Source organism: Oncorhynchus tshawytscha, linkage group LG11 (assembly GCF_018296145.1).
Source record: "Oncorhynchus tshawytscha isolate Ot180627B linkage group LG11, Otsh_v2.0, whole genome shotgun sequence".
Classification (NCBI taxonomy): domain Eukaryota; kingdom Metazoa; phylum Chordata; class Actinopteri; order Salmoniformes; family Salmonidae; genus Oncorhynchus; species Oncorhynchus tshawytscha.
The window spans coordinates 5897113-5969201 of NC_056439.1; the positions used below are offsets into that span (position 1 = coordinate 5897113).

General features: G+C 42.1%; 3 protein-coding genes and 1 pseudogene across 3 annotated transcripts; 3 read left to right on the forward strand and 1 right to left on the reverse strand.

The window, feature by feature from the left end:
• The first annotated feature begins 7335 nt into the window (after positions 1 to 7335).
• Positions 7336 to 24631, forward strand: LOC112232345. The gene is made up of 6 exons (XM_024399331.2): positions 7336 to 7836; positions 8312 to 8442; positions 9202 to 9375; positions 16321 to 16482; positions 17035 to 17146; positions 23199 to 24631. Exons 1-6 carry the CDS (start codon positions 7560 to 7562, stop codon positions 24158 to 24160), a joined length of 1818 nt encoding a protein of 605 aa, XP_024255099.2. The 5' UTR covers positions 7336 to 7559; the 3' UTR covers positions 24161 to 24631.
• Positions 24632 to 29775: 5144 nt separating this feature from the next.
• LOC112232198 lies at positions 29776 to 42759 on the forward strand (annotated as a pseudogene).
• Positions 42760 to 49690: 6931 nt separating this feature from the next.
• On the forward strand, positions 49691 to 58086 carry LOC112261317 (zinc finger protein 143-like). The gene is made up of 5 exons (XM_042330529.1): positions 49691 to 50352; positions 50709 to 50839; positions 51014 to 51106; positions 54836 to 54947; positions 55152 to 58086. Exons 1-5 carry the CDS (start codon positions 50076 to 50078, stop codon positions 56111 to 56113), a joined length of 1575 nt encoding a protein of 524 aa, XP_042186463.1. The 5' UTR covers positions 49691 to 50075; the 3' UTR covers positions 56114 to 58086.
• Positions 58087 to 65910: 7824 nt separating this feature from the next.
• On the reverse strand, positions 65911 to 71623 carry LOC121847799 (zinc finger protein 768-like). Its single transcript, XM_042330564.1, has 3 exons — positions 71587 to 71623; positions 71232 to 71359; positions 65911 to 68815 (listed from the first exon to the last, which is right to left on the reverse strand). Exons 1-3 carry the CDS (start codon positions 71597 to 71599, stop codon positions 67874 to 67876), a joined length of 1083 nt encoding a protein of 360 aa, XP_042186498.1. The 5' UTR covers positions 71600 to 71623; the 3' UTR covers positions 65911 to 67873.
• Between the last annotated feature and the right edge of the window lie 466 nt (positions 71624 to 72089).

A 72089-nucleotide genomic window follows, 5' to 3' on the forward strand; every position in this document is an offset into this window, starting at 1 on the left:
TATCCAGGTGTTAGAATGGCCAAGTCAAAGTCCAGACCTGAATCCAATCGAGAATCTGTGGAAAGAACTGAAAACTGCTGTTCACAAATGCTCTCCATCCAACCTCACTGAGCTCGAGCTGTTTTGCAAGGAGGAATGGGAAAAAATTTCAGTCTCTCGATGTGCAAAACTGATAGAGACATACCCCAAGCGACTTACAGCTGTAATCGCAGCAAAAGGTGGCGCTACAAAGTATTAACTTAAGGGGGCTGAATAATTTTGCACGCCCAATTTTTCAGTTTTTGATTTGTTAAAAAAGTTTGAAATATCCAATAAATGTCGTTCCACTTCATGATTGTGTCCCACTTGTTGTTGATTATTCACAAAAAAATACAGTTTTATATCTTTATGTTTGAAGCCTGTAATGTGGCAAAAGGTCGCAAAGTTCAAGGGGGCCGAATACTTTCGCAAGGCACTGTACATTGTGTGCAAAAGGCATGAGGAGGTAGGCGAATAATTACAATTTTGCAGATTAACACTGGAGTGATAAATGATCAGATGGACATGTACAAGTAGAGATATTGGTGTGCAAAAGAGCAGAAAAGTAAATAAATAAAAACAGTATGGGGATGAGGTAGGTGAAAATGGGTGGGCTATTTACCAATAGACTATGTACAGCTGCGGCGATCGGTTAGCTGCTCAGATAGCAGATGTTTGAAGTTGGTGAGGGAGATAAAAGTCTCCAACTTCAGCGATTTTTGCAATTTGTTCCAGTCACAGGCAGCAGAGTACTGGAACGAAAGGCGGCCAAATGAGGTGTTGGCTTTAGGGATGATCAGTGAGATACACCTGCTGGAGCGCGTGCTACGGATGGGTGTTGCCATCATGACCAGTGAACTGAGATAAGGCGGAGCTTTACCTAGCATGGACTTGTAGATGACCTGGAGCCAGTGGGTCTGGCGACGAATATGTAGCGAGGGCCAGCCGACTAGAGCATACAAGTCGCAGTGGTGGGTGGTATAAGGTGCTTTAGTGACAAAACGGATGGCACTGTGATAAACTGCATCCAGTTTGCTGAGTAGAGTGTTGGAAGCAATTTTGTAGATAACATCGCCAAAGTCGAGGATCGGTAGGATAGTCAGTTTTACTAGGGCAAGTTTGGCGGCGTGAGTGAAGGAGGCTTTGTTGCGGAATAGAAAGCCGACTCTTGATTAGATTTTCGATTGGAGATGTTTGATATGAGTCTGGAAGGAGAGTTTACAGTCTAGCCAGACACCTAGGTACTTATAGATGTCCACATATTCAAGGTCGGAACCATCCAGGGTGGTGATGCTGGTCAGGCGTGCGGGTGCAGGCAGTGAACGGTTGAAAAGCATGCATTTGGTTTTACTAGCGTTTAAGAGCAGTTGGAGGCCACGGAAGGAGTGTTGTATGGCATTGAAGCTCGTTTGGAGGTTAGATAGCACAGTGTCCAAGGACGGGCCGGAAGTATATAGAATGGTGTCGTCTGCGTAGAGGTGGATCAGGGAATCGCCCGCAGCAAGAGCAACATCATTGATATATACAGAGAAAAGAGTCAGCCCGAGAATTGAACCCTGTGGCACACCCATAGAGACTGCCAGAGGACCGGACAGCATGCCCTCCAATTTGACACACTGACCTCTGTCTGCAAAGTAATTGGTGAACCAGGCAAGGCAGTCATCCGAAAAACCGAGGCTACTGAGTCTGCCGATAAGAATATGGTGATTGACAGAGTCGAAAGCCTTGGCAAGGTCGATGAAGACGGCTGCACAGTACTGTCTTTTATCGATGGCGGTTATGATATCGTTTAGTACCTTGAGCGTGGCTGAGGTGCACCCGTGACCGGCTCGGAAACCAGATTGCACAGCGGAGAAGGTACGGTGGGATTCGAGATGGTCAGTGACCTGTTTGTTGACTTGGCTTTCGAAGGCCTTAGATAGGCAGGGCAGGATGGATATAGGTCTGTAACAGTTTGGGCCCAGGGTGTCTCCCCCTTTGAAGAGGGGGATGACTGCGGCAGCTTTCCAATCCTTGGGGATCTCAGACGATATGAAAGAGAGGTTGAACAGGCTGGTAATAGGGGTTGCGACAATGGCGGCGGATAGTTTCAGAAATAGAGGGTCCAGATTGTCAAGCCCAGTTGATTTGTACGGCTCCAGGTTTTGCAGCTCTTTCAGAACATCTGCTATCTGGATTTGGGTAAAGGGGAACCTGGAGAGGCTTGGGAGAGTAGCTGCGGGGGGGGCGGAGCTGTTGGCCGAGGTTGGAGTAGCCAGGCGGAAGGCATGGCCAGCCGTTGAGAAATGCTTGTTGAAGTTTTCGATAATCATGGATTTATCGGTGGTGACTGTGTTACCTAGCCTCAGTGCAGTGGGCAGCTGGGAGGAGGTGCTCTTGTTCTCCATGGACTTCACAGTGTCCCAGAACTTTTTGGAGTTGGAGCTACAGGATGCAATCTTCTGCCTGAAGAAGCTGGCCTTAGCTTTCCTGACTGACTGCGTGTATTGGTTCCTGACTTCCCTGAACAGTTGCATATCGCGGGGACTATTCGATGCTATTGCAGTCCGCCACAGGATGTTTTTGTGCTGGTCGAGGGCAGTCAGGTCTGGAGTGAACCAAGGGCTGTATCTGTTCTTAGTTCTGCATTTTTTGAACGGAGCATGCCTATCTAAAATGGTGAGGAAGTTACTTTTAAAGAATGACCAGGCATCCTCAACTGACAGGATGAGGTCAATGTCCTTCCAGGATACCCGGGCCAGGTCAATTAGAAAGGCCTGCTCACAGAAGTGTTTTAGGGAGCGTTTGACAGTGATGAGGGTGGTCGTTTGACTGCGGCTCCGTATCGGATACAGGCAATGAGGCAGTGATCACTGAGATCCTGGTTGAAGACAGCGGAGGTGTATTTGGAGGGCCAGTTGGTCAGGATGACGTCTATGAGGGTGCCCTTGTTTACAGAGTTAGGGTTGTACCTGGTGGGTTCCTTGATGATTTGTGTGAGATTGAGGGCATCTAGCTTAGATTGTAGGACTGCCGGGGTGTTAAGCATATCCCAGTTTAGGTCACCTAACAGAACAAACTCTGAAGCTAGATGGGGGAGCGATCAATTCACAAATGGTGTCCAGGGCACAGCTGGGAGCTGAGGGGGTCGGTAGCAGGCGGCAACAGTGAGAGACTTATTTCTGGAGAGAGTAATTTTCTAAATTAGTAGTTCGAACTGTTTGGGTATGGACCTGGAAAGTATGACATTACTTTGCAGGCTATCTCTGCAGTAGACTGCAACTCCTCCCCCTTTGGCAGTTCTATCTTGACGAAAGATGTTATAGTTGGGTATGGAAATCTCAGAATTTTTGGTGGCCTTCCTGAGCCAGGATTCAGACACGGCAAGGACATCAGGGTTAGCAGAGTGTGCTAAAGCAGTGAGTAAAACAAACTTAGGGAGGAGGCTTCTGATGTTGACATGCATGAAACCAAGGCTTTTTCGATCACAGAAGTCAACAAATGAGGGTGCCTGGGGACATGCAGGGCCTGGGTTTACCTCCACATCACCCGCGGAACAGAGAAGGAGTAGTATGAGAGCTTCTCCTTCTAGAGTAAACTTATCAAACATCGGAGTGTCCACAACGGGGAGAAGTCGTAGCAGTGTGGCTTGAGGTGTGCGCTGGGGATATCTGGGAACCATTCTTTAGTTTAGCTGACATATTATGGTTATCATGTGAAGTGTCTTAGTAATCCAAAAAAAAAACTCTAATTCCCTCAGTTGAGCATCTGGGTACGCTCACAATCTCACATGATACAGACTTGTTGTTTGGTGTGCTGGCACAATAAATCCATTTGAATTGACTCACTTTTTGACAGCATCCCTTATGATTTAAACAGAACTTTCTGTACATGTTTGCCCATGGAAGAAGCTGTCAGAAAGTGACGCGTAAACTCCAATGTTGCAGCCTGGACACTATTTGACATTATCTGAGTTTTGAGACACTGTCAGTTGAGACGCAACATGCTCTTGAATACAGGGTGGGTGTCATTTCAGTCATAGAAATATAACTCATAGAACGGACCTATTCCTTCAGACCACGGCAATTTACATTTTTACTTCTAATTACTACCACAACTATGACCTTCGGTCCACCCACCGTTTAATGTCAATTTAAATGGTCATGTCATGTCTATTCTATTATCTATATTTCAATAGGTTTCCTATGGAGGATTGGCAGTATAATTTGAAACCACAGATATCCCCATTCATGTCAACATTCTCAGATGTGTGGACCTCCAACCATCTTTGAGGTACCATTTGAAAGTTTGCATTTTAGTACATTTATCATCCAAAACATGACACCACCCTGTATTCAAGAGCATGTTGTGTCTCAACTGACGGTGGGCACAACACAAAAACCTTAGATTATGTAAATTAGGCTAAAATGAAAATATGATTACCGGTTTAGATAATTTACTTTTTATTAAAACAATTTTAAAATCTAAAAAAATCTAAAAAAATTGTAAAATAGTTTGGCAATCCTGTTTGTAAGCTTTTAAATGATGGGGTATGCAAAATGGGTCAACTTTGAGCACCTTTATTGCTTGAATGTTTTGGTATTCCGATCCAAAAAGTTACTTTCTGAGCACTTCTACCATGGGTTTTGTTCAAATAAAAAGGGATGCCATCAAAAAGTGATTGAATTCAAATGGATTTACCGATAGCAGAAACACTCATTGAAGTGTAACACCATATTTCCCCTCTGAATTTGGTTTTGGCTATGTTCTATTCATAACAAATATAATGTCCCTCTTTGGTTAACACCTTTAGCACACCTTTCCAACATTACTTGGCATAATCAGGTAAAACCTTTTCCTTTATGTACAAAAAAAATTGGTGATCATATCTGTTCATAAATGAGAAATCATGTTGTTGTTGGGTTACAGTGGAGAACAAGAAAGGAAACAAGAGAAGTAAAGTTGTGGTGGAAAATAAGAAACCCCTAGACTCGTTTTTAGTCGGAGTGAGGGTTTTGAACTAATGGAACCTGGGAGATCTGTTTGAAGTCTCGATAAATGTCATGCATGAGGCGTTGGGTGAAGTGGTGTCAGTAAAGGTCACATTTTTGTTGTTGTTGTGTGTAAATGGAGCAGAAGAAGGCATTAGGCCTCAAGATATGAGTGGAATGTTTTGTGTATGGATCTTCAAAGCAGAGCGCCTATCAAGGGGTTATCTCTGGGGTGGCGCATAAAGTATGTGCAGATGTAATACCTGAGGAAGTAGGAGGAGTGGTTGGTGCACTTTGACCCGTATGGTAGATGGAGCGAAGAAATTCACTTCATCCATACTTTTGTTTACAGCAGAGGCATTGCAATAAATCCTGGTAAAGAATGTTTTACCCTCACAGGCCTCCGAGCCTGTTTAGTAGGGCTGTAACTTGAATTGGAATGTGGCTGAAGGAGTGCGATGATTTTTTTCAGGGCGGACTGGGACAAAGAATTCGGGCCTGGCATTTTATCCACACCAGCCTACATCACCGAGTGCCGCCAACTAATTTTCCCCTGGCGTCACTAACTTTTACAGCTGGTAGCACCAGCCCATGATATGGTCGAACACAAAAAATGAGTTTTCTAATCAAGTCATTCATAGGGCAAAAAAAAAACACATTTCCCCAATTCTCATTTACAAAATCTGGTCACCTTAATTGACAATATTGCAAATATAGCACATCAAAATATCATGAAATCATACATAAAACGTCCAAGCAGGAATATATGAGTTCCTGATATGACTCAATATCACTTTTGCTATGGCAATAGCAGCTAGAGGCAGGAAAACAATGTGCAGACAGTGGCGGATTTGGGTATAGGCAACATGGGCAGGCATCTTGCCGGGGGAGGCACGGGGCACCCGCACATTTGCACGTCACGTCAATGATATCATGTCACTGTGTGGGACTATGGGTCAATTAACCTTGTCGGAGTGGGCGCCCTGATTCTAGTTTGTGAGCTAGGCAGGCTACTGCCTGGGAAGGTCTCCCACTCAGAAGTACGAGATGGGGATTGGGTTGGGGAAGGTTGACCTCAGGTCTCCCCACTGGAAGCCCGAGGTAGGGGGAGCAGGGGAATCTATCAAATAGCGCACCTCTAACTTTGTACAGTACTAAAGCAATTAATAAAATCAGTCACACTATGAAATGCTACCAAATAAACCAGAATTCATTCATAATAATGTGAATATATAGTTTTATTTAAATTATTTTTTAATATTTTTATTTCACCTTTATTTAACCAGGTAGGCCAGTTGAGAACAAGTTCTCATTTACAACTGCGACCTGGCCAAGATAAAGCAAAGCAGTGCGACACAAACAACAACACAGAGTTACACATGGAATAAACAAACGTACAGTCAATAACACAATAGAAAAAAGTCTATATACAGTGTGTGCAAATGGCATGAGGTGGTAAGGCAATAAATAGGCCATAGTAGTGAAGTAATGACAATTTAGCAAATTAACACTGGAGTGATAGATGTGCAGATGATGATGTACAAGTAGAAATACTGGTGTGCAAAAAAAGTAAATAAAAACAATATGGGAATGAGGTAGGTAGATTCGATGGGCTATTTACAGATGGGCTGTGTACAGCTGCAGCGATCAGTTAGCTGCTCAGAAAGCTGATGTTTAAAGTAAGTGAGATATAAGTCACAGACATATTGTTAAAATTTTTCCGGGTTTGTGTGAAATCGTTCATATAAAGCCGGTCTGCACACCCAAGGTGAATTGGTTTAGTCATAACTCTTGGTTGACAGTGTTAGGGGATGGGTAATGTATTGACACTCCAGTGACAAATCCACACATTTGTTTCTATTTGTCTTTGTTACTTTTTGATATGAGTCTTATTTTTGTATATTGATATAGTTTTAAATGTTATGATTATTTTTGTGTTGTTCCAACTGTCTGAATAAAAATGACAGTTAGTGCAGAATGGTGGGGGGGAGGGGGGTTCACCCAGGGAGCCATACAAGCTAGAACTGCCACTGTGTGCAGATAACTGTTGGTCAATAGGGTGTTTATTTGAAATACCACATTTAGGCTGCATTGGCAAATTGGCTTGGTTATACTGTATCTGTGCGCTAACGATTAATTTGATACATTATAGTTTATTTCCTCAGACCTTATTTTCGGCCCCTATCCTTTCCCCATTTAGTTTTCCCACAAGGCTGGCTGAAAGTACCAGAGTTAACTTATTTCCGGGTTTTAGGACTACACGCTGGCGTGCTCTTGATTTTTAATTTGAGCAAATCTAAGCGATATCCTACTCCATCACCATCATCATCATCATCATCATCAGTCCAAACTCTCGCGGTAAATCAATTGTAAATCTCGTCCGCAGCTCCATCTAGTCACAACCGTTTCACAACGGTACCAAGTTTGGCATTTATTAACACCATGGAACTGAAACATATGACTAATTTAACAGCACAGCGTCAGGTACTTACACCAGGCAGTATTTAATTCGCATTGGAGACGGGACTTGGTTGATAGATGTATCTAGGTAACGCTAATTAGCTGCTAACAATGGCTAACTGTATGGGTTTTCACACTCAAATAGCCTCCATCTTGGAGGTGCTAGCGAATGCAGCAGTGGCAGAGATCTGTAAACTCGTAGACGACGACTATGCGGTGTTTCGTTTAGAAATAAATCAAAGCCAGAAAGAAAACAGGGCATTGCGGAGGAAACTACTAGAACTGAAGGTGTCACGGGAGCGCGCAGAGAGGACAATACGAGAGCGCGTTCTCGCCAGTCGTCCCAGTAGTGTCAAGATCCTTGACCGATACAGAGGAATGGCAAGAGGTACATTTTGCAGAAGTCTGAGGCTGCGCGGCCTGTCGCAGTTAACATAAAATTGTATTAGTCACATACACGTGTTTAAATGTTATTGCGGGTGCAGCGAAATGCTTGCATATAGCTCATTGTATGTCGCCCTGTTCCCTTCTGCACGTGTTCAGATGTGTTACCCAGAATTGGGTCTTAGTCAGTTTTTGGATAGTATGATTACTTAGTGTGTTTGTGCAATATGGCTATCATATTCTAACCAAAATCTTGATTTACTGCATTTCCTATTATTTACTCAATGAAAACAATGTGATCCATGAAATCAATAAATAGTATATCAAGAAGTTCTAAGTGTTACCTTACATCCTTGCCAATTGTAGACGGGTGTCAACATAACCACAGGAAGTAGGGGTGCTGCAACTCCCCCTGATAAACAGAAGATATTAGCCCCCCCCTAACCTAACCACCACTTTTCCCCCAATCACACACTCAGGTGAAGGACATCTCACTGAAGGCCACAGGAGCATTGTGAAGCCATTGGGACACGATACATGGAAAGATGAACAACCAATCACTGTTGATGAGGAGAGTAAAACCTCAACCCAGAACGTTATCGTGATAGAGGTTAGTGTAATAGTGTTGCATAAAATGTGCTATTTGTAAATCAAATGTGGCCCTTTTATTTCAGAAAGGCTCCCCTCAGCTATTCACTTGCTTACATGTACATCCTTATTTATCTGCCATTGGGGACCTTGTGAGACTTCCCTACGACATTGTGTACAGTTACATGCACACAATAATGTGATTTATTAACTCTAGTGAAGTGAGTTTGGATCAATTGAATGTATGCATCTTAGAAGTAGTTTTCACAAACTTCACAAGTCCCAATTCAGAATCAAATATGCTTCCTAAAAATAACACGATAGAATGTTTATTTTGATTGGCGATTTTCTACATTTATCAGAGTGCCAAAAGATGTGTCCATGTAAACAGGACTATTATGGAAATTGTTTTTCTTGCAAAGCATGTCAATGTTTTTATTTAACTTTTTTATTAATCTGACTATCCACAGAGGGAGGCTTGTTCGGCTAGTGTTAGTATATGCGCAGCTCAAATACACAGCTGGAACACCGATTTTAAGGTGTTTACATGTCCTAATAATTCAAAAGATTGCTCAGAAAACCAGGTATTTTAATCGGCGTATGCTAACTTCGATTTTGACCTTAAGGCGATTAAGATAAACAGAGTAAGGTGTTTCCATAACTATTGCATAATCTGCCTATTGCCATAATCAGTTTAATATATAATCTTTACTGTGCATGTAAACATACTCTTTGTTATCCAATTTAACTCATGAACCGATAACCTCCTCTCTTGTGTCAGTCTACAGATGCAGAGGCTGCAGGTCCTGAGGTCAAGCAGGAGAGGTCTGAAGGAGAGGAGAACCCGCGGCACAGCAGAGACATCCAGACTGGAGCAACTGTAGCAACCCATGTAGCCACGGAGGACCCCACCACCACCCCAGCACAACCCAGGACTCGATGCAGCATCATGGAGGTCAGTGGAACACTGAACTCCGTCCTCAATTCCGAGACAGACACCAAGACTTTAACTGTAACACACAGGCTCTTACACACAGGATCTGACCACAGATCAGACCCAGAGAGACTTGGGCTGTGGAGACTGGGCTGTCCTGCTCCCGGCTCAGACTATGTACCGGTATTTCACCAGAACGAGAGGATGGTTCATTCCCATGAGGATGGTGATGTGTTAGACACTGGCGGTGAGGATACGCTTTCTTCTTACTCTACAGAGATGGTACCTGGCAACATGCCCTTGGGTTTAAAGACACAGACTGATCTGTCTAGAGGGGACTGGAACCAGTACAGTAGTAGTGTATACTCTGAAGGGTGCCAAGATAAGAAGGTGGAGGGTCTGGTCGTAAATGATGTGACTGTGAAAGTGGAGGGCGACGTTTCTCCCACATGGAATGCAGATAGCCACCTAGGAAACAGACACTCACAGGGAAGATATTGCTTAGATTACAGGGAAAGCTTAGGGACAAATTCAAATGTCGCGTACCACTCGCCTTTATACACGTTCGGAGACTGTGACACAGTGTCCACGGTGATGGGGCCTTCCGATTCACACGGCCGCGTCCTTTTCGATCAGGTATTGCACTCAAAAGACAGGGCTAGAGCCCAGGCTCCAGGAGGGGGAGCAACATCAGGCAATAGTAAAGAGAAACGGTTCCTCTGCATGTTCTGTAACAAAGGTTTCAGCAGCCCTCAGAGTGTGAATATCCACCAGAGGGTCCACAAAGGGGTTAAACCATTTAACTGTACCCAGTGTCACATGCGCTTCACCCAGTCTAGTGACCTGAAGAGGCACCAGAGGGTCCACAGAGGGGTGAAACCCTTCAGCTGTACCCAGTGTCATATGCGCTTCACCCAGTCTAGTGACCTGAAGAGACATCAGAGGGTCCATACAGGGGAGAAACCCTACAGCTGCCCCCAGTGTCACATGCGCTTCACCCAGGCTGGCAGCCTGAAGAGGCACCTGAAGGTCCACACGGGAGAAAGGCCTTTCGCCTGTCCTCACTGTGGGAAGAGGTTCTCCGAGAGGAGATACCTTAGGTTACACCAGCAGAAAAACCATTCCATTCTATAAACTATTAACCATTCCATGTTATAGCTTATTACGTTTAGATCAAACCCTGCATTAAAGACAAAGATTACTTTTCATTGTTGTGAGCAGAAAAGATCCACAGATTAATTTGGAGTAGCGAAAGTAACACATTTCATTGTTGAATATTCCTGGTTTGAATATTGCATCTGACAACTTGAATGAGGATGGTAACAGACTATATTGCCACTCCTATTTGCTATCTCTTCAATCTAAGCTTACAGGAAAGTAAGTGCCCTCAGGCCTGGAGGGAAGCAAAGTAATTCTGCTACCCAAGAATAGCAAAGCACCCTTTACAAACTCAAACAGCCGACCAATCAACCAGCTACCAACCCTTAGTAAACTTTTGGGGAAAAATTGTGTTTTACCAGATACAATGCTATTTCACAATAAGCAAATTAACAACTGACTTTCAGCATGCTTATAGGGAAGGGCACTCAACATGTACTGCACTTACGCAATGATGATTGGCTGGAAGAAATTGATAATAAGAAGCTTGTGGGAGATGTTTTGTTAGACTTCAGTGCAAATTTTGGCATTATCGATCATAATTTGATGCTGGAAAAATGCATGTTATGCCTTTACATGCTCTGCTAATTTGTGGATTGAGAGTTACATGTCTAACAGAACACAGAGGGTGTTCTTGAATGGAAGCCTTCAACATAATCCAGGTAGTCGGGCATTTCTCAGGGCAGTTGTCTATGTCCCTTTTTTTTGGTCTTTACTAATGAGCTGGCACTGAGTAAAGCCTGTGTGTCTTACTGCTTTCACAGATTTATCGTATTTTGCTTGTAAAAAAAAAAAATAGGGCAATGTTTATATGACCCCCTTACAAACAGGCACATTTTTACCACATTCTTGCCTGCAATCGCCTTTTATACCTCCTGTGCGCATGCTGGTGGGCGTTTATTTGAATGAATCCATTGAATATACACCATCAAAAAATAAATACATTAGACTAATCAAATGTATTTTCAAAGGAATAGAATAGGCTTAGCAGAGTTTAATTATGTTACGTACAAATAAATTAAGTCAATAGTTCATCAAACTCACCCCATTCAGTCAACACACATTTTATAGTAAGAATAAAATACAAATAATATATTTCCTACACAACCGCTGTTGTGATATTCTGAAACAGAGCCCAAGCCCATGCTTTTTTGATCCACCTTTCATCTATTTCCTACTCTCGCTCCACTTTGTTAGGGAGCAGGAGTAGGGTCTTATCTTCATCATGATACTGATAGAAAATAAAAGTTGACTTCATATTTCACAATTTCCGCAGGCTTTTGGAGTTGCCTATATGCGATCGAGCAAAATAATAGGTCTACACTTGAATTAGACTACATTATTGAATGCTATGGGTTTCTGATTTGCTCAGCCAGAAACCAAATAGCCTGAGACAAGTCTGTGAAGTCAGTCTTTTGGTCGAGAGTAGGCGTAGGCTACTAAGCAACTGCTAGTGAAGAGCAAAATAATCCACTTGTTACACTGCATAGGCCTATATTACATGCTGCCATTTTCAAATAAATGACCCAACTATACAACATGATCATGAGCAGCACACACCTCAACTTAGCTACCATGATCATGAGCAGCTCTCACCTCAACATAGCTAACATTTTCCCAGTCTAATTGTAGCCTAACCAATATCCAAACGGAGGTTCAATGAAAACAAAAATCTGACATTGAATTATCAAGACGAGTCCCAACGCTGGTCTCAAAGCAGCACGAGGGTGCAGTCCCAATCAAAATGGTGCTGAAATTATGATTTAGCTGATTACGTGGGTAGGCTATTGCTTCAAATTTATTACCACCGATTGGATGACTTTGGGAGTTTCATCAAGCAACAATTTGATACGTGCCTTCAATTGCATTAGCCTACTTTATTCCATTATTTTTTTGTCATTCAGGGATATTTATTCTCACAGCAATTCTTTATGGATCCACCTAGTTGGGGTTTAAGAAAACAGTGCACACTTAGTGGTGGGCTATGCGAAGTGACATGCCTCAAAGTTTAGAAACTGGTGGGATGATAGTTACAGGACTGTGCAAACAACCATCAAGAATTGAAGAGCGTAATGCATGTCAATCATACTACGGCAGAGCTTTACCAAATTGATTGCTAGGTAGTTAGGTAGAAATACAAGTTTAGGATTTGATACTGGCAATACCTTTTGAGATATTAAGAGAAAGGAGGAAAAAAAGTTGGCTGTATGGCGAATAAAAGATGCATGCATGCTGATGACTGAACATTATACACGTCAGCTACCACAGCAAGTGAAATCACTGCAACACTTAAAGAACTGTAGTCAGTTTTAGAATGGGTGGCAAGTAATAAGCTAGTACTAAATATTAAAAAACTAAAAGCAATGTATTCGGGACAAACCATTCACTTGGCAGCAGCTAATGGGGATCACCAATAAATACACATACATTGTGATATACATTCGGTGTACAAAACATTAGGAACACCTTCCTACTATCGAGTTACACCCCCTTTTCCTCTCAGAACCGCTCCAATTTGTCGATGCACGGACACGACAAGGTGTCGAAAGCGTTCAACAGGGATGCTGACTCAAGTTGGCTGGATGTCCTACCATACCCCATTTGTTCAAAGGCACTTAAATATTTTGTCTTGCACATTCACCCTCTGAATGGCACACACACACACACACACACACAATCCATGTCTCAATTACCTCCAGGCTTAAAAATCCTTCCTTAAGCTGTCTCCTCCCCTTCATCTACACTGATCTGAAGTGATTTTAACAGGTGACTTCAGTAGGGGGATCATGGCTTTCACCTGGTCAGTCTATGTCATGGACAGGGCAGGTGTTGCTAATGATTTGTACACTGTGTATAAGCCACATGCCTAAAGTCTGTTACATGTTGTTTCTACTGTGTAGGCTATATGATATTCAAATGCCTAAGACACCTTTAAGACACCCCAAGACACCTTTAATGAGAATTTATGCCGTTTATCATGTGTGTGTGGTTTTCATATGGTTTATTTAAAACTTATGTTCAATAAAACACAAAATGGGACTTTTCATACTAAGACTTTCATTCACTCTTTAGTATACATCTCACCCTGTTATGCAACAGCAACCAACAGGACTTTATCACCAATATACACTTACTAAATATACCTACACATACCCACACACTAACAAACACCTACTGTACACGTCAAAATAGTTTAGTCACATTTGTCTGACTTTTGACTTATCATAACTGCCTTCTCTATACCCACAACATCATATTTATGTCCATGATGAGTTGAACAATGAAGTCATTCTGTAACTACAGTATAGGACTCAAACGTATTGGGGATGGGTAAACATGTTGGGGCCGTACTTGCGAACATTAAAAGTTGACGTTAAAGGTGAAGTTTAAGTATCAGCAAATTCAAATCCTTGAAGTAGTAACATGTAATCAAAGTCTACATGTTCGCTGTTCCCATTACATGCACATGTAGCCCTATGATAACCTCACCAGATGGCTGTGATTATTTCCTGTATCAAATTCGGTATTAGCCAAATAAAAATCGTCAATGTAGTTGGACGTGTTCCAATACATGTTCATGGAACAGTCCTTAACAGAAGTATAAAATCCTGTACTGATAATCAAAAACTACACGTGTATTTAACTGACTGGTCAAATTGCCCTCTGTGTAGAGTGCCTAGCTCCACAATCTGCAAGGGTTCGAATCTCACATTAGTTCCCCCCTTTGAAATGTAGAATTATATTTGTGTTAGTGTGTTGAAGGGATGTAGCCAACAGCTTGACAATTAAGAATGACTATCTTTCTTCAGCCTTGCAGACAAACACTGCCACTTCCTAATAATCATATTGCATAGGCTATATTACATAGACATGTACACCTAAATGTAGCCCTACAACGTTTTATATGCATTTTTATAATCAGTTACTTCGTCACGTGTGTTATTTGACTTGAATGAGCATTACAAAGTATAATAGAGTAGGATTACAGGTTACACTCGGCGTTGCGTTGCGTCATGCCATAGAACAGCCCTTAGCCGTGGTATATTGGCCATATACCACACCCCCTCGGGCCTTATTGCTTAATTATATAGACGTGTAGGCCTACACTTACATATAGAATGTTATATATGCATGGTTATAATCATCCACTTCGTCACGTGTGTGGACAAGCAGGTAACAATATTTGCCCGTAACAAAAATGTTTGAAGCAAGGGGTTCTCGAACCCGCGGGTAATGAACAGTCGTTTACGAGTAAACCGCTTTAGCTCTGTCACCTGAAAAGCAATGATGGCTACCGTACATGACAGCTATTTGACAAGTCCATAAGGCTCCCTACAACATTCTTTTTTGTTTTACTATGTACGACAAACTTAAATGTTGTATAGACCTATAGTATAGACCTGTATAGTGTCTGCGGGGTTTGTACTCGATTGATAAATTAAGGTCACTAATTAGTAAGGATCCATTTGGAGATTATGGGAAAATTTGACTAAAGGTGAGGACAAAGCAGTTAATCTGACACAAGACTGAATCCAAACATTAACTGTTGATTAGTGTTTTATTTATTTTTACATTTACTGTCATTTTTGCCGCATTTGTTAATAACGAAATCTGAAAATACTCTGAATACATTCAGTAACGAATAATATTCCCGGAAAAAGTTGGGAAAGAGTAACATGAAACAAAAAAAATTGACACGGGTTTGAGTGGGAGGTCTAACTGGTATCTCCAAGTGGCCATACCCACCTCTCCTAAATGTGCGCAGTTCCTACGTTATTTCAATGCACTTTTATGACTCAAGGAATAATCAACTATTAGGAGCTATTTTGAGCTCTACTAGCTGGGCTGTTGAGGAACTAGACCAAGTTGTTTTCTTTGGAACACAGCCCTGCATCCCCGCCATCACACAATTACTGTTGTTCACGCATTCCAGAAACGGTCCATTTAAATCACAATCTGCTCTGGTGTGCATAATTTGAAAGCATGTTCTATTGCCAACATGGCTAGCTAAGTAAACAAAATACGATCTTACAGTTTTTGGCTTACACAAGGCAATTCAGAGAAGCAGATCATACATTTGGTGCGCACAGAATAGTCACAAGTGCATTCAGATGCGTGTTCCCCGCTCAATTTATTCTGTTCAAAATCACATTATTGGTCGCATACACATTTAGCAGATGTTATTGCTGGTCAGAAGAACCCAGGGTATGATGCCATGTCATCTTGTAACAGTACATCAAGCATAGTGAGTGATCAGAAACGTTGACGATGTATATATTACATGAGTTTTATGATATGCAAATGTGAAGTACACACTTGGACTAATGGGTGTTTGGCTTGCTTGTATGACATCAACGCGGTATTTATGATAATCTTCAACATAGCATCTTGCAAAATACATGAAGTCCTCTTTATGTACAGCATTTCCCTCACTCAGACAACAAAAAATGGCTAAAATTGCGCAATTAGCGGGAGGGGTGGGGTCAACTTCTTGCCGCACATGGTGTTCAAGTTCAGAACCGTTGTCAGTCAAAACCATTACTGCTCTGTGAAGGGGAGACCCTGATCTCTGACGTCATGTATTGCGTGTTACTGTATAGCATTCCAGTTTAGGCACTTGTCAGTCAAAATCTGCTATTTTTAATCCTGCATATGGGTAGGAGTGTAAAGAGCTACATTTAACTTGTTCTAATGTTTGCAAGTATGGTGCAAGTATGGCCCCCACACATTGAATGTGTGTTTATTATTTGTGTGTATGTACCTGAGGGAGTGTATGTCTGTGTAATCTGTATCTCACCTCTCATCCAGGAGGAGGGTTCAGAGGTGCTGCTGGTGAAGGAGGAGGCTTGTGAGGAGGGTCTGGGGAACCTTGAGGGGACCATGGTCATAGAGGACAACCAGCCTACACCTCTTCCTGAACCCACGGAGGAACCAGCTGAGCAGCACAGGACCACACACAGTCTCACTGAGGTGAGCCCACTGTAAACTGTCTGAATGGTATTAGGTCTGGGCCTGTATCCACAAAGCCATATAGAACATGAGTGCTGATCTAGGATCAGTTTAGCCTTTTAGATCATAATGAATAAGATTATTTGGAGAGATCCTAGAACAGCACTCCTACTCTGAGACTCTTTGTGGATACTGGCCCTATATTAAACTTGTCAAACTCATTCCATGGGGGGGCCGAGTGTCTGCGGGGTTTGTACTCGATTGATGAATTAAGGTCACTAATTAGTAAGGATCCATTTGGAGATTATGGGAAAATTTGACTAAAGGTGAGGACAAAGCAGTTAATCTGACACAAGACTGAATCCAAACATTAACTGTTGATTAGTGTTTTATTTATTGAGTAATTTTGTAATTCAAAGACATGATGGCAATGATAAAACCATGAAAGAATATGAATAATCAAATCAACTGACATATTTGAATATTACTCATTGCCCATTCAGAAGATGTTCCATAGCAGGGTGCTCATATCAGATTTCTTGATCCAACATCTTCTCACTCTCTCTCTTACAGTCAGTAGACATGGAAGATGGGAAGTCGGATCTGCTGTTAGTCAAAGAGGAGACAATAGAAGATGAACCAGAGAGCATTGATCTGCTGAGTGGACCAAAGATGGGGGAGCAAGGTAAGAAGTACATATAGCCTACATACCAAGTTTATTATAGTTTTGTGTTTTTATTTATATTAATTTTAAGATTTATTTGAAATTCAGTTTAGTTTGTTAGTTTTCAGAACTGATTTACTCACTTTGAAGTTTTATAAAAACATTTATTTCGTTTTTATATTTTTTTGTTTTAGGGACAGAAAGTAGCCTGTGTGTGGGAGGCTCGGAGCCATTTATAATTTCTGTTTTTGGGGATGTCACTTCTTGCCACTGTGGGGCAGTAATGCATATGGTGATGGGACAGGTCATTAGGTTAGGTTTAAAGGTAGACTCAGTGAGATGACAGATGCACCAAGTAAACAGTAGTTATGGGTCAATTCCCTCAATGACGAGGAGCTTTGGAGAGGGAGGCTAAACTTCAACACTGTTTTCGTCCCGTAGCTACCAAGTTGTAGCAGCATGAAGCACATCCATGCGCAGATGGTCTGTGTGACTGTGAGAGAGAAATCTTGCAACACCTGTATAGGCTTTTTTACATACCAGCATACCAGCTTTTGGTATACTGCTATACCATATGATGTGGTTAGCTGATATGTATAATACCCATCTAGGTGTTGTAAGATCTGGCATGTGTTGTGTCTTTACTACCATTAAATGAAGACTTAGTTTTTAATCAAAGATTCTCTGTAATTAGTTTTACGTGATTAAACTGATTAATCATGTAACTGTAATTAACTAGGAAGTCGGGGCACCAAGGAAAATACTCAGATTAAAGTTATAATTTTCCTAATAACTTTTCAGATATTTTATATCTGATCAATTAGTCTTCGAATTAGTGAATTATTTACTTTTCCTCACATCACTCATTCCAAATGTCGTAAATTGTTGATTATCTGCACGAACCCAGTCTTCACTATGAGTCATCCATAAATTATTTCAGACTATTGATGTATTTATTAACTAAGTAATTCACAGAAATGCATAAACAAACAGTTGATAGTTACAAGGAAATGATAACGGAGTTTCCCTAGTGGGCTAAACCGGCTTGGTGTACAAAAGGGAAGTGGAGGTCGACTGAGAAGACAACAGTTGATCATTTATACATTTTGAAATGCTAATACTTTGCACAGGAAAGCTCACTCATTCAGGAACAATTGCAGTCAATATATAGATTTACGCTCAGTGTGTCGTCGGGATCTGTTGAAAAGTTTGTTTCTGTTGGAGAGTTTGCTCTCTCTCGCTCTCCTCTCTCTCTCATGTCGTTATAGAATGGATGTTTCGACGGTTGTCGTTCTTCGCGTTCAATGATACCGAATTCCTAGCTGCAGACTAGTAATTAATAAAGACTTGTTCTTATTCTGTCGGTATCGATAGTCTAAGAGTTTAACCACGTGGTATGGTTAAAAGATTCAGCAATCGTCTCAAACCTTGGCCCTCTCTTTATCGAGGTAAGCTGGTCTGCAACCTTTGTCCTCTCGTGATTGAGAGAAAACATGGTCTGTTGGAGTTTTATTCGGGAGTTGCAGAAAAGGGCCTGTCCCAGGATGCTCGACCCTAACTGGGCTCATGGGCGGTCCTCTGATTTAGTTAAACTCAAAGGGAATTCGAGTTTCCTTCATTAAACAGCCCAAAATCACATTACACAATTTTACAAACACTATCATCCTCACTCATTCATCTTATACAACAATTAGATGTAAACCTCATATCTGAGGCTATTATATAAACAGCGTTATGGTAATGTTGCCGCACCAGCTCCCATGAGCTTCCCCAAGTTGTAACAAACGGACCGGTTCATAGCTGGATTCTTCACCGATCTTTTATACCTTCTCCGGAACATAAATGTTGTTCGGACCTCAAGTTCTGTGAGGTGGAAGAAATTCCTTTGTTCTCTATGAAAATTCACTCGGTCTCTATACTATGGCCATGAGGAGATCATCTCCTCAGGAATTTACGACCTCTCTCTGACCACAGCAGCCTGTGTGTAAGGAGGCAGGGAGAGGGGGATGGGGCTTGCTGTACCCAAAGAGGGCAACGTCATGACACGTGTCAGCAACGTCTGAGCAGAGGAACACTACAGATATCTAGTGCCCGTCTGAGCAGAGGAACACTACCGACATGTTACAGCAATCTAGTGCACGACTGCACAGTCTGACGTGGCACGCAACCCTTGTTTGATGCATGTAGCATCTGAGCAGGGAACGCAAACAATATCTGCAGAGCTGCTCATGGCAACGTCATCTTGCTGAGTCTACCTTTAAATTAAAGTAAATCTCAATGTGACCCGCCAGATTCAGAAGCTTAAAGACCATTAGGAAAAAGCCTAAACTCTTAGATTTTAGCACAATTGTTTTGTTGAAAAAACTACAACTGAACATAATTCATAACAGATTTGTTTGTTTTGGAATCAAAGATAAGTTTGTTTTTCAAATGGGTTTCTTAATTATAATCAGTTTACTAAATAATTTGATTCGTTTGTTTTAGTTTACTTTAATAACCTTGTATATACAGTGCATCCGGAAAGTATTCAGACCCCTTGACTTTCGCCACATTGTTACGTTAGCCTTATTCTAAAAAAAAAAAGTTAATTAAAAATTCAATCTACACACAATACCCAATAATGACAAAGCAAAAACAGGTTTAGAAATTTTTGCACATGTATTGACAAAAAACACCTGGAAATATTACATTTACATACAGTATCAGTCAAAAGTTTGAACACACCTACTAATTCCAAGGTTTTACTTGTATTATTTTCTACATTGTAGAACAATAGTGAAGACATCAAAACTATGAAATAACATTGTGTTAAACAAATCAAAATATTTTATAATTTGAGATTCTTCAAAGTAGCTTTTGCCTTGATGACAGCTTTGCACACTCTTGGCATTCTCTCAACCAGCTTCATGAGGTGGAATGGAACGCATTTCAATTAACAGGCCTTGTTAAAAGTTCATTTGTGGAATTTCTTTCCTTCTTAATGCATTTGAGCCAATCAGTTGTGTTGTGACAAGGTAGGGGTGGTATACATTAGATAGCCGTATTTGGTAAAAGGCCAACTCCATAATTTGGCAAGAACAGCTCAAATAAGCAAAGAGAAACGACAGTCCATCATTACTTTAAGACATGAAGGTCAGTCAATACGGAAAATGAAAGAATTTTGAAAGGTTCTTCAAGTGCAGTCGCAAAATCCAGCAAGCGCTATGATGAAACTGGCTCTCATGAGGACTGCCACAGGAAAGGAAGACCCAGAGTTACCTCTACTGCAGACAAGTTCATTAGTTACTAGCCTCAGAAATCGGCAATTAACTGCACTTCAGATTGCAGCCAAACTAAAACAAACATCAATTGCTTGAATTAGGCCTTCGTCAAATTTCTGCAAAGAAAACACTACTAAAGGACACCAATAAGAAGAACAGACTTGTTTGGGCCAAGAAACACAAGAAATGGACATTAGACCGGTGGAAATCTGTCCTTTGGTCTGCTGAGTCCAAATTCTTTGTGACGCAGAGTAGGTGAACAGATGTTCTCTGCATGTGTGGTTCCCACCGTGAAGCATGGAGGAGGTGGTGTGATGGTGCTTTGCTGGTGATACTGTCAGTGATTTATTTAGAATTCAAGGCACACTTAACCAGCATGGCTACCACAGCATTCTGCAGTGATACATGATCCAATCTGGTTTGAGCTTAGTGGGACTATCATTTATTTTTCAACAGGACAATGACCCAACACACCTCCAGGCTGTGTAAGGGCTATTTGACCAAGAAGGAGAGTGATGGAGTGCTGCATCAGATGATCCGACCTTAACCCAATTAACTTCTTTGGGGTAGGGGGCAATATTTTCACTTCCGGATGAAAAGCATGCCCAGAGTAAACTGCCAGCTACTCAGGCCCAGAAGCTAGGATATGCATATTATTAGTAGACTTGGATAGAAAACACTCTGAAGTTTTTAAAACTGTTTGAATGATGTCTGTGAGTATAACAGAACTCATATGGCAGGCGAAAACCTGAGAAGAATCCAACCAGGAAGTGGGAAACCTGAGGTTTAGTTTTTCAAGTGATTGCCTATCCAATATACAGTGTAAATGGGGTCAGATTGCACTTCCTAAGGCTTCCACTAGAAGTCAACAGTCTTTAGAATGAGCGAATAAGAGCTGTTTCAACCAGGGGTCTGGCTGAAAGCCTCGAGTTGTTGATCGCGCGCGGCCGTTAGCTCCTTTCCTTTCTAATGACAAAGGAATTGTCCGGTTGGAATATTATTCTAGATTTATGATAAAAACATCCTAAAGATTGATTATATATCGTTTGACATGTTTCTACGAACGTTAATGGAACTTTTTTGACTTTGTCTGGATTTAGTCTTGTGCATTTGGATTAGTGAACTAAACGTGCGAACAAAAAGGAGATATTTGGATATAAAGATGAACTTTATCGAACAAAACAAACATTTATTGTGGAACTGGGATTCCTGGGAGTGCATTCCGATGAAGATCAAAGGTAAGTGAATATTTATAACTCTATTTCTGGCTTTTGTTGACTCCACAACATGGCGGGTATCTGTATGGCTTGTTTTGGTGGCTGAGTACTGTACTCAGATTATCGCATGGTGTGCGTTTGCCGTAAAGCTTTTTTGAAATCTGACACAGCGGTTGCATTAAGGAGAAGTTTATCTTTAAGAAGGTTTGAGATGAGTTGGACCGCAGAGTGAAGGAAAAGCAGCCAACAGGTGCTCAGCATATGTGGAAACTCCTTCAAGACCGTTGGAAAAGCATTCCAGGTGAAGCTGGTTGAGAGAATGCCAAGAGTGTACAAAGCTGTCGTCAAGGCAAAGGGTGGCTACTTAAACAAATCAAAATATTTTTGATTCTTCTAACAGTTTTTTGGTTACTATGATTCCATATGTGTTATTTCATAGTTTGTCTTCACTATTATTCTACAATGTAAAAATAAAGAAAAACCCTGGAATGAGTAGGTGTGTCCAAACATTTGATTGGTACTGTAAGTATTCAGTACTTAGGTGATGGACCTTTGGCAGTGATTACAGCCTCAAGTATTCTTCTGTATGACACTACAAGCTTGGCACACCTGTATTTGGGTAGTTTCTCTGCAGATCCTCAAGCTCTGTCAGGTTGGATGGGGAGCGTCGCTGCACAGCTATTTACAGGTCTCTGAGATGTTAGATTAGGTTCAAGTCCGGGCTCTGGCTGGGCCACTCAAGGACATTCAGAGACTTGTCCCGAAGCCACTCCTGTGTTGTCTTGACTGTGTGCTTAGGGTCGTTGTCCTTGGTTTCATCAGACCAGAGAATCTCGTTTCTTATGGTCTGTGAGTCCTTTAGGTGCCTTTTGGCAAACTTCAAGCGGGCAGTCTTGTGCCTTTTACTGAGGAGTGTCTTCCGTCTGGCCACTCTACCATAAAGGCCTGATTGGTGGAGTGCTGCAGAGATGGTTGTCCTTCTGGAAGGTTCTCCCATCTCCACAGAGGAACTCTGGAGCTCTGTCAGTGACCATCAGGTTCTTGGTCACCTCCCTGACCAAGGCCCCTCTCCCCGGATTGTTCAGTTTGACTGGACGGCCAGCTCTAAGAAGTTTTGGGTTGTTTTTAACCACAGGTGGAATCCAATCTAGTTGTAGAAACATCAAGGATGATCAATGGAAACAGGATGCACCGGAGCTCAATTTTGAGTGTCATAGCAAAGGGTCTGAATGCATATGTAAATAAGGTGTCTTTTTATTTTTTTTAAACAACAGTTTTGGCTTTGTCATTATGGGGTCTTGTGTGTAGATTGACGAGTTAAAACATTTATTTAAACAATTTTAGAATAAGGTTATAATGTAAAAATGTGGAAAAAGGGAAGTGGTCTGAAAACTTTCCGAATGCACTGTAATAACCAGTAATAGATCTAAAATGGGAATAGTGATGCACCTGGATATAGTGAAATTAAATCAATACAACTTATGTTTACATTCAAAAACACACTGTATGAAATTGACAAGGTAATTGACAAAACAATCCATATGTAAAGTTCTCTGCCATGTTTGTAAAGTACATTTTTTTTACTTCTTCCTTAAGGTAGTTGGCTGGAGGCTAACAGAGGAGACTGGGTAGCCATCTTGGACTCCCAGATCCAGATGGGTGCAGCCAAGTGCCCAGGGGACATCACCACCGAGCAGGCCAGGACCAAAGGCGACTTAGTGGAGGCCAGGGGATGGAACAGCATCCTCAACTCTGGGCTGGGGAACAACACTGTTAACAACAACCAGAAACAGACAATTGAATGCAAAACAACCAAACTTAGTCTCCAAGACAACAGACTGGCGGAGACCAGAGCGAGGCGTCGATTTGGTCTACGGGGATGGGGAGGTGTTGGTATGCGGTGGGAAAGATCAGACACAGACCCGGCTAGCGATGGTCCATCCTGCTCCTATAGTTGTGATTCAGAGAGACTGATGGTGCCTCAGGTTAACTCCCTAACAGGTGCTGCCTTCAGCCTGCCTTCTATAGGATCTATCAACTGGAACATGGACCCTGCGACAACACAGACACTCCCTGGCCTTCGGCCTCACACTCTCCTAATGTTAAACCAGACCTCAGACATTGCCAGTGCCTCAACACTAAATGGCTACCCAAGCCCATTGACAAATGAGAGTAGCAGAGACGGAATCAGCAAAGGTGGCAGGACCAAAGAGAAGCGCTTCCCGTGTTCGTTCTGTGGGAAAGCCTTCAGTTTCCCCAAACAGGTGGAGATCCACCAGAGGATGCACACGGGGGAGAAACCGTTTAGCTGCCACCTGTGCCGGGCCAGTTTCTCGGACTCGTCAAACCTGAAGAGGCACCAGAGGGTCCACACAGGGGAGAAACCCTACAGCTGCCCCCAGTGTGAGAAGAGGTTCTCCCACCAGCACCAACTAAAGATGCACCTGAAGGTCCACACAGGAGAGAGGCCGTTTGCCTGTACGCACTGTGGGAAGAGGTTCTCAGAGAGGAGCTACCTCAGGATACACCAGAAGAAAATGCACATGGCCCATGTATAGAGTATAGTGGTGACATGTAATGTAGTACTAGTTAGTATGTTTGTAGTCAATTCTGTTGTTTTTGGATTTAGTTGGGAACTGGATGAGGTGAACTGAGGAAAGAATGAGTATGATGATAGTGGCTTGTGAAAGTATTCACCCCCTTTGCATTTTTACAATTTTTTTATCTTACAACCTGTTAAAATGTATTTTGGGGGGGGTTTGTATCATTTGATTTACACAACATGCCTACCACTTTGAAGATGCAAAATATTTTTTCTTGTGAAACAAACAAGACAAAAAAACTGAACTTGAGCGTGCATAACTATTCACCCCACCCCTCCCCCAAAAGTCGATACTTTGTAGAGCTACCTTTTGTAACAACAACAGCTGCAAGTCTCTTGGGGTATGTCTCTATAAGCTTGGCACATCTAGCCACTGGGATTCCCATTCTTCAAGGCAAAACTGCTCCAGCTCCTTCAAGTAAGTCATACCACAGATTCTCAATTGGATTGAGGTCTGGGCTTTGACTAGGCCATTCGAAGACATTTAAATGTTTATCCTTAAACCACTCGAGTGTTGCTTTAGCAGTATGCTTAGGGTCATTGTCCTGCTGGAAGGTGAACCTCCTTCCCAGTCTCAAATCTCTGGAAGACAAACAGGTTTCCTTCAAGAATTTCCCTGTATTTATCGCCATCCATCATTCCTTCAATTCTGACCAGTTTCCCAGTCCCTACTGATGAAAAACATCCCCACAGCATGATGCTGCCACCACCATGCATCACTGTGGGGATGGTGTTCTCGAGGTGATGAGAGGTGTTGGGTTTGTGCCAGACATAGCATTTTCCTTGATGGCCAAAAAGCTCAATGTTCATCTCATCTGACCAGTGTACCTTCTTCCATATGTTTGGGGAGTCTCCCACATGCCTTTTGGCTAACACCAAACGTGTTTGCTTATTTTTTTCTTTAAGCAATGGCTTTTTTCTGGCCACTCTTCCGTAAAGCCCAGTTCTGTGGAGTGTACGGCTTAAAGTGGTCCTATGGACAGGTACTTCAATCTTCGCTGTGGAGCTTTGCAGTTCCTTCAGGGTTATCTTTGGTATCTTTGTTGCTTCTCTGATTAATGCCCTCCTTGCCTGGTCTGTCAGTTTTGGTGGGTGACATTCTTTCCATTTTTCAAAGTTTCAGATTTTTCTTTATAACCCAACCCTGATCTGTACTTCTCCACAATTTTGCCCCTGACCAGTTTGGCGAGCTCCTTGGTCTTCATGGTGCCGCATGCTTGATGGTGCCCCAGACTCTGGGGCCTTTCAGAACAGGTGTGTGTGTGTGTGTGTGTGTGTGTGTGTGTGTGTGTGTGTGTGTGTGTGTGTGTGTGTGTGTGTGTGTGTGTGTGTGTGTGTGTGTGTGTGTGTGTGTGTATATATATATATATATATATATATATATATATATATATATATATATATATATATATATATATATATATATATATATATATATATATATATATATATATATATATATATATATATATATATATATATATATATATATATACTGATCATGTGACACTTAAAGTCCACCTGTGTGCAATCTAACAAATTATAGGCTTTATAGCAAAGAAAAGTGGTGCATGCATATTTTTTTCCACTCAACCAATTTGGACTATTTTTTGTATGTCCATTACATGAAGTCGAACTAAAAATCTATTTAAATTACAGGTTGTAATTCAACAAAATTGGAAAAACACCAAGGGGGATGAATGTGACGGTGTCTGTAAAAATGCTTCAACCTTGTCCTGTTGTTTGATGCTGGGGTTTTATGAGGAAATGATAGGCCCTTAATGAATGTTTACTTGAGATGAAGTAGTAAAGATGTGTGTAATGTGATGAACATTTTCCAAAGTATTCTAAAATTAATTTTATCAAAGCGAGGGTACCAGATTTACAGAAAAGGTAAAGTGTTACCATATTGAGAAAAGTTATTCTACTGGTCACATATTATTTTGTGCAATAAAAGTTCTGGACTTTACGTTGTGAGTGTATGACCATTTTGTTGAAATTAAATACATTTAATCTGTGCTGACTGGCTTGTTTTTTTGTATCATTGCAGGGACTGAGTTTCCCTTATCTCAGTGGAACCAAAACATTATACTTCATTCTTGAATCATTAAGTAAGTTGAGCCAAAGGGGTAAGTTCAGCAACTCTCGTTTCTAGGTAACCATACAATCATTTTACCAAATAGGTCATAATTTCATGGAGTCTGAAGGAAGACACCACATGGAATAAGTGGTTAAGTCCAGAAAACACATTGTCAAATGAGTGTGTTAGAGGTTTCAAAATGTATCATTTTAAGATTGATCTATACATAATTTGGGGTCTCTATAAGATTGAGGTCCTAAACATAGAATAAAAGTGCATCCATGCAGCTGTATAGGCTAATATAGTCAAAATGTTTGCCTTGGGGAAGTTGATCCAATGGAAGTGATTTATTCCCCAGTGTAATGCAAGGCATTATCACTGATAGGAGGTTACAACAGGGCCTAGGGTAAAAGTGTTTGTGAGGTGATAAGCCTGTGTTAAACAATGCTTAAAATTATTTTCTTTAAACAAAAAAGCAATTGTGTTATTGTATTTGGGACATAAAGATAGACATGGTTTTAAAAAGGTAGTGGTAATATTTCATTCATTAAAAAAATGTGTAGGAGGCTTAAATTACCCTGTCCTGCGACTCAACTTACCACATACCCGCGGTAAATTGTGCCAAAAGACAACTTTCTTTTTTTGGACAAGTTATGTTTTCAAAAGTAATGTTGAGATGAATTCTGATTATTTCCAGGGATACACAACATCCTGAAAGATATGTAGATATCTTTGATAGAAAGAATATACTATATTTTCCTTGCTGTATACTGATGCTGTATGTAAATCATTTACCCTACGCCTCCCTACTTGAACCACACTGTTAGATGGGCTTGACTGTGGTTAACATGCTCTACTAACTGAGCTAAAGCGGACTACAGAGGGGTCATGTTTGTGTGTACAGCAGTTTCTTATATAAACCTTTTTTATGCTCTTCTGTACAACTTGTTTACAGTCTGCAGTCCATGAAGGCCTCCTGATATCCAGTGTTACTGGTGGGAGAGACTGGACCTCTGAAGAGGTCCAGAGATTCCACCACCACACAGAACACAACCAGTGGACTGAACAACAGTCGTGGTGGTCATCAGAGAGACAGAGGCTCCAGTCAGGGATCCAGTCTGCAGCCCAGACCCTTCTCTTCAGTCTCAGTGCAGGGATGGAGCAGGGCCTGGGGCTGATAGAGACAGACCCTCCTGTTCCTATGATACAAACACCACAGTATCCATGATGAACAGAGCAGGTCACCCTGGGCTTCAGCCTTCACAGAGAGTGGTGGGAGACCCCCCTGGCGGTAGTCCATCAGCAAATCTGTCTTCTCCTTCAGGGTCTCGTCTAATGCCTGGTGACTGGGTTCATGGAAAGCCTGGGCCTGGGTCTAGCCTTCCTCACTTACCTCAGGATTAACTCACCAATACAGACAGGGTCAGGATGGGTGTTCACCACGAGAGGTACCTATAACACAGCACACAAACCCAACAACACCTAAACAATGGCTAGAGTTCAAGGAGGGAGCTCAAACACTAACCACCTGAGGGTGGTGGCTCCTGCTTCTACCTCCTCTGGTGTCATTGGGTCACAACGTGGGAGGCTGAGCATTTGGACAGATGCAGACAAGTCATACACCTGCGCCACGTGTCAGAAGCGCTTTGCTGAGGCGAACTATGTGAAGAAGCACCAGACAGTTCATACCAAGGACAAGCCCTTCAAGGGGAAACTGTTACAAGAGCTTCTCTTTGCTGACTAACCTTATCAGACACAGGAGTTGTCCACAACGAGGAGAAATCATAGCAGTGTGACTAGAGATATACACAAGGTGATATCTGGGAACCATTCTTTAGACGTATTATAATTATCATGTTAAGTGTCTTGGTAAGAGGATAATTAACCCCATTCCCCTTATTAACTCTTTGTTAACTTGATTTGAAACAGGCTTGTGTAAATACCTGTTTTTAAAGGGACAGTAAATCTAGACAAAAACCAGGACAGTTGAATATTTACCTTAAGGTGATGTAGATGGAATAAAGTCATTATTTTCTACTCCATTCTTGCTTCTTTCTAAACAAGTCTGTTCTCAGCTTGAAAGAGACTGATATTAGGAGATTTGATGTGTAAAGTAAGCAGTACTGTAATTTAAAGAACAGTGCGCATATCTTTTTCATTTAACCACACCCTTTGAGCTATGACGCCAACCAATACGATCCCTTCTCTTCAGAGTCAGGAGTGGAGCTAGCTAGCTTGACCAGCCGGCACTGGGAAGAAGAATGGCGGATGGCAAGATGACGCCAGGCAGAAATTAGGGCGATAGTCTATGTCTGCGAAATACGTGCAAAGTACTTTCTCTTATGAGTCAAATACAGGAGACATAATTACATGTTCCTCTCCTGAAAACCATGAGATGGAGTTGGATAGTGAAAGCTTAGAAATCAAACCTGACAAAAGTGAAGAAAAAGAATCTGAAGACTTCTGAGCCTCACCCCAATAATCAGGGAAATGCCTGAGATGGCTCTGGCCCAGTGGGAGTAGGATTTATGGAGAAAGTGGATTCGTGCCTTTTGGCCAAACAATTTGTGGTATCAGAAGGAGCGGGCGCTCCACATCTCGAGCCTCGGGACAAGCGCTGTGTCTTGCTTTGCTATCTGGAGCAGAGCACCGGTGAAAGAAGTGATAATTGGGGTGGAACAACTGAAGTTGAGGATCCACGGTGTCTGTGATGCACGCTGTTTGGTGCAATGCAAACCCGGGGGCGAGTGCGAGATTGAGGAGACCCTGTTTATCCTTTTGAGTTTTGATATTGAGTGTTTACCTGATAAAGCCATGCTAGGACATGTCAGGTATCCCATAAGAGCTTTTGTTCAGAACCAACTACAGTGTTTCAGGTGCCACGTTGTATGCTCATGTTGCAGCAGTATGTAGGAGGGACATTATTAGGTGTGAGAAGTATACAGGAGGGAATGGGACAAAGGAGTGTGTAGTTTTGTTGGAAAAGGTGGTGTGTTTCAATTGTGGAGGTGCGCATGTTGCTGGGGATCAGAAATGTCATGTGCAAGTAAGACAATTTGAGATTGCCAGGGTTACAGTGCAGAAAGTGTCTCATGCTGAGGCAGTGAGGAAAGTAGATGTTGATGGGGGAAAAAGTGAGGCTGGGAAAGGGAGCCTGAGAGGATCCCTGTGACTAGTAGGCCAGTACAGAGTGACCCGGACAATTTGAGCTTTAGTAAGGTTGGCTTCTTGTCGTTTATTGCTATGGTCATTAACTGTACCACACAGATGGAGAAGAAATCCAAGAAGATATTAAGTAGTAGCAGCAGCAGAAAAGTTTTTGGGTGTCAGAGTGTTTTGAGAGAAGGGGTTCCAGCCTCCCAGGTCAACAGCCTGTAGTGGGATATATCTAGGGTTAGATGGTGGTGCAATTTCTTTTTCCCCCATTTGTGTGACCAAAATGTGCAATTCGCTCTCCGACCTGGGAAAGGCAGCAAAACGTCTAGTCTGCCGGAAAACTACACGAAGAAGAGCAATTAAACGGAAGTGAACAGTGATCAAGTACAATTTTTACATAAGCGTTTATGTTGTTGTAATTCAGACGTTTATTAACACACTGCACAGCATCACATACTTACCCCAGGTAGTCTTATATTCGCGTTGGAGACAGGACAGGTTGATGTTATCTAAGTAAAGCTAGGTTCTAACAATGGCTAACTGTATGGTTTTTCACACTCAAATAGCCTCCATCATGGAGGTGTTAGCGAATGCAGCCGTGGCAGAGGTCTGTAAACTCGTAGACGATGACTATGCAGTGTTTCGTTTGGAAATAACTCAAAGACATAAAGAAAACAGGGCATTGCAGAGGAAACTACAGCTACTTGAACTGAAGGTATCACGGGACCGCGCAGACAAGATGATGCGAGAGCGCATTCTCGCCAGTCGTCCCAGAAGTGTCAAGATCCTCGACCGATACAGAGGAACCGCAAGAGGTACATTAGGGGCTATTTATGTGTGGGAAATTCCGTAATTATATGACTAGGGAACCAAATGAGCTGGTATCTCAGTCAAATTCATACATTTAAATAGAAATATTGAAATTTGACCAAAAACTATAAACTGATATCTGATTAAATATGGTGGTGAAGACGCATACCGCAACCTGAACCCTGCAGAAACAAGGATGTTTAAAAAAAATATACTCAGTGCACAGAAAATGTACATTACCAGTCAAAAGTTTGGACATACTGAATCAAGTTTTTTAAAACTATTTATTTATTTAAATTTCTCCTAATCCCATTTGAAAGGAAACACTTTGAATTTTGTGGAAATATGAAATTCATGTAGCAACACATGAGATATGGTAAAATATACTAATACATGTACCATCATCTTTGAAATGGAAGAGAAAGGCCATAATGTATTATTCCAGCCAAGGCGCAATTTAGATTTTGGCCACTAGATGGAAGCAGTGTATGTGCAAAGGTTTTAGTCTGATCTAATGAACCATTGCATATCTGTTCAAAATGTTGTATCAAGACTACCCAAATGTGCTTAATTGGTTTATTAATACATTTTCAAGTTCATAATTGTGCACTCTCCTCAACCCCTAGCATGGTAATAGCTACTGTAAATTGGACAGTGTAGTTAGATCAACAAGAATTTAAGCTTTCTGCCCATATCAGATATGTCTATGTCCTGAGAAATGTTCATATTACCTACAACCTCATGCTAATCACATTAGCCTACATTAGCTTAACCATCCCGTGGGGGGGACACCGATCCCGTAGAGCAGGTATTCCCAAACGGGAGTACGTGCATTTAAAAAAAAAAAATATATATATATATATATATATATATATATTTTTTTTTTTTTCTTCACATTTTCAAACAGTACATTTATATTTTCCAACGGGGCTATACATTTGGGTGAGGATTTATTCTCACCTGAGTAGCCTCGTTTCACTGCCAAAAATAAAATTAAATCTAGTGTTCAGCGAAATAACATAATGTCAAATACAGGTAGCCTAGTCAAATAATTAACACCCAATCACATTAACCGTTACTCTCCTTCGGGAAACCTTCACTCTTGTGCAGACATTTAGAAACAAATCATGACAATTTGAAAAATAAGCCACGGGAGTTTTTGGAGCAAGAATAAAGATGACTTTCGAGTAGTAAGACCTGCATAAAAGCAACAGATAACATTAACAAGAAGGTGCTAGAAGCATCTTATATAGTGAGCTACTGAGTGTCTAGGACAGGCAAGCCCCATACTATTGTGGAGGACTTAATTCTTCCTGCTGCCGTGGATATGGCTTGGGGAAAAGGCCCAAAAAACTATACAGACAATGCCTTCATCAAACAACACTGTTTCACGACACATCAGTGACATAGCAGGAGATGTTTTGAAACAATTATTGCTTTGGATACAAGCCAGTGAATTATATGCGTTACAGCTGGATGAGTCAACAGACGTGGCGGGCCTGGCACAGCTCCTGGTATATGTCCGTTACGTTTATGGGGGTCAAATAAGGAAGACATCCTCCTCTTTGATTTATCTGTACTGATGGCGTGAAAGCCATGACAGGCAGACATAGTAGAGTGGTAACCCTCGTGCAAGCAGTTTTCCCCCAACGCTACTTGGGCACACTGCAGCATCCCCGAGAGGCTCTTGCTACCAAGGGAATGCCTGACAGCTTGAAAGACGTTTTGGACACTACAGTGAAAATGGTTAACTTTGTTATAGCAAGGCCCCTGAACTCTCGTGTATTTTCTGCATTGTGCAATGATATGGGCAGCGACCATGTAATGCTTTTACAACATACAGAAGTGTGCTGGTTATCAAGGGGCAAAGTAACACGTTTTTTAAATTGAGAGACAAGCTTAAAGTTTTCTTTACTGACCATCATTTTCACTTGTCTGACCGCTTGCATGATGACACAAACAACTGGATTCGTTATCCCTTTCATGCCCTGCCTCCAGTCTACTTACCGATATCTGAACAAGAGAGCCTCATTGAAATTGCAACAAGTGGTTCTGTGAAAATTGAATTTAATCAGAAGCCACTGCCAGATTTCTGGATAGGGCTGTGCTCAGAGTTTCTTGCTTTGGCAAATCGTGTTGTTAAGACACTGATGCACTTTGCAACCACGTACCTATGTGAGAGTGGATTCTCAGACGTCACTAGCATGAAAACTAAATACAGGCACAGACTGTGTGTAGAAAATGATTTAAGACAGAGACTATCTCCAATACAACCCAACATTGCAGAGTTATGTGCATCCTTTCCAGCACTCCCTTCTCATTAACCTATGGTGAGTTATTCACAATTCTTGATTAATAAATAAGGTTTTATATGTAAGATGGCTAAATAAAGAGTAAAATGGATTGATTATTATTATTTGTGCCCTGGTCCTATAAGAGCTCTTTGTCACTTCCCATGAGCTGGGTTGTGACAACTCACACTCATTCTTATGTTTAATAAATTTATCGTATAGTGTGTGTGTGGCAGGCTTACAATGATGACAAAAAACAACATTTGAGTGTGCGCTGACCCTGGTGCTAGAGGGGGTGCGCAGCTGGAGGTTGAATGTTTGAAGGGTACGGGACTATAAAAAGTTTGGGAACCACTGCTGTAGAGGTTTAAATAAATCAAAATATATTTTATATTTGAGATTCTTCAAAGTAGCCACCCTTTGCCTTGATGACAGCTTTGCACACTCTTGGCATTCTCTCAACCAGTTTCATGAGGTAGTCACCTGGAATAAATTTCAATTAACAGGTGTGCCCTTGTTAATTTGTGGAATTTCTTTCCTTCTTAATGCGTTTGAGCCAATCAGTTGTGTTGTGACAAGTTAGGGGTGGTATACAGAAGATAGCCCAATTTGGTAAAAGACCAAGTCCATATAATGTCAAGAACAGATCAAATAAGCAAAGAGAAATGACAGTTCATCATCACTTTAAGACATGAATGTCAGTCAGTCTGGAAAATTTCAAGAACTTTGAAAGTTTCTTCAAGTGCAGTCGCAAAATCCATCAAGCGCTATGATGAAACTGGCTCTCATGAGAACCGCCACAGGAAAAGAAGACCCAGTTACCTCTGCTGCAGAGGATACGTTCATTAGTGTTAACTTCACCTCAGATTGCAGCCCAAATAAATGCTTCACAAAGCTCAAGTAACAGACACATCTCAACATCAACTGCTCAGAGGAGACTGTGAATCAGGCTTTCATGATCAAATTGCTGCAAAGAAACTACTACTAAAGGACACCCATAAGAAGAAGAGACTTGCTTGGGCCAAGAAACGCAAGCAATGGACATTAGACCGGTTGAAATCTGTCTGAAGTCCAAATTTGAGTTTTTTGGTTCCAACCACCGTGTCTTTGTGAGACGCAGAGTAGGTGAACGGATGATCTCCATGTGTGGTTCCCACCGTGAAGCATGGTGACAATGTCTGTGATTTATTTACAATTCAAGGCACACTTAACCAGCATGGCTACCACAGCATTCTGCAGCGATACGCCATCCCATCTGGTTTGCACTTAGTGGGACTATCATTTTGTTTTTCATCAGAACAATGACCCAACACAACCTGTGTAAGCGCTATTTGACCACGAAGGAGAGTGATGGCGTGCTGCATCAGATGACCTGGCCTCCACAATTACCAGACCTCAACTCAATTGAGATGGTTTGGAATGAGTAGGATGGCAGAGTGAAGGAAAAGCAGCCAACAAATGCTCAGCATATGTGGGAACTCCTTCAAGACTGTTGGAAAAGCATTCCAGGTGAAGCTGGTTGAGAGAATGCCAAGAGTGTGCAAAGCTGTCATCAAGGCAAAGGGTGGCTACTTCGAAAGAATATAAAATACAAAATATTTTGTTTTATTTAACACTTTTCGGTTTACTACATGATTCCTTATGTATTATATCATAGTTTTGATGTCTTCACTATTATTCTACAATGTAGAAAATAGTAAAATAAGAATGAGAATGAGTAGGTGTGTCCAATCTTTTGACTGGTACTGTATGTATAAATCCCAAGTCTGTCTTTCACGGTGTCTTCGATACTCACGTGGATGACATTACTAAAGATTTATGGTGGACAATAATATACATTGTGAACAGTAAAATTTGGAAGGCAAGGTGCATTATGACTGAAATAACGTTTTGTTCAATAAAAAAAAATACAAATCAAAACGGAACTAAAAGGAAGAAATAAGATGGACTCTGCCACGGACACTATTAAATCTGTAAATCACGTTATGTAATTATGAACCAAAATGTATTGATGTGAAACTAGAATTGTTTTTATGTGAACTATTTATGATTTGTAAAATGTTCACTTCAATAAAGATCATTTTTTAAGAAAAAAAGCTAGCTAAAGGTACATTTTGCAGAAGGTTGTCCTTTCCCCTCTGCGCATATGTGACTTTAAATGTTTTCACCAGAATTGCATCTTGGTCAGTTTTGGGATTGTATGCAATAATTCCCCTGGTTATTTAGCAATCTTGCACAAAGACACTATCATATTCTAGCCAGGTTCTTGATTTACAGCATTTCCTATTATTTACTAATTGAAAACAATGTGATGCATGGGACATAATCTACTGATCTATAAATAGTGTGTATCAAGACGTTATTTGAATTGTTACCTTACATCCTTGCCAATTGTAGACAGTCAAAACTGTCAATAGTGTACAATATCGCTTTGAGCATTGACAGTACCTAATCACCTCTTTTCCACCAATCACTCTCTCAGGTGAAGGACATCTCACTGGAGGCCACAGGAGCTTTGTGAAGTCAGCGGAACACAACACATGGAGAGATGACCAACCAATCACTGTTGATGAGGGGAGTGGAACCTCTAACCAGCACTTTATCATGATCGAGGTTAGTGTAATAGTATCACATAAAAATTACAGTAGATCAAATGTGGCCAGTATATTTCAGAAAGACTCCCCTCATCTGTTCACTTGCTTACAAGTACATCCTAATGTATCTGCCATAGGGGAGCTTCTTAGACTTCCCTATGACATTGTTATCCAATTCATCTCATGTACCGGTAATAATCTCCTCTATTCTTGTGTCAGGATGCAGAGGCTGCAGGTCCTGGGGTCAAGCTGGAGAGGTCTCAAGAAGTGGAGGACCCACAGCACAGCAGAGACATCCATACTGGAACGGCTGGAGCTCCCCCTGTAGCCACGGAGGACCCCACCACTGCCCCAACGCCACCCATTACCCGACGAAACATCACGGAGGTCAGTGGAACGCTGAACGCCGTCCTCAAGTCCGAGACAGATACTGAGACTTTAACAGGGCTGGACCGACTGGGCTGTCCTCCTGCTCCCCGCTCAGAGTATTTACTTTACGGCAACACGAGCCCGAGGACGGTTCTGTCCCATCAGGACTCAGGTGACACATTACAGACTGGCAATGATCCGTCCTGTTCATACTCTACAGAGATGACACCTAGTGACATGCCTGCCGGCTTAGATACACAGACTAATCCATTGAGAGGGGACTGGAACCGGTACAATAGTAGTGTATACTCTGAAGAGTCCCTAGATAAGAAAGGGGAGGGTCTGGTCGTAGATGAGGTGACTGTGAAAGTGGAGAGCGACACTCCTCTGACATGGAATGCAGACGAGACTCACTTAGGAGGAAGGCACTCGCAGGGCAACACCAGTGACTTCTTAGTCTACAGGGAAAGCTTACAGACAAATCCAAATGTCACAACCCACTCCCCTTTACACCCGCTCAGGGATCACAACCCAGTGTCCACGTCGATGGTACCTTCCGATTCACACGGCCGCGTCCTTTTCGATCAGGTATTGAACTCAAACGACAGGGCTAGAGCTCAGGCTCGGGGAAGAGGTGCCACATCAGCCAATAGTAAAGAGAAACGGTTCCTCTGCATGTTCTGTAACAAAGGCTTCAGCCGCCCCCAGAAGGTAGAGATCCACCAGAGGGTCCACACAGGGGAGAAACCCTACAGCTGTACCCAGTGTCATATGCGCTTCGCCCAGGCTTGCAACCTGAAGAGGCATCAGAGGGTCCACACAGGGGAGAAATCCTATAGCTGCCCCCAGTGTGAAAAGAGTTTCTCCCACCAGCACCAGCTGAAGATGCACCTGAAGGCCCACACGGGAGAGAGGCCGTTCCCCTGTGTGTAGGGCTGTTACGGTGACCGTAATACCGCCAGACTGGTGGTCACGAGTCATGACTGTAGTCAAATTCCACGTGACCGTTGAGTCATAGTAACAGGGCTACTCAAACTGTACTCTGTAAATTAATGGTTTAATGGTGCTGATGGGTGTTAGTAGCCTGCCAAACTTGCTAACGGCCATCAAGACGCTAATGGCCTGGTACTCAACACTCTATTGTCCCTCAAATCACTCTGACATCAATGCATTTGAAAATCTTATCAAACACTTCATGATTGAATTTGAATAATCTGCAGGGGTGGAAATAGCAGGAATACGTGTCTATTGACCATGACATTCAATTTTGAGTTTCACATTTTTATATTGAAATAGGCTTACTGCTATTACCCGAAACGTCTCATCCATCCTCCAAATCATGCTCTCTCTCTCTCTCTCTCTCTGTGCAGAGTGATTTGAGGGACAATAGAGTGTTGAGTACCAGGCCATTAGCGTCTTGATGGGCGTTAGCAAGTTTGGTAGGCTACTAATGCCCATCAGCACCATTAATTTACAGAGGGCAGTTTGAGTAGCCCAGTAACCATTACTCAACAGTCACATGGAATTTGACTACAGTCATTCAATTTCAAGTTCCACATTTTTATATTGACATAGACTTGCTGTTATTATCCGAAACGTCTCCTCAAAACCACGCTCTCTCTCTGCGTTCCAAGTTGCAATTGTGGGAAAATCACAGTTTTGAAAGCAAATAGGTCTACTGTTGTGACTGTTGGAGAGAGGAGGGTCTCAGCTTTCTTTTTTTTTCTTTTGCACTTGTTACCCCTTTTTCTCCCCAATTTCGTGAGACCTAATTGGTAGTTACAGTCTTGTCCCATCACTGCAACTCCTGTACGGACTTGGACAAGACGAAGGTCGAGAGTCTGGTAGGCTATGGCTTTGAGATATAGTTTACACGGGGCGAAGTAATTGCATAGGCCTATAGATATCATTGGGTATGCTGAAAAGTTTTCAGGACATTACATTAACTTTTAACTAACTACATGAACTGTTAGATTAGTAAATTACACAGCTAACTATCAGCATATTATATTTAGTTTTCTAGCTAATGCATTTTGAGTTTCCACTTCCTCAGAATTAGCCCAAATCCATATTTATTTATATATATATATCCCTACTGTTGGTGCGTGCAAATGCGAGTCATTTCAACTGAACATTGTGGTTACATTTTAATGAAGAATGAAATCAAATAAATCTTATTCATAATGAATTAATGATGCGTGTCAGGAGCTGGTCATTTTTCCAACACACCTATTATAGCGTTCGTGTTTCATCGACACTGTCGAGTGCATACGGATGGCATGCACATGCAGCTGATAATGGCCCATTCTAAATCTAAACTAATTTCACACATATATTATTTAGTATAAAGACCTTATTAAATTGAGAATAGTCTGATGGGAGGGAATATTAATGAACAGCGTGTGCAGTCTAGGCATGAAATAGAGCACATGCCTGTTTTGCAACTTTTTCAAATCATCAATAGTTGCATCATGCATATGTTTTGATTTCTAAGACATTCTAAGGTTTGTCTCACAACTAAAGTAGCCACATAACTTTTCAAATGCTCCCTTTTTACACTAACACAGAATAGCCGCACCATTGCGCACTCGCTCAGCAATCGTTAAGAGAAAAATACCCTTTCCATTTTATCAATCAGTGTTCACTTATATTCTTGTAACTATAAAATCATATGATGTAAAATAATTGTACAGGAATTAAGCGTATCTTTTCTGCTATTGGCATGGCAGACCCAGATCGGTAACATACATTAGGCCGACTCAACATGAAATTCTGTTCTTCTGAAATAAATTTTCTTCATATCATAATGTTTCTTAACACCAGCTATTGTGATGGAGTATATTAAATGGATTTATAATACTTATTTGAATTGTAGATGGTCCACAGGTGCGCATCAGCGGCTTGTATGCGGGGAAACCCGGAGATGCCAACCGTGTTTATGTTAATACAAGGTCAATAACCTTGAGACCGGTGGTCATTTTGCATGACAGTTAATGGCTGACACATTTTCATGACCGCCACAGCTCTAAATGTTCACACTGCAGGAAGAGGTTCTGAGAGGAGCTACCTCAGGATACACCAGCAGAAATAACATTCCAATCTATAACATAGAAACCATTCCACTCGATATCTTCTGATGTTTAGATCAAACCCTGCATTAAATACAAAGATTCATTTTCATTGTTGTCAGCAGAAAAGATCCACAGATGCATGTGGAATAACGAGAGTAAGTGATTTCAGTGTTGAATATTACTAGGTAGAAAATTGCAGTCAGACATAAAATATATGTTACATATTGTGTTTGTACTGTGTAGGCTATATTATGTTCACAAATGCTTCTATAATACTTCTAAATACTTCTATTCAACTACCTTCTTTTTTTCCCCAAGACACCTTTTTAATGAGAAAATGAATGAGGTTTATCAAGTCCATGGACATGTTTTGTTAAGGCATGTGTGGTTTTCATATGGCATATATAAAACTTTGTTTAATAAAAACAAAATTGACTTTTCATTAACTTTAATTGGGACTCTCTTTTTAGTATGAATCACATCTGATCTCACCCTATTCTACATACACCCAACAGTGCTTTATAACCAATATACACTTAGAGCCTACATACAGTACCTAGAGAAAGTATTCACAGCCTTTGACTTTTCCATTTTTGTTTTGTTACAAAGTGGGATTCAAATGGATTTAATTGTAATTTTTTGTCAACGATCTATAAAAAAAAAGTTATTTTATCATGAAAAATAAAACACTATCTTGATTAGATAAGTATTCAATCCCCTGAGTCTATACAGGTTAGAATCACCTTTGGCAGTAATTACAACTGTGAATCTTTTGAGTAAGTCTGTAAGAGCTTTCCACACCTGAATTGTGCAACATTTGCCCATTTATTATTAAACAAAAATCTTCCATCTCTGTCAAATTGGTTGTTGATCATTGCTAGACAACCATTTTCAGGTCTTGGCATAGATTTTCAAGTAGATTTAAGGCAAAACTAGCTTGGCCACTCAGGAACATTTGCGGTCTTCTTGGTAAGAAACTGTGTAGATTTGGCCTTGTGTTTTAGGTTATTGTCCTGCTGAAATATGAATTCCTCCTAGTATCTGGTGGAAAGCAAACTGAACCAGGTTTTCCTCTAGAATTTTTCCTGTGCTTAGCTCCATTCTGTTTATTTTCTATCCTGAAAAACTCCCCAGTACTTAATGATTACAAGCATACTCATAACATGATGTAGCTACCACTATGCTTGAAAATGTGGAGAGTGGTACTTAGTAATGTGTTGTACTGGATTTGCATTCTGTATTCTGGAAAAAGTTAATTCTTTGTCACATTTTTGCAGTATTAATTTAGTGCCTTGTTGCAAACAGGATGCATGTTTTGGAATATTTTTTATTCTGTACAGGCTTCCTTCTTTTCACTCTGTCAAATAGGTTAGTATTGTGGAGTAACTACAATGTTGTTGATCCGTTCTCCTATCACAGCCATTAAACTCTGTCTTAAAGTCAGGGGTTGAATACTAATTGACTCAAGTCATTTCAGCTTTTCATATTTAATTAATTTGTAAAATTTTTGAAAAAACAATTCCACTTTGGCATTATCGGGTATTGTGTGTAGGCCAGTAACCCAAAAAATCTCAATTTAACCCATTTTACTTTTAGGCTGTAACACAACAAAATTTGGAAAAAGTCAAGGGGTATGAATACTTTCTGAAGGCACTCTAACAGTGGCGGCTGCTAAGGGGAAAACGGCTCATAATAGAGGCTGAAATGGAGTTTAAGGGATGGAATAGAGTGAATGAAATGGTATGAAAACCTTGTTTTTATACCATTCCATTTAATCCATTCCAGCCATTATTATGAGCTGTTCTCCCCTCAGCAGCCTTCACTGCACTGTACCTACACATACCCACACACTAACAAACACCTACTGTGCACATCAAAATAGTTGAGTCAGGCTTGCCTGATGATTACTCATATTTACGTTCACCATGATGGGTTTAACAACAATGAAGTTGTTCTGTAACTACAGTATAGGACTCAAACGTAGTGGGGATGGGGAAACACTCCATGTTGAAAATGTGTTCATTATGTGTGTACGTACCTGAGGGAGTGTATGTCTGTGTGATCTGTATTCCCTGTCTCTTCCAGGAGGAGGAGGTGCTGCTGGTGAAGGAGGAGGGGTGTGAGGAGGGTCTGGGGAAACCTGAGGGGACCATGGTCATGGAGAATAACCAGACTACACCTTCTCCTGAACCCCCAGTGGAACCAGCTGAGCAGCACAGGACCACACACAGTCTCACTGAGGTGAGCCCACTGTGAACTACTGTTGAATTCTCCATTGAATTGAATTCTCCAACCATTAGTATAGTATCAAATCAACTAACATGTTTGCATAGTACTCATAGCAATCCCTCATTGGCCAATCAGAAGATGCTCCATAGCAGGGTGCTCATATCAGATGTCTTGATCCAACATCCTCTCACTCTGTATCTCTTACAGTCAGTAGACATGGAGGATGGGAAGCCTGATCTGCTGCTGGTCAAAGAGGAGACAATAGAAGATGAACCAGAGAGCATTGACCTGCTGAGTGGACTAAAGATGGGGGAGCAAGGTAAGGGAGAACTACATATAGCCTCCATACAGTAATAGATCTTCAATGGGAATAGTAATACATATAGCCTCCATACAGTAATAGATCTTCAATGGGAATAGTAATACATATAGCCTCCATACAGTAATACATCTTCAATGGGAATAGTAATACATATAGCCTCCATACAGTAATAGATCTTCAATGGGAATAGTAATACATATAGCCTCCATACAGTAATAGATCGTCAGTGGTAATAGTGATACTCCTGGCTGTTGTTTTTTCTTCATTCATAAAATTAAATCATTACAACTTGTGTTTACATACAACAAAGTAATTGACAAAAACACTTTAATTGACTCAAAAACACTCCATATGTAGAGTTTTCTCTGCCAAAGTTTATTTTGTAACCTCTTCCTGCAGGTGGTTGGCTGGAGGCCAACAGAGGAGACTGGGTGGCCATCTTGGATTCCCAGAGCCAGACAGGTGCAGTCAATGGCCTGGGGGATGACATCACTGAGCAAGCCAGGACCAGAGGCGACGTAGTGGTCAGTGGATGGGACAGTGTCCTCAACTCTGGGCTGGGGAACAACACTGTTAACCACAACCAGAAACAGACTGTCGAACACAAAACAACAGCTGAACTTAGTCTTCATGACAACAGACTGGCTGAGACCAGAGTAAGGCGTAGATTTGGTCTGCGGGGACGGGGAGGTGTCTGTATGAGAACAGACACAGACTCAGCTAGCGACGCTCCATCCTGCTCCTATAGTTGTGATTCAGAGAGACAGATGGCGCCTCAGGTTAACCCCCTAACAGATGCTTCCTTCAGCCTGCCTTCTATAGGATCTATCAATTGGAACATGGACCCTGCAACAACACAGACACTCCCTGGCCTTCATCCTCCTCACACTCTCCTAATGTTAAACCAGACCTCAGACAATGCAAGTACCTCAACACTAAATGGCTACACAAGCCCATTGACCAATGACAGTAGTAGAGACAGAATCAGTAAAGGTGGCATCGCCAAAGAGAAGCGCTTCCCATGTTCGTTCTGTGGGAAAACCTTCAGTTTCCCCAAACAAGTAGAGATCCACCAGAGGATTCACACGGGGGAGAAACCATACGGCTGCCACCTGTGCTGGGCCAGTTTTTCACACTCGTTCAGCCTGAAGAGGCACCAGAGGGTCCATACAGGGGAGAAGCCATTCAATTGCCACCTGTGCCGGGCCAGTTTTTCACACTTGTTCAACCTGAAGAGGCACCAGAGTGTCCACACAGGAGAGAAATCCTGAAGCTGCCCCAGTGTGAGAAGAGGTTCTCCCACCAGCACCAGCTGAAGATGCACCTGAAGGTCCACAAGGGAGAGAGGCTGTTCGCCTATATGCACTGCGGGAAGAGGTTCTCAGAGGAGAGACAACAGGATACACCAGCAGAAAACATGGCCCATGTATAGAGTATAGTGATATGTAGTACCGGTTAGTGTGTTTGTAGTTAATTCTGTTGCTTTTGGATGTAGTAGGGAACTGGATGAGGTGAACTCCACCCAGCACAGCTAGAAGAGGACTGGCCACCCCTCAGAGCCTGGTTCCTCTCTAGCTTTCTTCCTAGGTTCCTGCCTTTCTAGGGAGTTTTTTATAGCCACCGTGCTTTTACATCATGCATTCCTTGCTGTTGGGGGTTTTAGGCTGGGTTTCTGTATAGCACTTTGTGACATCTGCTGATGTAAAAGGGCCTTTTTAATACATTTGATTGAAAAGTGATTGAACTGAGGAAAGAATGAGTATGATGAGGCAGAGTAGATGATATGGTAATGGTTGGTGTGATGCTGTCTGTAAAAATACTTCACTAATGAAGAATGACAAACTTAGTCCCTTTAGGTTGACATTGGTGTTATAGTGAGATCAGGATGGTGCCTTATAATGTTAAACCTTGTCCGAAGTATTCTAAAATTAATTTTTATCAAAGTAAGGGTTCCAGATTTACAGAAAAGTTACCATAGTGAGAAAAGTTCATTTATCGTTCACAGTATCGTTTTGTGCAATAAAAGTACTGTACTTCATTATGCAAGTAGATTTGTTGAAATTATATACAAAATTGACTCTGTTCTGACTGTCTTGGTTATTTTTGTATCCTTGAAGGGACTGAGTTTCCCTTGTCAATCTAACCAAAACATTATACTTCATTATTTAATCAACACACAGTCGTGGCCCTTGCACTTTTATCAACTAACTGACCATTTTCCCTAAAAATAAGTTGAAATTCACCAATGTATTTGGTCTCCACAATTATGTAACCTATGTTTATGATTCAGAACTTAATATATCCACTTAAATCAGAAAATAAACTTGGCATTGACTAAATTATTGACACCCTAGACGTAATATTTGCTAGCACAGCCTTTGGTCAATATAATTGCAATCAAGAGCTTCCTATAGCCATCGATGAGCTTCCTGTACCTCTGTACTGGCAGTTTGGCCCAATCCTCGTGTGCCATCTCCCAACTGAGAGCATCAGCTGTTCCAGGCGATTGTGTGATCCCGCTCTCCGCAGCCAATGTGAGTAAGACCATTAAACAGGTCAACATTCACAAGGCCGCAGGGCCAAACGGATTACCAGGACGTGTACTCCGAGCATGCGCTGACCAACTGTCAAGTGTCTTCACTGACATTTTCAACCTCTCCCTGTCTGAGTCTGTAATACCTACATGTTTCAAGCAAACCACCATAATCCCTGTGCCCAAGAACTAAGGTAACCTCCCTAAATGACTACTGACGTGTAGCACTCACGTCTGTAGCCATGAAATGCTTTGAAAGGTTGATCATGGCTCACATCAACACGATTATCCTAGAAACCCTAGACCCACTCTAATTTGCATACCGCTCCAACAGATCCACAGATGATGCAATCTCTGTTGCACTCCACACTGCCCTTTCACACCTGGACAAAAGGAACACCTAAACTCAGCAAAAAAAGAAACGTCCCTTTTTCAGGACCCTGTCTTTCAAAGATAATTTGTAATTTCACAGATCTTCATTGTAAAGGGTTTAAACACTGTTTCCCATGCTTGTTCAATGAACCATAAACAATTAATGAACATGCACCTGTGGAACAGCTTACAGACGGTAGGCAATTAAGGTCACAGTTATGAAAACTTAGGACACTAAAGAGGCCTTTCTACGGACTCTGAAAAACACCAAAAGAAAGATGCCCAGGGTCCCTGCTCATCTGCGTGAACGTGCCTTAGGCATGCTGCAAGGAGGCATCAAGACTGCAGATGTGGCCAGGACAATAAATTGCAATGTCCATACTGTGAGACGTCTAAGACAGCATTACAGGGAGACAGGACGGACAGCTGATCGTCCTCGCAGTGGCAGACCATGTGTAACAACACCTGCACAGGATCGGTACATCCGAACATCACACCTGCGGGTCAGGTACAGGATGGCAATAACAACTGCCCGAGTTACACCAGGAACGCACAATCCCTCCATCAGTGCTCAGACTGTCCGCAATAGGCTGAGAGAGGCTGGACTGAGGGCTTGTAGGCCTGTTGTTAGGCAGGTCCTCACCAGACATCACTAGCAACAAAGTCGCCTATGGGCACAAACCCACCGTTGCTGGACCAGACAGGACTGGCAAAAAGTGCTTTTCACTGACGAGCCGCGGTTTTGTCTCACCAGGGGTGATGGTCGGATTTGTGTTTATCGTCGAAGGAATGAGCGTTACGCCGAGGCCTGTACTCTGGAGCGGGATCGATTTGGAGGTGGATTGTCTGTCATGGTCTGGGGCGGTGTGTCACAGCATCATCGGACTGAGCTTGTTGTCATTGCAGGCAATCTCAACGCTGTGCGTTACAGGGAAGACATCCTCCTCCCTCATGTGGTACCCTTCCTGCAGGCTCATCCTGACATGACCCTCCAGCATGACAATGCCACCAGCCATACTGCTCGTTCTGTGCGTGATTTCCTGCAAGACAGAAATGTCAGTGTTCTGCCATGGCCAGAGAAGAGCCCGGATCTCAATCCCATTGAGCACGTGTGGGACCTGTTGGATCGAAGCGTGAGGGCTAGGGACATTCCCCCCAGAAAATTCTGGGAACTTGCAGGTTTGTTCAGGGACACATTATTCAATTTCTGTTAGTCACATTTTTGGAACTTGTTCAGTTTATGTCTCAGTTGTTGAATCTTATGTTCATACAAATATTTACACATGTTAAGTTTGCACAGTTGACAGTGAGAGGATGTTGCTGAGTTTATGTCAGATTGCTAATCATTGACTTCAGCTCAGTGTTCAACACCATAGTGCCCTCAAACTCATCACTAAGCTAAGGAACCTGGGACTAAACACCTCCCTCTGCAACTGGATCCTGGACTTCCTGATGGGCCGCTCCCAGGTGGTAAGGGTAGTTAACAACAAGGGGTGTGTGCTCAGTCCCCTCCTGTACTCCCTGTTCACTCATGGTTCACTCATGACTGCACGGCCAGGCACGACTCCAACACCATCATTAAGTTTGCCGATGACACAACAGTGGTAGGCCTGATCAATGAGACCACCTATAGGGAGGAGGTCAGAGACCTGACCATGTGGTGCAAGGACAACCTCTCCCTCAAAGTGATCAAGACAAAGAAGATGATTGTGGACTACAGGAAAAGTTGGACCGAGCATGCCCCCATTCTCATGGACAGGGATGTAGTGGAGCAGGTTGAGAGCTTCAAGTTCCTTGGCGTCCACACCAACAAACTATCATGGTCCAAGCACACCAAAACCTCTTCCCCCTCAGGTGACTGAAAAGATTTGGCATGGGTCCTCAGATCCTCAAAAGGTTTTACAGCTGCACCATCGAGAGCATCCTGGCAGGTTGCCTCACTGCCTGGAATGGCAACTGCTCGGCCTCTGACCGCAAGGCACTACAGAGGGAAGTGTGTTAGGCCCAGTACATCACCGGGGCCAAGCTTCCTACCATCCAGGAACTTTATACCAGGTAATGTCAGAGGAAGGCCTTAAAAGTTGTCAAAGACTCCTGCCACCCTAGTCAAAGACTGTTCTCTACGCTACCGCACAGCAAGTGGTACCGGAGCACCAAGACTAGGTCCAAGAGGCTTCTAAACAGCTTCTACCCCCAAGCCAAAATACTCCTGAACATCTAATCAAATAGCTACCCAGACTATTTGCATTGCCCTCCCCCCTCCATGCTGCTGCTACTCTGTTATTATCTATGCATAGTCGTTTTAATATCTATACCTACAGTTGAAGTCAGAAGTTTACATACACCTTAGCCAAATACATTTAAACTCAGTTTTTCACAATTCCTGATATTTAATCCTAGTAAAAATGCCCTGTCTTAGGTCAGTTAGGATCACCACTTTCTCAAGACATCAGTCAGGAAGTTAAAGCTTGGTCGCAAATGGGTCTTCCAAATGGACAATGACCCCAAGCATACTTCCAAAGTTGTGGCAAAATGGCTTAAGGACAACAAAGTCAAGGTATTGGAGTGGCCGTCACAAAGCCCTGACCTCAATCCCATAGAAAATGTGTGGGCAGAACTGAAAAAGCGTGTGCGAGCAAGGAGGCCCACAAACCTGACTCAGTTACACCAGCTTGGTCAGGAGGACTGGACCAAAATTCACTCAAATTATTATGGGAAGCTTGTGGAAGGCTACCCAAAACGTTTGACCCAAGTTAAACAATTTAAAGGCAATGCTACCAAATACTAATTGAGTGTATGTAAACTTCTGACCAACTGGGAATGTGATGAAAGAAATAAAAGCTGAAAGAAATCATTCTCTACTATTATTCTGACATTTCAAATTCTTAAAATAAAGTGGTGATCCTAACTGACCTAAGACAGGGAATTTTTACTCGGATTAAATGTCAGGAATTGTGAAAAACCGAGTTTAAATGTATTTGGCTAAGGTGTATATAACCTTCCGACTTCAACTGTATACTGTAAACCTTAATATGCTCTAATGTACAATTTGTGTTTACAGTCAGCAATCCAGTAGGACCTGTGGTGTTGATGGCGGTAGAGACTGGACCTCTGGCCCCAGATTGCAGTTCTTGACACAAACCGGTGTGCCTGGCACCTACTACCGTACCCCATTCAAAAGGTACTTATATCTTTTGTCTTGCCCATTCACCCTCTGAATGGCACACATACACAATCCATGTCTCAATTGTCTCAAGGCTTAAAAATAATTATTTAACCTGTCTCCTCCCCTTCATCTACGCTGATTGAAGTGTATTTAACTGGTGACTTCAATAAGGGATCATAGCTTCACCTGGATTCACCTGGTCAGTCTATGCCATGGAAAGAGCAATCATTCCCACAATCTCCTGTTTCTGCCCCACGCTTCAGAAACAGGAGATGGCTCCTGCCCTATGAACCCTTGCAGCTCCTGCAAGGCCCATCATTTACATAACACAATACCATTTAAATTACAATACACAACCATTTTGATATATTTTGTGTTTTCACAGTCCCTGTTGTGCCGTAAGAAATAGTTTATGATCAATGATATCAAAAGCTGCACTGAAGTCTAACAAAACCGCTCTATCAATTTCTTTCAGCCAATCATCAGTGCAGAGCATTTTGAGTGCCCTTCCTTGTAAGAATGCTGAAAGTCTGTTGTTAATTTGTTTTCTGTAAAATAACTTTATTTGTATTTTTTGTATTTAAAAGCATGGGAAGCACTAGTAAAAGGATGATTGGTCGGCTGTTTAAGCCATTAAAGGGTGCTTTGCCATTTCTGGGCAGTGGAATGACCTTAACCTTCCTCCGGGCCTAAGGGTGCACACCGTCTTCTAGGCTTAAATTGAAGATGTGGCAAACAGGAGTCTCAATGTATTCCACTACCAATCTCAGCAATTTCCCATCCAGCTTGTCTTTATATATAGATACCAACACTCACCTCTTCCACACCCACTTTGCTGAACTCAAAACTACAGTGCTTGTCTTTCATTATTTGGTCCGTTAAGCATGAATATGAAGGCTCAGCGTTTGTTGTTTGCATGTCATCCCTAACTTTATCTTGTCAACAAAAAAGTTACCTCATGGTTACCCCACGAATACAGACCGGGTCAGGATTGGCATTCACCACGAGAGGTACAGGGCCCTCAGAAAGTATTATTCATGCCCCTTTACTTATTCCACATTTTGTTGTGTTACAGCCTGAATTCAAAAGGGACTCAATAATTGTTTTCTCACCCATCTACACACAATACCCCATAAAGACAAAGTGAAAACATGTTGTTTTTTTAAACGTGTGTGCATTTATTGAAAATTAAATACATAAATATCTCAATTATTCACACCCCTGAGTCAATACTTTGTATAAGAACTGTTGGCAGTGATTACAGATGCTTACTCGGTAAGTCTATAAGAGCTTTCCACACCTGGATTGTGCAACATTTGCCCATTATTATTTTCAAAATTCTTTAAGCTCTATCAAATTTGTTGTTGATAATTTTCAGGTCTTCCCATAGATTAAAAAAACAACAACAATTTAATCAATTTTCGAATAAGGTTGCAACATAACATGTGGAAAAAGGGGTCTGAATACTTTCCGAATGCACTGTATATGGTTGGTATTTACAGTTTTTATTTTCTGCCCAGCACAAACACCATGTTCAACTATTCATTGTCTACAATTTAGACAACAATTAGTTGAATGAGGTATTAGTGAAAGGCTGGAACAAAAACGTTTAAACTCCTGTCATGTGTACAAAAACCTGGGTTTGATCCCAGGCTGTGCCCGGGAGTCCATTAGGGCAGCACACAATTGGCCCAGCGTCACCCGGGTTAAGGGAAGGGTTTGGCCGGGCGCTCTAGTGACTCCTTGTGGCGGGCCGGGCGCCTGCAGGCTGTCTTCTGGCGTCAGTTAAACAGTGTTTCCTCCAACACATTGGTACAGCTGGCTTCAGGGTTAAGCAAGCGGGAAGCACCGATTGGCGTGAGCTGAATAGAGCTGAATATTGATCAAATTCACCTTGTCCGAGAGAGACTTACATGGTTATCAAAACATCACACCAGGGTAACGCTACACGAAACACAGCCCTTATTATAAATGTTTCTGAAATCCCCAATGGGAAAAATGAATGATTGGAACCATTTCCCTGTTTGACCGCTAGGTTTTAGGGGTATAATGACACTGCCACCACAGATGGAACAATGAGCCAGATATTTCACCAGATCTATTAATGTGAAGCATCTGGTTGGCATTTCCACTCACTTCCAAATATGGTTATGAGAGGAAGCCCAGTGGCCAGAAGTGGGAGAAGATGGAGCAATATGGATTTTCCAGCAAATTTCCTCATCTATTAAACATTTGATCTCCATACAGTTTTCTGAACTAGAATCTGTAACAAACAGAGTGGATTGTGTTTTGTAGACTTTACTCTTTGCCAAAGTTTCCCCCAAAAATGCGTTGTTTAGAATTTAGTTATTGCACGAGCGCACTTCAGACTAGGCGTCCCCTAACGGAAATAGGCAAATAAGTGCTAGAACGCACCAATAGGATCTCACTAACTTGTGCTTGGCTCTGCCTGCCTCCTTGCTTGTTCTGCCCACTATGATTCATTTGCCTCCATCGGAAACGACAGGCTCTGGTCTATCTTGGGTTAGTATATAATAGTATAGAAATATTGGTCTCCACTGTGGGGGTTAGTGGGTTGGGACCTTTTCTTTTATAACGTGTAATGGACTCATACTCCAGTCCAATTGGTGGCGGTAATGCAACTTTTTGGTTGCCAACCGCCATTTAAAACCCAGATAAGTACGGATGTAAACATGACCAAGAACCATTTTGTCGTTAGGGTTTTTATTTAGACATTAACACGATGGAATTCAAAATATTACTAATTTAACTGCTCAGCATCACATACTTACGCCAGTTAGTATTTCATTCGCGTTGGAGACAGGACTTGGTTGATAAAAGCTGGCGTTACATGGATAACATCTAACGTTAGCAAACAATGGCCATGGTTTTTCACACTGAAATCGCCTCCATTATGGAGGTGCTAGCGAATGCAGCCGTGGCAGAAGTCTGTAAACTCGTAGACGACGACTATGCAGTGTTTCGTTTGGAAATAACTCAAAGCCAGAAAGAAAACAGGGCATTGCGGAGGAAACTACAGCTACTAGAACTGAAGGTGGCACGGGAGCGCGCAGAAAGGACAACGCGAGAGCGCGCACTCTCCAAACGTCCCAGTAGTGTCAAGATGATCGACGGATACAGAGGAATGGAAAGAGGTACATTTTGCAGAAGGCCGAGGCAGCGGAGCCCCCTCTGCACATGTGTGAATAGATGTTAATTGGGTCTTGGTCAGTTTTTGGATAGTATGCAATAATTCCCCTGATTACTTAGCTATCTTGCACAAAGACACGATCATATTCTAACCATATTCTTGCTTTACTGCATTTACTAATTGAAAACAATATGATGAATGGAACATAATTACTCAATCTAGAAATAATATATCAAGAAGTTATGCAAAGTGTAACCTTACATCCTGGCCAATTCTAGACCCTGTCAAAACTCAATATTGTACAATATAGCATTGGCAGTAACTAACTTAATCATGTCTTCCCCCCAATCACTCTCTCAGGTGAAGGACATCTCACTGGAGGCCACAGGAGCGTTGTGAAGCCAGCGGGACACAATACATGGAGCGATGACCAACCAATCACTGTTGATGAGGGGAGTGGAACCTCAACCCAGCATGTTATCATTGTAGAGGTTCGTGTAACAGTGCATCAAATGTGGCCAGTTTATTTCAGAAAGGCACCTCACCTTTTCACTTGCTTACATGTGCATCCTCATTTATCTGCCATAGCAGAGCTTGTGAGACTTCCCTATGACATTGTTATCCAATTCTACGCATGTACCGGTAATAACCTCCTCTTGTGTCAGGATGCAGATGCAGAGGCTGCAGGTCCTAGAGGATCGTCCCTGGTCAAGCAGGAGAGGACTGAAGAAGAGGACACACAACACAACATCACGGAGGTCAGTGGCACGCTGAACGCCATCCTAATGTCAGAGACTTTAACTGTAACACACAGGCTCTCTCTTGCGCTCCGGATCTGTCCACGGATCAGACCCAGAGGGGCTGGGGAGACTGGGCTGTCCTCCTGCTCCCGGCTCAGAGTATCTACTGGTATTTCACCAGAGCCAAAGGGCTGTTAATTCCTGTGTAGATGGTGATGCGTTATACACTGGTGTTGATGATCTGTCTTGTTTTTACACTAAATAGATGGACCTGGCAACATATCCTTGGGTTTAAAGACAGACTGATCTGTCTAGAGGGGACTGGAACTAGTACAGTAGTAGTGTATGCTCTGAAGGGTGCCTAGATAAGAAAGGGGAGGGTCTGGTCGTAGATGAAGTGACTGGGAAAGTGGAGGGCGACATTCCTTCCACATGGAATGCAGATAACCACCTAGGAGATGGACACTCACAGGACAGAGACTTCTTAGACTACATGGAAAGCTTAGCTTCACATGGCCTTTTCGATCAGGTATTGAATTCAAACGACAGGGCAAGAGCCCAGGTTCCGGGAGAGGAAGCCACATCGGGTGGTAGTAAAGATAAACGGTTCCTCTGCATGTTCTGTAACAAAGGCTTCAGCTGCTCCCAGAAGGTGGTTCCACCAGTAGTTCCACACGGGAGAAATCCTTCAGCTATACCCAGTGTCACATGCACTTAGCCCAGGCTGGCAACCTGAAGTGGGTCCACACTGGAGAGATCCTACAGCTGCCCCCTGTGTGAGAAGAGGCTCTCCCACCAGCACCTTCTGAAGATGCACCTGAAGGTCCACATGGGGAAGAGGCCGTTTGCCTGTGGGAAGAGGTTCTTAGACCAAAATAGTTTCACTTTGTCATTATGAGGTATTGTGTGTAGATAGCTGAGGAATAGTTTAAAAAAAATGTAATCCATATTAGAATAAGGCTGTAACCAAAATGTGGAAAATGTCAAGGGGTCTAAATACTTTCCAAAGGCGCTGTAGTGTATTAATGACACCTTGAGCTGTCCTAACCAGTTAAGAGTTACCAGCAGGTGCCTTGATAATAGAAAAATGCAATCAGTGGTTCCTGTGCCACATGCAATTGCTTTGGAGTTGTTGAATGAATGTTAATATTGATACATACATAAATGATCTAGACCTACATGCAACAAGACATTTTGTTATTTTAAAATGATTTCACATGAGCCCTATTTCACATGATATGCCTAAATTCTTATAACCACATAGGCTAATAAAGAATCACATATTTTTATTTATATTATTTAAGTAACCTACATCATGTTATTTTAAGATATCCCTTTGGATAGCGCAATATCATGTTAAAAAAATATAGCTAAATGGGAATGCCTTTTAAGTTGTGAAATTGAAGGCATCTAGGGCCTATGTTAAATTTGATTGTGTTCTAGGAAAATTATAGATCTTTCAAACGTTTTATGCAACATTTTCGGCAAGTGATTTTATGCCAACTGTGCCAAAGCGAGTTGTTAAACATCAGTGACAGCAGAGTGTGTTGATATAACAGTATAATTATATAAATTCTGCTTCAACCATCAGCTTATGCATGCCAACATATTTGCCAAGAATTAAGAGTAGGGAAATAGATTTTATCAGACAAAAATGAGATCAAACGTTTTACCATTGCAACATGTGATGTACAGTCACATTCACCGTGGTTGTGTGAAGCTTGCACAGAGCTCATATCCACAAACCATCTCAGAAAAGGTCGAAGGAATAATTTTAAAACCTGTTTTCAGACCCAAAAAAAATCCCAGCTCAGAGTAGGTTTTTAGGATGATGTTCTTGACACTGCCCAGACAAAATCTGAGCCAGGATTAAAATGAACTCATAAAGGTTTCTCTGCTGGTAATCACGACAGTTGGAGTTACTGCAAAGGAAAGATGGTGATGACGCTCATTAACATTGTTGCAAATGATCGTTTATACCCTGTCGCAATGAGGCATCGACAGCTTTGAATGCTATAGCACGCTTCAGACTACAACGGTGAATGTAACTGTCCGTCAAATGTTGCAGTGGGAAACCGTTTTATAACTTTCACCTGACAAGATAACTTTGCCTTCTCTTAATTCTTTCCTTATGTTGGCATCCATAATCTTCTTCTTTTTTTCTTGACAAATTCTGATATTTTTTATAACGTGATAGGCATATTGTACTGAATCATACAGTATGGTTGTTAAAAGTAGGATTTGGACCTGACAGGTATGGCATATCAAGAAGCTGATTAAACCGCATGATCATTACACAGGTGCACCTTATTCTGGGGACAATATAAGGCCCTTCTCTAAAATGTGCAGCATTGTCAAACAACACAATGCCACAAAGAGTGTGCAATTGGCATGCTGACTACAGGAATGTCCACCAGAGCTGTTGCCAGAGAACTGAATGCTAATTTCACTACCATAAGCCGCCTCAAAAGTTGTTTTATAGATTTTGGCAGTACGTCCAACCGGCGTCACAATCACAGACCATGTGTCATGTGGGCAAGCTGTTTGCTGATGTCAACGTTGTGAACAGAGTGCCCCGTGGTGGTGGTGGGGTTATGGCATGGGCAGGCATAAGCTATGGATAATTAACACAATTACATTTTGTCTACGGTAATTTGAATGCACAGAGAGACCGCGACGAGATCCTGAGGCTTATTGCCATACTGTTTTTCTGCCACCATCACCTCATGTTTCAGTATGATAATGCACAGCCCCATGTCACAAGGATCTGTACACAATTCCTGGAAGCTGGAAATGTCCCATTTTTTTTTCATGGCTTGCATCCTCACCAGACATGTCACCCACCCATTGAGCATGTTTGGGATGCTCAGGGTCGACGTATACGACAGCATATTCCAGTTCCCGCCAAAGTCCAGCAACTTCGCACAGTTATTGAAGAGAAGTGGGACAACATTCCACAGGCCACACTCAACAGCCTGATCAACTCTATGTGAAGGAGATGTGTCGCGCTGCATGAGGCACATGGTCACACCAGATACTGACTGGCTTTCTGATCCACGGCCCTACCTTTTTTTTAAGGTATCTGTGACCAACCGAGGCATATCTGTATTCCCAGTCATGTGAAATCCATAGACTAGGGCCTAATACATTTATTTCAATTGACTGATGTCTTTTATATGAACTTTAACTCAGTCAATGTTTTTAAAATTGTTGCGTTCTTGTTTTTGTTCAGAGTAGATTATTTATGGGTTGATCATGTAGAAATATCAAAATATTATATCAACTCCAAAGCAATTGCATGTGGTGCAGGAGCCACTGACTCTCTGCCTTTTCTTATAATCAAGAAACCTGCGGATAACTCTTAACTGGTTAGGACAATTCATGAGGGGTCCTAAATATCTGTCGACTAGAAGAGGCTTCATGCAGAGCTTTTATTTTTACCCATAAGAGTAGGAGTAAAATATGTGTCTTCTCAGCACAACCAATTTTCTAGCCTAAGATGCTTTGTGGATACAAACCCTAATCTTGATTAATGTTGTCTTAATAGTGAGACCATGCCTTTGAATTAGCAAACCAATAGAGTGTCAAGTGATCAAAACAACTTGCACGATTGCTTAGTATCAAATCAACTAACATTTGCATAGTACTCATAGCAATCCCTCATTGCCCAATCAGAAGATGCTCCATAGCAAGGTGCTCATATCAGATTTCTTGATCCAACATCCTCTCACTCTTTATCTCTTACAGTCAGTAGACGTGGAGGATGGGAAGCCTGATCTGCTGCTGGTCAAAGAGGAGACGATAGAAGACGAACAAGAGGGCATTAACCTGTTGAGTGGACTAAAGATGGGGGAGCAAGGTAAGGAAGAAATACATATATGCACCTGTGATGCACCTGGCTATTATTATTCATTTATTTTCTTCATTCATAAAATGAAATCAATAAACCATATGTTTACATACAAAAACACAATGTATGAACTTGACCAAGTAATTAAGTCAAACTCCCTATGTAGTTTTCTCTGCCATGTTTTTAAGATCTATTTTCTAACCTTTTCCTGAGGTGGTTGGCTGGAGGCTAACAGAGGAGACTGGGCGGCCATCTTGGATTCCCAGACAAGTGCAGTCAATGGCCCGGGGGACGACATCACTGAGCAGGCCAGGACTAGAGGCGACATAGTGGAGGTCAGTGGATGGGACAGTGTCTTCAACACTGGGCTGGGAAACAACAGTGTTAACCACAACCAGAAACAGACTGTCGAACACAAAACAACAACCGAATTTAGTCTCCGTGACAACAGACTGGCTGAGACCAGGGCGAGCAGTAGATTTTGTCTTCGGGGACAGGGAGGTGTTGGTATGCAGCTGGAGAGAACAGACACTGACTCGGCTAGCGATGCTCCGTCTTGCTCCTATAGTTGTGATTCAGAGAGACTGATGGCACCTCAGGTTAACCCCCTAACAGGTGCTGCCTTCAGCCTGCCTTCTATAGGATCTATCAACTGGAACATGGATCCTGAGACAACACAGACACTCCCTGGCCTTCATCCTCCTCACACTCTCCTTATGTTAAACCAGACCTCAGACAATGCCAGTGCCTCAACCTTAAATGGCTGCACAAGCCCATTGACAAATGACAGTATTAGAGATGGAATCAGTAAAGGTGGCAGCGCCAAAGAGAAGCGCTTTCCGTGTTCATTTTGTGGGAAAGCCTTCCGTTTGCCCAAACAGGTGGAGATCCACCAGAGGATGCACACAGGGGAGAAACCTTTCGGCTGCCACCTGTGCCGGGCCAGTTTTTCAGACTCGTCCAACCTGAAGAGGCACCAGAGAGTCCACACAGGGGAGAAACCCTACAGCTGCCCCCAGTGTGAGAAGAGGTTCTCCCGCCAGCACCATATGAAGATGCACCTGAAGGTCCATACAGGAGAGAGGCCGTTTGCCTGTACTCACTGTGGGAAGAGGTTCTCAGAGAGGAGCTACCTCAGGGTACACCAACAGAAAATGCACACGGCCCATGTATAGTAATATGTAATGTTGTACTACTACTTAGTACTAATTCTGTTGGTTTTGGATATAGTAGGGAAGTGGATGAGGTGAACTGAACTGAAGAAATAATGAGTATGATGAGACATTGAAGATCAGGGGTTAGTAACAGGATTTGGGGGATTTGTTTTTGGTTAAAAACAAAAAAAGACCAGGAATTCAGCTGAAAGTATTCCCACAAATAAATAAATAAAAAGTATCTCAATATTATCAAGGTATGAAATTCTTGTTATTTTTCAATACAATCTCTTTGGGCTTAGTTGTGGTCATTTTGCAGCGTACAAATTACAATTATTTTCCATCCCCCTGACCAATCTCCGAGAAAGATTCAGCCCGCAGCTGAGTCTAGTTGCCTACCCCTGGAGTAGATGATATCGTCATGGTTGGGGTATTCTAAAATGCTTCATTGATGATTTGTACAACCTTGTCCTGTTGTTTTGATGCTGGTTGTTTTTATGAGGAAATGATAATGCCTTAATTCATGTTTACTTATACTGATCATGACAATGGGGTGAAACTCCAGGACAACAGTTGTGATTGTTTATTTTACTTTGTCCTGTCCTGTTTTTAGGTTATGTATCTTTGTTTACATGACAGCAATTTATTTTATTTTAATTGAGCGCCATTTAGGTTAGGCTATTTGATCGGAGAAACCTGCATTATGTAAAAAGAGTCTGTCTCATTACATTGTCATACATTTTATCTCCAGCCTGTAGATTACAGAAAAGGCCACGCACGCTTTCTACCATATCATAGATCTGCTGCATGATTTATGTTAGATCATTTTTTTTACAGAATCTTGGTTGAGCGCTGCAGAGGTGCATCTTTCCAACAGCACCCTGGAGAGGCGCGCTGGGAATGATCAAGCAAAATATTTTACGCCCCGACCTTTGATAAAGTGGGCACTGCTTATCAAAGGGCGGCATCGCCGCTCACCTAAAAAGCCCATATGCCACTGGTTGAGAGAAATTGCCATTGTTTTGTGGCAGAATTATGTGAGGTTTTATGTGTTGGTGTTGGAGGTGCGTCTTGGTCTGTTCAGCTCAGAAAATGCCGCCCTCATCAATCTCCCGCCATAGGCGGCCACCTAATCCTGCCTAATGAGTGGGCAGACCATGCGTATAGCATATCATAATCACATCAATAAATTTTTTATAACAAACTCTGAACACCGTAACACCAAAATGGATGCAGAGGACATGACAAATAAATTCAAAAGGGGGGAATATTTACAGGTTGTTCAGGAGGTAAAGGGAAAGTGGATTAAATGTGACTAGTTGTGGAAAATACTGGAGATCAAGAAAACCGAGGTAAGGAGCCAGGACTGCGTGCATATTATGTGCAGTAAAGTATAAGCGTACCAGAGAGTCTGTAACATGTTTGTTTTTTGTTTTTTTTATTACAGAAAAGACTTAAAAACATTTTAATTCATTCGTGAATGCAATTTCCGAAATGGAATGGTTTATTGTTTAAGCTAATTATTCAAGGCTCGCTTTATTTTAAAATTGAAACGCTTGAATGCATTTCAAATCATGAATGACTCGTATGCTGTGTGATGACATGAACGAGTGAAGGCTTGACTGATACAGTAGCCTATAGAAGTGTTGAAATGCAGTCCTAAGTAAGTTATGGTATTAAGACTAAACAGGCCTACAGCGTGACGGTGGTTATACAAGGCTGCTATGCTAAGCCTACTAATGATAATGACATGACTTATTATTATTATTATTATAATAATGGTAATAATGAGATCAAGAAAAATGAGTGTTATTATAAAAAAAATACAATTTGGTACAGTCTAAACACTCAATTATAAATAATACCAGAGGCTGTTCTAACAAACAAAAAGTGTAAAGCCTTTATTACAGCAACGCAAAGATTAAAAACAGGCATCTCATTGCGTAGCCTCACGGAATCAGTAGGCTATTAAACAAACATTCATACCGAAAACAGAAGCAGGCTCTGTCTCGTTTCTGTAGGTATATTGATGATTTTTAAAGCTAGGCACATTTAACAGTTAGGCTATTGATTATAAACCTAATTAAGTTCGGGTTTCCTCCTCACTTTCCTTAAGGCAAGGGCTGTTTTCTCATTTCCTCGTTTTGCTGCTGCCTCCTGCATTGTTCTCAACACCAATATGCTGGTTAACTTTGCTATTATGCACATAGCAACATGGTCTAGGAAAAGAAGCCAATTCAACAGTGCACTGATGTGTTTCAGAACCATGGACAGCAACCGCTATCCAACAAAGGAGAAAGCTCATTTGTTATCATTTTTATTATTGTTGCACCATTGTTTATGTTATATAACCACATACAATTTCAGTAACACACCTTAGACTGATGGACTGTGCCTCCCCCACAGCCTCCACAATGGATCAGGTGTCTTGTAAGGCTTCTACACCTGCATTGCTTGCTGTTTGGGGTTTTAGGCTGGGTTTCTGTACAGCACTTTGAGATATCAGCTGATGTACGAAGGGCTATATAAATAAATTTGATTTGATTTGTTTACCATGATATATATATAGCACCAGTCAAAAGTTTGGACACACCTACTCATTCCAGGGTTTTCTTTATTTCTACTACTTTCTACATTGTAGAATAATAGTGGAGACATCAAAACTATGAAATAACACATGGAATCATGTAGTAACCAAAAACGTGTTAAACAAGTCAAACTATATTTTATATTTGAGACTCTTCAAAGTGTGTGTGTGGGGGGGTGTATTATTATTAGGAATGGTGTTTCTAATGTCTGGTATACTCAGTGTAATTATTCCTGTATTGCTACTACTGTACTGTCAAAGGAATTATCTAAGTAAGCATCATTGATGGCCAACATAAAGTTAGCAAGTTATTGAGTTCATTATCCTTATTTCTGAGGCTATATATTGTATATTAATATTGCCTATTTGGGTGGGAGAGTGAATGCGCCTGGGTGAAAGGTAGACTAGTGGTTAGAGTGTTGGGTCAGTAACCGAAAGGTTGCGAATTCGAATCCCTGAACCTGAAAAATCTTTCAATCTACCCTTGAGCAAGGCTCCAGGATCGCTGTCAATAATGTCTGAACCCCGGCTGCGACTTCACTCCCCGAGGGTGTTTATTTGTAATTTATCCCTTATTTTACCAGGTTGACTGAGAACACATTCTCATTTACAGCAATGACCTGGGGAATAGTTACAGGGGAGAGGAGTGGGGATGAATGAGCCAATTGGAAGCTGGGGATGATTAGGTGGCCATGATGGTATGAGGGCCAGATTGGGAATTTAGCCAAGACACCGGGGTTAACACCGCCTACTCTTACAATAAGTACCTTGTGTCATGAAGCTAGCCCTTTCAGTGAATCGGCTAGCAGAGATGTGAACAACCCCTCCCCCTCCTCTCCTGTTAAGAGGGGCCTCATTTATGACTTTACAACCACGTCATACATTATTGTCAAAACTTGTCTCTCTGACCATGCAGTATGGGAGAGAGAGGGTCACAGTAGAGCAAAGGAACACTCCCGCCAAATACTCCTACCTCCCCGAATTGGAGAATTAAACATTGTTCCTAATTTAGAGAATGTGGAAACGATCGGTGGAGAACCCAGCTACAACCCGGTCCGTTTTGATTCCATGTTTGTGACCTCATGAAAGACAATACAGCCACATTACCCTAACTCTGTTTATACAGGTATTATAGAGGTACAGTTATGAGGCTTGCATCTGAATGTTGAATAAAATGTTTGACAAAGTATAAGAATACTTTTGAAAAGATAACAATGTGATTGTCTTCTAAAATGAAAAGTGTTTGTTTTATAGTAACGTGTGCCCACTCAGTGTGCCCCGCCCAAGTGAATAGACATTGGTTGGAAATGATGAACCAACCCCTTTTCCACTCTAGCATAAAAGCCCCTGTGAAGAAAAGTCACCTCAGTTCCAAATAATGTGAGGACTTTAATGTGAGGTCCTCATGTTTAAAAAGGGCTAATTCTAATTTCAACCCTACAGGCCAGAAAACGTGAGAGCTTGCTCCACACGTGAAATGGTATGAACTCTGAACTATTGATCACTCAAGAAGAAGTGAGTCCTAGATTACAGCCTAACAGACTGCAGTTGGAAAGGTAGCAAATCTAGAAAGAACATTGACCGACGCAGAAAACCACAACTTCTCACTCCACAACGACCCGGCGGTATCTACAGAGGACAAGGGCGACCTCGACTGGGCAAACCAGAGCCTTACATTACCAGCTCAATTGTAAATACTGATTATATTCCTTTATCAAACGAGTGATTGTTAAAGTGCATTTGTATTCATATTTATGCGAGAATAGCTTCCCACGTCCGATAGAGACCCATGTTCCTTTGTCTTCCCCCCTTTTCCTCTCTGAATCAATCGTGTCATAACCAAACTGTTTTTGTTTTGTCCACTAGGGACGGTATTTACTGTATAATGTTAATATGTGTCATATTCTGTAATTGTTTAATTAGTTAGTAAATAAATAATTGAGCCAATTTGGGTATGGATGATTCATAGTAAAGGCTGGATTTGTGCAGATAACCAAGAATTTTACGACGCTCAGATGAGACTGATATTAGATAAAGTATAATTAAATTCTGATTGACAGCTATTGATATAAAATATCTTCAGATCTTTAAGAGTGGATTCTGGAGATGGAAGCTCTATATAAACTAACTCTTCTGTGGTGCCCCAGGTTATTAATGAGTTAATTGTTGCATGGTTGAATTCAATCACGTAATCAATCAAACGTTAGGTAATCGATTTGATAAAGTAGCTTCTCATCACATTAAAGAAGTCAGAGACACGACACTTGGGATCTTTAGTGAGCACAGAGTCAGGACACCCGTTTAACGTCCCAGGGGCATTGGGATAAAAAATTAATTGACCAGAGGAAATAGTGCCTCCTATTGGCCCTTCACCACCACTTCCTGCAGAAACTGGTCTCCCATCCAGAACTGCTTAGCTGCTTAGCTTCAGAGGCAAACTAGCAGTGGGATGCAGGGTGGTGTGCTGCTGGTCTCAGGGGGAGTTGGGATATGCAAAAAAACATGTTTCCAATTCACGCCTCACACTCGTACAGGTTACCAACTTGCACATGCAGTGAAACAGGACAAATATAAACATTCCCTATTTTACCTTTTCATCGGATGTAAGCAATGTCCCCATGCTACCTGGCAGCCTTCATTGCTGTGATCAGTTATTTTTGCCTTTCGTGCACAGCTTCAGAGTAGTCCTTGTTTAGGAAGAGAGAAAATGTTGGCTCCTCTCAAGTTCTTGGCTCTCTCCAGAACAGCCACCTTGTCCTTGTTCCTCAGGAACTTCATCACTACTAGTGATATATTTTCCAGTCTTGTGGGCGTGCTTGACCTCAATCTTTCTTGATCCATCTGCAACTTTCCATCAATCATTTCCTCACTCTCTCCTCGGACTCCATCCAGGTCTCATGTGGAGACTATGGGATTCCATCCACAACGATGTCATTTTGCCTTGATTGTCCTTCTAGGTACTACCGTTTCCCTGTCATTATTAACATCTATTTACAGACAGTGTTGTTGTCTTTTCTCTTGGACTCTTAGTTATGTTGCTGCCGTCTTTTATTCAACTCATCAGGCTCTCCCTAGGAGAAATGCAGGCTGGTTTTCAGGTCGTGGACCTCTCTGGTCAGGTCGTCCATTCTTGGATCTACCAGTATTTGGACAAAGCTTTTGAAGCTATTTTCCTTTTGTTGTAACAGCTCCCTGTAGAATTATTTTTGTTGGTTTAAAAGATCTTTCACCTGCGTAAGCGTGACACTGTCCTTTTCTTTGTTTGTTATAATAGCAATGTTGGCTATTATTGTAATACCACGTAGTTCCAGCCCCGTCAGTACGCCCTTCACACACACACTCACAGCCCAGTTCAGTCCGTTGACTGTCTATGTATCTCCTTTTTCTAATTGGGGGAAATCCCATGGGCTTTGTTGTCTACAACAGAGGAATGTGAACTAAACTCATGACCACATGCTCTGCTGAAATGCAGTACCTTTATCAAATTCAACTTTCTGAATATATAATTTGTTGCTGTTTTGCATTATATTGTAACATGCTGTTAGATACCTGCAAGGGATAAGAGAGTTGGGTGTGGATAATCTTTCTACCATGAGTTAGCAAGCCGGAAATGTCAGAGTTTCCAAGTTCCGACTAGCACCTGAACGCTGCATTATTCTTGCTAGGTCATGCTTATTCTTGCTGGCTTCTCAGTGGTCTGCTAACTTTAGCTAACAATGGCTAACTGTATGGTTTTACACACTCAAATAGCCTCCATCATGGAGGTGCTGGCGAATGCAGCCGTGGCAGAGATCTGTAAACTCATAGACGACTATGCAGTGTTTCGTTTGGAAATTTCTCAAAGCTGGAAAGAAAACAGGGCAGAGCCCCACCTGTTTAGCAAAAACAGTTGGGGCTCTTTTTTTGTGCCTGTTATTTTGGCATTAATACATGTCACATATCAGTTTGGAAATAAATAATTGAGTTAATAAAGCTGCATACAAACATGCTTTAAGGCAGCTCCAAAATGCAGGTGTTTCAGCCTAGCTCAGTGCTTTCTGTGATGGTTAGTCAGCCAGCGGAAAATACGGAGCGTAGGGGTTGGTAATGTTCTCTAGTTGCGCCATGATTGGCTCAGTGTTCTGTCACTCATGGGGATACTACGTCACCTCAAAAATCTAAGGGTAGAGCTGGAAAATTCAATCCCCTTGGGTGCTGCAATAGAGTTACATTATAAGTGCCTATCCAAGAAGGCTCATATGAAGAGAAATTATAGATAAAACTTATCGGTGCTCATTGGCCATTAACATTACTCAAGTTGAAAATCGCAAATTCAACAATGAGTGGTTTGGAATCAGTGGCTAACTGCAAGCATAGCCTGCTATTTAGTGGAGTGGGTGTGTGGTCCAAGTCTGGGTTTAAGGGTCTCTTTACCAAGCTTAAAATGATAAATATTCAACATTGGCCATTCTGTCAATCCAGCATGACTTCTGCCCCGCTGGAGACTCAGAACAGGGAAATCTCAGACTTCAGAGAGTTCAAGATAACTGGGAACTCGGGGAAAAAATGAGCTCCGCCTGAGAAAATACATTTTGTATGGTCATCTAGCTCAGAATTGGAACTCGGGCATCTTTCTAGAGCACCAACCTGAATATCACTGATGTCATCATGATTCGACATTGTTTTTTTCCCCGAGTTCCCAGTTGTCTTGAAAGCACCATAAATCCAGAGAATGCCAGACTTTGATGACAAAGATTGATGACAAAAGTTTCCCATGAAATACCGCTGCGCCACCTTCCTGTTCAAATGAGAACAGCACAACAAGTCCAAAAATGTATTGTATGCTGATGCATACATTATGTAATATGCCAAAGAGATATGTATATTGTCCCTAAGAAAGTAATACTAAGTCTATGTTGTGTAGTAAGCTGTTAGTATCCCATGTGCCTCAACCTAATCATTTGGTCCCTTTTCCCCTCATAACTTATCCTACTGTTCTGACTTGGTGGTGCACATGTAGCCTATAGCCTGTTTTAGAGAAATGTCATCATCAAATATTGTAAAAGCTTTCATTGTCAGCTTATATTCCCTTTTTTTTGCCCCACCAAGTTTTACATTCTAAAATCTCCACTGGAAACAATATATCCACCTAAAAGTATAATTACATCAAATTTACAAAGCGCTGGTAATGCAGAACCATGTAAGCATCGTGCACGTATTTTCATCTTGTGCGCATGTTTCACGTGCTAGAAATCTGTACACAATACCAGCGCATAATTTAGCGAGCCACCTACTATGTTGGATAGAAACAGGATTAAAAAAACAGAACCGATGTTGGGGGGGTAAAAATACTGAACAGAAATATAAACGCAACATATAAAGTGTTGGTCCCATGTTTCATGAGCTGCAATAAAAGATCCCAGAAATGTTCCATATGCACAAAAATATTATTTCTCTCAAATGTTGTGCCAAAATTGGTTTACATCCCTGTCAGTGAGCTTTTCTCTTTTTCCAAGATAATCCACCATCTGACAAGTGTGGCATAGCAAGAAGCTGATTAAACAGCTTGATTATTACACAGGTGCACCTTATGCTTGGGACAATAAAAGGCCACACTTGTGCAGTTTTGTCACAGAACACAATGCCACAAATGTCTCAAGTTTTGAAGGAGCGTGCAATTAGCTGGCTGACTGCAGGAATGTCCACCAGACCTGTTGTCAGAGAATTGAATGTTCAATGTTGTTTTTGAAAATTTGGCAGTACGTCTAACAGGCCTTACAAACACAGACCATGTGTAACCATGCCTGCCTAGCACCTCTCCATCTGGCTTCTTCACCTGTGGGATTGTCTAAAACCAGCCACCCGGACAGCTGAAACTGTGGGTTTGCAAAAACTGTCAGAAACCATCTCAGGGAAGCTCATCTGCGTGCTCGTCGTCCTCACCAGGGTCTTGACCTTACTGCAGTTCGGCGTCGTAACCAACTTCAGTAGGATAATGCTCACCTTCGATGGCCACTGGCACACTGGAGAAGTGTGCTCTTCACGGATTAATCCCAGTTTCAACTGTACCAGGCAGAATTCAGACAGTGTGTATGGCATTGTGTGGGCGAGCGGTCTGCTGATGTCAATGTTGTGAACTGAGTGCCCCGTGGTGGCGGTGGAGTTATGGTATGGGCAGGCATAAGCTACGGACAACAAACACAATTGCATTTTATCGATGGCAATTTAAATGCACAAGGATCTGTAACGAGATCCTGAGGCCCATTGTCGGGCCATTCATCCGCCGCCATCACCTCATGTTTCAGCATGATAATGCACAGCCCCATGTCGCAAGGATCTGTACACAATTCCTGGAAGCTGAAAATGTCCCAGTTCTTCCATGGCCTGCATACTCACCAGATATGTCACCCATTAAGCATTTTTGGGATGCTCTGGATCGACGTGTACCAACAGCGTGTTCCAGTTCCTGCCAATATCCAGCAATTTCGCACAACTATTGACGAGGAATGGGACACCATTCCACAGGCCTGATCAACTCTATGCGAAGGAGATTGTTGTGCTGTATGAGGAAAATGGTGGTCACACCAGATACTGACTGGTTTTCTGATCCACTCCCTTACTTTAAAAAAAAGGTATCTGTGACCAACAGATGTATATCTGTATTCCCAGTCATGTTAAATCCACTTTTATACTATTTGTTTGGACTGATATCCTTACATGAACTGTAACTCAGTAAAATCTTTTTAATTGTTGCATGTAGCGTTTATATTGTTGTTCAGTATATTTGGTGTTACCTTAGATTGTAAACTGTCATGGTCCAAAAATAGAGATTCAATGGTTGTAAAGATGGAGAGTGGTCTGTCTGTGTTAAAGAGATGCTCTGCTTTTTTGACACCACACTCCACAAAACAAGTCCTGCAGGCTGTAGTTTTATCTTATCTTGATTATTGTTCAGTCGTTCTTCATTCAAAGACTCAATCCTGGACACTCTTACTGATGTTGTGGCTGCCTTGCGTGATGTAACGTTGTCTCTAACTTCTTGCCCTTTGTGCTGTTGTCTGTGCCCAATAATGTTTCTACCATGTTTTTTGCTGCTACTGTGTTGTGCTGCTGCCATGTTATGTTGCTACCATGTTGTTGTCATGTTGTCTTGCTGCCATGCTATGTTGTCGCCTTAGGTGGTGTTGTGTTGTCTCTCTTGCCGTGATGTGTTTTGTCCTATAATTTGATTGAATTTATTTTTAATCCCAGCCCGTATGTGGTCAAGTGCTGCAAAGAAGGACCTAGTTAAACTGCGGCTGGCCATGAACAGAGTGGCACTTTTTGCTCTTCTTTGTAATCGGAGGGCTAATATCAATACTCTGTATGCCAGTCTTTCTTGTCTAAGAGTTGAGAAATGACTGCATCACTTCTAGTTTTTATAACAAACATGAATGTGTAACAAAATTCCACATTGTTTGCACGGTGAACTTACACACAGCACTGACACACGCACACTTACCACACCAGACATACCACCATGGTTCTTTTCACAGTCCCCAGGTCCAGAACAAATTCAAGGAAACGTACAGTATTATACAGAGCCGGGATTGCATGGAACTCCATTCAATTTCATACAGCGCAAGTGAACAGCAAACCTGGTTAGCAAAAAACGAATAAATCAACACCTCACGACACAACGCCTCTCCCCCATGTCACCTACCTGTTGTGTGGATGTATTGACGTGTGTAACTGATTAACACACACACCCCCCGGTAAGACTAGCTTTTGCCATTGGTGTTGGCTAATGGGGGTACTAATAATACATTTTAAAAATCCTCCTCATGATAACCACAGTATCTTTCAAGCTCAGAGCAGAATTGTTTAGAAAGAACAGTGTGTTAGCAAGAACATAGTAGAACAAAAATTGTATTACCTTATTCCATCTACATCACCTCAGCAAGGTAACTATTCAATTGTCCTTCTTCGAGCCTAGGATTCCTGTCTCTGAAAACAGTTTACACAAACCCATTTCAAATGACAAGTTAACAAAGGGTTAATGAGGGGCATGTGGTTAATTACCATCCTAAACAGTTTGAAGAGCCATCCAGTCACTCCGCAATCTCAAGTACAGGTGCACATTCGTTCATGTTTAATATTTTACCCCAGTCATCACAAGACCTGAAGCCTTCAGGCTATTGACATGGTGACGTACGTCAGTATAAATACAGCTAACTTTGAGTGTGACTTGTTTTGCCTGGCTACCCAAACGCTATGCAAAACGCTCCGCAATGAGTCTGGATCTGAGTACCTCCCTGACAACTCCTAAAACGCAAACACATTCTAACTGTTCTGATTGGCCCCAGAAACTGATGGGTTGGGCCAAAGCTAGAACACACATTGGGTAAAGCTGCGTTTTGAAAATTCATCATTGTCTTTGACACTGACTGGTTAGAAATGATCCAATCGCTGATGACTTTGTTTTGTAAAACACCCCTCATTTTGACATCACCACAAACGACTTCAATGATGGCAGTCTCAGACTGAAGCATGTAGCGAATGATAGAGCATCGGAACAATTCAGTTTGATTCGTCAAGCAATGACTTGTGTGGCTGAGGAAGTCAATTATTGAGCGGCAATGTTTGCTACAACCATGGAAGATGCATAACAATAATACACATAAAAGACATGGGAGATGAAAGTTGATAGAGGGGAGGATGACAAATATCTGATTAGGGAGAAGTCCAACCTACTACCCAGTGCCATGGGAGGGCTATAGGGGAAAGGGACACAGTAGAGGTTGTTTTTGGACCTCTTCATCTCAACAGACCTGGCTTGTTATAAAGGTGTTATAAAAAGAGGGTGTATTTTGATCACCTATTTTTAGTAAATAAAGGAACAGGTACAACCTGATTGTGTGAGTGTGTATGGGGGGAGGGGGGTATTATAACAGTTATAAAAAAAAGAGGGACATATTTATTATGAATAGAACATAAGCAAAACCAAATTCAGAGGGGGAATACAGTGTTACACTTCAGTAACATGGCAGTGTTTTGGCTATGCCAGCACACCAAACAAGATGTCTGTATCATGTGAGAATGTGAGTTTACCCAGATGCTCAACTGAGGGACTTGGTAATCCCCCTAAAACTCCAGGACATTTCACATGTGAAATATAATATTTCAGCTAAATAATTGTTTCCAGATATCCCCTGTGTACATCTCAGGACACAATGCTATGATTTCTCCCTGTTGTGGACACTCCTATGTCTGATAAGGTAACTCAGGAATGAGAAGCTCTTGTAACATAATTTGCACTTGAAGGGCTTCTCCTTGATGTGAATGGTCTGGTGCTTCTTCACATAGGTCGCCTTAGCAAAGCGTTTCCCACACGTGGGGCAGGTGTATGGCTTTTCTTCGTCCGTGCTAACGCTAGGCCTCCCACGTTGTGATCCAATGACACCAGAGGAGGTAGAAGCAGGAGCCACCACCCTCAGGTGGTTAGTGTTTGAGCTCCCTCCTTGACCTCTAGCCATTGTTTGGGTGTTGTTTGGATTGTGTGCTGTGTTATAGGCGAGGTACCTCTTGTGGTGAAAGCCCATCCTGACCCTGTCTGTATTGGTGGGGTAACCATGAGGTAGCTGAGGAATGCTAGACCCAGGTCCAGGACTTCTATGAACCCAGTCAACAGGCATTAGACGAGACCCTGAAGGAGAAGACAGACTTGCTGCTAGACTATCACCAGGGGGGTCTCTCACCACTCTCTGTGAAGGCTGAAGCTCAGGGTGACCTGCTCTGTTCATCATGGATACTGTGGTGTTTGTATCATAGGAACAGGAGGGTTTATCTCTATCAGCCCCAGGCCCTGCTCCATCCCTGCACTGAGACTGTGAAGAGAAGGGTCTGGGCTGCAGACTGGATCCCTGACTGGAGCCTCTGTCTCTCTGATGACCACCAGGACTGAGGTTGTTCAGTCCACCTGTCCACTGATTGTGTTCTGTGTATTGGTGGAGTCTCAGCCCCTCACGATTCGGTCCCCGTTCCGAATCGGGAAGGAAGAGCGATGGCTCCTGATTCAGGGTCCTGATCAGGAGCCAAGGTTTGTGACCAGCCACCTCAGAGGCCCAGTCTCTCCTGCCAGCAACACCAGATATCCTCAGGTCTTCATGAACTGCAGACTGTGAACACAAATTGTACAGAAGTGCATATAAAATGTTTATTAAATGAACTCTTTGCTGTACACACAGAAACATGACATGATAATTATCAAACGTTAACCACAGTCAAATCCGTCTCTGACACTGATGCAAGCACCTAACAGTATGGAGTCATTGGGAGTTTATTATAAAAACTGTCTATATGCATTTATTCAATAATTAAGTTTAACGTTTTGGTTCGACTGATAAGAGAAACTCAGTCCCTGTAATAATACAAAAATAACCAAGTCAGTCAGCACAGAGTCAATTTTGTATTTAATTTCAACAAAATGGTCATACACTCACATAACGTGAAGTACAGTACTATTATTGCACAAAAAACGATACGTGACAAAAATAATAACTTTTCTCACTATGGTAACGCTTGACTTTTTCTGTAAATCTGGTACCCTCACTTTGATCAAATTAATTTTAGAATACTTTGGGAAAAGTTCAACATTACACACATCTTCATGTCAAGTAAACAAATGAAGGCACTATAATTTCCTCATTATAAAACACCAGCATCAAACAATAGGTCAGGGTTGTCACTTTTCAATAGTGTAGAATTTTTACAGACAGCATCACACCAACCATCACTACATCATCTACTCTGCTTCATCATACTCCTTCTTTCCTCAATTCACCTACTTTACATATCACTATACTCTATAACTGGGCCATGTGCATTTTTGCTGGTGTATCCAGAGGTACATCTCATTCCAAAATCAAGGGCACTAATATGGAGTTGGTCCCCCTTTGCTGCTATAACAGCCTCCACTCTTCTGGAAAGGCTTTCCACTAGATGTGGAACATTGCTGCAAGGACTTGCTACCATTCAACCACAAGTGCATTAGTGAGGTCAGGCACTGATGTTGGGCGATTAGGCCTAGCTCGCAGTCAGCGTTCCAATTCATCCCAAAGGTGTTCGCTGGGGTTGAGGTCATGGCTCTGTGCAGGCCAGTCAAATTCTTCCATACCGATCGACAAACCATTTCTGTATGGACCTCGCTTTGTGCACGGGGGCACTGTCCTGCTGGGACAGGAAAGGGCCCCAAACTGTTGCCGCAAAGTCTAGAATGTCATCATTGTATGCTGTAGCATTAAGATTTCCCTTCACTGGAACTAAGGGGCCTAGCCCGAACCATGAAAAACAGCTCCAGACCATTATTCCTCCTCCACCAAACTTTACAGTTGCCACTATGCATTGGTGCAGGAAGCTTTCTCCTGGCATCCACCAAACCCAGATTCATCCATCGGACTGCCAGATGGTAAAGTGTGATTCATCACTCCAGAGAACGAGTTTCCACTGCTCCAGAGTCCAATGGCGGCGAGCTTTACACGACTCCAGCAGACGTTTGGCATTGTGCATGGTGATCTTAGAATTGTGTGCGGCTGCTCGGCCATGGAAACCCATTTCATTAAGCCCTCGATGGAACAGTTCTTGTGCTGACGTTGCTTCCAGAGGCAGTTTGGAACTCGGTAGTGAGTGTTGCAAATGAGGACAGCACTTGGTGGCCCCGTTCTGTGAACTTGTGTGGCCTACTACTACTTCGCTGCTGAGCCTAGATGTTTACACTTTACAATAACAGTGCTTACAGTTTACTGGGGCAGCTCTAGCAGGGCAGACATTTGACGAACTGACATTTTGGAAAGGTGGCATCTTATGACAGTGCCACGTTGAAAGTCACTGAGCTCTTACGTAAGGCCATTCTACTGCCAATGTTTGTCTATGGAGGTTGCATGGCTGTGTGCTCGATTTTATACACCTGTCATAACGGATGTGGCTGAAATAGCCTAATCCACTAATTTGAATAGATGTCCACATACTTTTGTATTTATAGTGAGGCTCCTCTGAAAACGTGCAGTACCTACAAGCGAACGGCCTCTCTCTTGTGTGGACCTTCAGGTGCATTTTCAGCTGGTCGTGCTGATGGGAAAACCATTCCTCACACTGGGGCAGCCTAAGGGTTTCTCTTGTGTGGACTTCCAGGTGCCTCTTCAGGTTGGACGAGTGTGAAAAACTGGCCTGGCATAGTTGGCAGCCTAACCAGGGAGTGTCTGTGTTGTTGCAGGGTCCATGTTCCAGTTGATAGATCCTATAGAAGGCAGACTTAAGGCAGCACCTGTTAGGGGGTAAACCTGAGGCGCCATCAGTCTCTCAATCACAACTATAAGAGCAGGACGGAGAATCGCTAGCTGAGTCTGTGTCTGTTCTCTCCCACCGTGTACCAACACCTCCTTGTCCCCGCAGGCCAAATCTATGCCTCACTCTGGTCTCAGCCAGTATGTTGTCATGGAGACTAAATTTGATTGGTGTTTTGTGTTCGACTGTCTGTTTCTGGTTAACAGTGTTGTTCCCCAGCCCAGAGTTGAGGATGCTGTCCCATCCACTGACCTCCACTATGTCACCTCTGGTTCTGCCCTGCTCAGTGATGTCATCCCCCGGGCCCTTGGCTGCACCCGTCTTGGTCTGGGAATTCAAGATGACTGCCCAGTCCCCTCTGTTAGCCTCTGGCCAACCATCTAGAGGAAGAGGTTAGAAAATAGACTAAAAACATGGAAAATAACTCTACATAAATTGTCTGTCAATTACCTGGTCAAGTTCATACATTATAATGTGTGTTTTTCTATGTAAACATAAGTTGTATTGATTTCATTTTATGAATGAAGACAAGAATAATAGCCAGGTGCATCACTATTCCCATTGAAGATCTATTACTGTATGTAGGCTATATGTATTTCTCTCTTACCTTGCTCCCCCATCTTTAGTCCACTCAGCAGGTCAATGCTCTCTGGTTCGTCTTCTATTGTCTCCTCTTTGACCAGCAGCAGATCAGGCTTCCCATCCTCCATGTCTACTGACTGTAAGAGATAGAGAGTGAGAGGATGTTGGATCCAGAAATCTGATATGAGCACCCTGCTATGGAGCATCTTCTGATTGGGCAATGAGGGATTGCTATGAATACTATGCAAACTTGTTAGTTGATTTGATACTATGTGCTAATAACTTGATTATTTAACACTTAATGGTTTGGTCATTCAAAGGCATGGTCCCACACTTAAGACAAAATTAAGAGCCTCAAAGTAAGAGTACCTATCAAGGATCAGGTCCCCACCTGTCTATAGTCTTACTCATTATTATCTAAAGGGTTTAAACTGATCCTAGATCAGCACTCCTACTCTGAGAGGCTTTGTGGATACGGGACCTGACCTAATACCATTCAGACAGTAGTTCACAGTGGGCTCACCTCAG

Bases quoted from the DNA above. Each gene is read 5' to 3' on its own strand.
- LOC112232345 (XM_024399331.2), top strand. From the start codon at position 7,560: ATGGCTAACTGTATGGGTTTTCACACTCAAATAGCCTCCATCTTGGAG. The intron at 7,837-8,311 runs GTACATTTTGCA...TCACACACTCAG, and splicing joins ATACAGAGGAATGGCAAGAG to GTGAAGGACATCTCACTGAA. The intron at 8,443-9,201 runs GTTAGTGTAATA...CTCTTGTGTCAG, and splicing joins AGAACGTTATCGTGATAGAG to TCTACAGATGCAGAGGCTGC.
- LOC112261317 (XM_042330529.1), top strand. From the start codon at position 50,076: ATGGCCATGGTTTTTCACACTGAAATCGCCTCCATTATGGAGGTGCTA. The intron at 50,353-50,708 runs GTACATTTTGCA...TCACTCTCTCAG, and splicing joins ATACAGAGGAATGGAAAGAG to GTGAAGGACATCTCACTGGA. The intron at 51,107-54,835 runs GTCAGTGGCACG...TATCTCTTACAG, and splicing joins CACAACACAACATCACGGAG to TCAGTAGACGTGGAGGATGG.
- LOC121847799 (XM_042330564.1), bottom strand. The intron at 68,816-71,231 runs GTCAGTGGATGG...TTGTGTTCACAG, and splicing joins CCAGAGGTGACATAGTGGAG to TCTGCAGTTCATGAAGACCT.